The sequence below is a fragment of the Marmota monax genome, unplaced genomic scaffold (assembly GCF_021218885.2).
Source record: "Marmota monax isolate L192 unplaced genomic scaffold, Marmota_monax_Labrador192_F-V1.1 WCK01_AAM20220418_F8-fsc00137, whole genome shotgun sequence".
In the NCBI taxonomy this organism is placed as follows: Eukaryota; Metazoa; Chordata; class Mammalia; order Rodentia; family Sciuridae; genus Marmota; species Marmota monax.
Window position 1 is genome coordinate 4,073,231 of NW_026692854.1, and position 72,089 is coordinate 4,145,319.

The following is a 72,089-nucleotide window of genomic DNA, read 5'->3' on the forward strand; positions in this document are numbered from 1 at the left end:
CGGTGCCAACTCCATATCAAGGCCAGCCTCATATCAGGCACTGACTAAAGATTCGTATACACTGATGCATTATTTCAACTAACTCTCATGGCCCTTCTTGCAATCTCCATAGTGTATGTTGGCCCAATTTTTCCAAAGAGGAAATTGAGGTTCAAAGGCCATCAAATTCCCCTTGTTGTTAGAGTCTGTAAACAAGTCTGGATGGCGCCTGGCAAAATGCCAGAGGGAGTGGTTTGTGAAGTAACACCAGCAAACCATTAAGTGTGGAGATTCCTTATTGGTTGACTGATGTATCTAGTTTATGCTAATTAGATAAGCTGTGTGGAATGTATAAATACCTCTGTTGTCCTACAATAAACGGCTCCCTCTCCTGCTGTATCAACACAAGTTGTTCGTCACCCCCCGGTTATTTTGCTGCAGCCGGACTGTGGCACCTTGTCATCCAGATCTTCCAACTTCAAACCCTTTCCTTCCACATTTGCTTCAGTTCAGAAAGAACAAGTCTCTGCTAATAATCATGATTACCACCAACCCTTTATGAACCAGATAGCTAGAGATAAAGAGAATGGAACCAAGTGTAAAGTTCACAAATGCCAGCACCTCTGCCAGAACCATGTCCATCCTTGATCTCTCTCTCTCTCTCTCTCTCTCTCTCTCTCTCTCTCTCTCTCTCTCTCTGTTCTTTGTTGTTGTTGTTGTTGTTGTTGTTGTTTTCTTTGGGTCTATCATGGATTGAATTCAAGGGCACTTATCCACTGAGTCATATCCCCAACCCTTTTTATTTTTTTATTTTTTTTATTTTGAGACAGGGTCTCACTAGGTTGCTTACAGCCTTGCAAAGTTGCTGAAGCTAGTTTCAAACCCGCAATCCTCCTGCCTCAGCCTCCTGAGCTGCTGGGATTACAGGTGTGCATCACCACACCTGGGCTCTTTTTGTTCTTAATCCTCAATATTCAATCCATCACCAATCCTCAATTCCCAGGTTTGTCTGCTTACCTTCTTTTCTGTTAAATCATCTCAAAATACCAATTAGTCTCCCCATTTCAACTCTTGCCTCCCTTCAGTTCACTCTTCACTTTTCTAAAACACAAATGTACTCATATGACACTTCTGCTTCAATCTTTCAAAGATGTCCTTATGCCCTTGGAGGGAATCTTCACGCCCTTAAAGCAATATACACAGCCCTCTATCATTGGCGCCTTTCCTGGACCAGCCTCACCTTGCACCACGTGTGCCTTCCTACTCTGGGCTCCATTTTTTTTTTTTTCCAATTGCTCCATCAAGTAATATGCCCTGGAATCTTCTAAGGAAATTTTTCTTTTCTCGTTTTTGGTACCAGGGATTGAACCCAGGTGTGCTTAGCCACTAAGGCACAGCCCAGCTCCTTTTATTATTATTATTATTTTCATTTTGAGACAGGGTCTCACTATGTTGCTGAGGCTGGCCTTGAACTTGTGATCCTCCTGCCTCAGCCAAGTTGTTGGAATTACAGGCACGCACCACAGCACCCGGTTTCTAAAGATTTTGCTGCTGTGTTCAGCAACTGTGAAGAAAGACTCAGATGTGAATCCAGGAGGTGCCATGCCACAGAGCCCTCTGCTTAGAATTCTTTTCCCCTTCCTCTTAACCTGAATAGTTCTCATTCTTTGCTCCTGTTTGACTGTGCCTCCCAAAAGTCATGTTTTAGAGACTCAGTCTCCAAATTCATATGTTAATGGTATTTAGTTTAGATATGGAGCCTTTGGGAGGTCATTGGGATTAAAGGAAGTCATAAGGATGGGGTCCCCATGATGGCATTTAGGGGCTTTATACTAAGAGGAAAAAGCTGAGCATAGTGGGAAAGGCCTGTAATCCCAGCAACTTGGGAAGCCGAGGCAGGAGGATCACAAGGTGGTGGCCAGTCCAGGAAACTTAGTGAGACCCTAAGCAACTTAACGAGACCCTGCCTCAAAACAAAAAAAAAGGACTGGGGATGTGGGTTAATGGTAAAGCACCCCTGGGTTTGGTTTCTAGTACCTGGAAGAAGGAAGAAGAAAGGGAGAAGGAGGAGGAAGAGGAGAAGAAGGAGGAGAACAGAGACTTGAGCTATCATGCTTGCTGTGTCTTGTGACCCCCTCGGCCATGCTATTATGCAACAAGAAGGCCCTCCGCAGATGCCCAGCAGAAGCCAGTCCCATGCTTTTGGACTCCCAGCCTCCATAACCATGAGCCAAATAAACTTCTTTATAAATCACCCAGTCCCCAGTGTTTTGTTAGAGTAACAGGAAATGTACTAAGACATTCTTCAAGGCTCATCTTTTGAATAAATGAATGCATGACTACCACTCATAAAGCATCATCCTATAGTGGAAATTTTTTCCTTTATATTCTTTTTTTCCTCTCTACATCTATCTTTGATACATTTTGTATTAGCCAACTTTTTGTCACTGTGACAAAATACTTGAGAATCAACTTATAAGGAGGAAAGATTTCTTGTAGCTTACGGTTTCCAATTTTAGTCCATGGTTGTTTGACCCCCATTGTTTTGGGCCTGTGATGGGGCAGGACCTCATGACAGGCAGCACATGGTAAAGAAAAACTGATCAGCTCATGGCAACCAGAAAGCAAAGGGAAAGAGAGGAAGAGGCCAGGGTCCCAATATCCCCCTCAGGGACATGATCCCAGTGAACCTCCTTCCTTCCACTCGGCCTCCCTTCTTAAGGGTTTTAGCTCCGAGTAGCACCTGGGACTGGCAACCCACCTTTAGCATATGGGTGGGCTTCAGGAGGGCTTTTAAGAGATGGATGCAGGAGGATCCCAAGTTCAAAGCCAGCCTCAGCAACTTAGCAAGACCCTGTCCCAAAGTAAAATAAGTCGGGGGTGTAGCACAGTGGAAGAGGGCTTGCCTCATGTGCATGAAGCCCTGGGTTCAATCCCTAGTACTGAAAAACAAAAACAAAAAAAAAAAATTTTTTTTTAAATCCAAACCATAACACCTATTTTACAAAGAAATCTTCTAACTCTACACATTTATTCACCTAATTGGTAATCAGACCTCCCAAAGTATAGGCTAGCTGCTGAAGGGGCTGCTCAGCGTCCATGTTCCCAAATGACGAGATGGGGCAGATTAAAAAGATCTGGAAAAGAAAATTTCTGTATTTATAGCTCTATGGGCAACATAACCAACTATCTATCTACCAACTGGCCATATTCTTCACCTAGAATACTCCCTCGTGACTTTCTCACAACTCCCAACACCAACAATCCCCCAATTTCCTTCCAGCATATGAGGGGTCCAAGTCACACAGCAGGATTGCCACCTGTACCAGACACAGAGATGTACCGGTCAACCTCCCATCAAGGCAGAACTTCCTGCCCAGACACAGGAATCAGCAGACTGACTGGACCTTCCTTCAGAGATGACCTTGGCCCTTCCCAAGAAAGGCCACATACTGACTCAGAGAGGCAAGGCTGGAGATTCAGTCCTTTCAAGGATGTCCTTATGCCCTTGTCCTTATGTCCTTATGCTCCTGTCTGCATCAGCCTACCACCCATTCAACAGCATCATTGACAAAACAGGTCCACTGGGCTGGAGATGGGGCAAAACAAGGGTCAGGTAACCGACCTCCCCTTTCACGAGGTGTGTAAGAACATGTTAGGCAGATGCCTTACACACACTCAAGGAGAGTCAGAACTATTTCCATGTGAAAGAAGGGCCACAGAAACAGGACTTTTAATAGATCCATGTTCTCCCAGAAAGCGCACAGTGCTTAAAACGTCAATACCAGCTGACAGCTCAGGATTCATCCTGAGAGCTTTCCATATTCCTCTTTTCATTCACAACACCTCACTGGTACATGATGCTTGTATTTGTTCTCCAGGGCTGCCATAACACAGTACCACAAACTGAGTCACTTCATACAGTACCACAAACTGAGTCACTTAACACAGTACCACAAACTGAGTCACTTAACACAGTACCACAAACTGAGTCACTTAACACAGTATCACAATCTGAGTCACTTAACACAGTACCACAATCTGAGTCACTTAACACAGTTCCACAAATTGAGTCACTTAACACAGTACCACAAACTGAGTCACTTAAAACAACAAAAATTAATGATTTCAGTTGTAAAAGCCAGAAATCCATAATCGGGGTGTTCTCTCTCCACAGGCTCTGGGGGAGAAAACTTCCTTAACTCTTTCTAGTTTCTAGTGGTTGCCAGCAATCTCCAGTGTTCCTTGGTTTGCAGCTTGTATCATCCAGTCATCATGTGGTATCTGCTTCCACCTGGTATCTACTGTGTATTTGCTCATCCTCATAATATGGCACCACTCATATTGCATTTATCACCCCACATTCACACTCCAGATATGATCTCATCTTAACTTGATTATATCTACAAGGCCCTATTTTCAAATAAGGTCACACTCACAGGTATCAGAAGTTAGGAATTAAACTTTTTTTTTTTCTTAATGGTACTGCAAATGGAACCCAGGGCTTTGTGCATGCTAGGTAAGAGTGCATGCACTCTTCAACTGAACTACATCCTTAGCCCTTTTTTAATTTTTATATCAAGACAGCATCTCAATATGTTACCTAGACAGTCCTCAAACTTACAATCCCCCTGCCTCAGCCTCCTGAATAGCTGGGATTATAGATGTGTGTTACTGCACCTAGCTAAATATGTCTTTTTTGAGGGACACAATTCAACCCATAACAATACCACACTGAAATTGTTTGATACATTCCCTTATTTTCTATTAACTGACACTGTTGATAAGCAATTCAAGGAACTGCCCATGTATATATTCTCACACACACACACACACACACACACACACACATATTTTGGCACACACCTAAAAGACTAAAAAAGCTATCATGAGAGAGGGGTTAATTTTCCTTTTTTTTTTTTTTTTTTTCTGGTTTTTGGTTTTTGTTGTTGTTGTTGTTGCTGCTACTGCTGCTGGAGATTCAGCCCAGGGATGCTATAGCACTGAGCTACATTTCTAATTCTTTTTATCTTTTACTTGGAGACAAGGTATCACTAAGTTGCTGAGGCTGGCCTCAAACCTGTGCTCCTCCTGCCTCAGCCTCCTGAGTCACTAGAAACAGGCATACACCACTAGGACCAGCTAGGAGAGGCTAATTTTCAAAAAATTCTGATCTAGTGTTTTAGTATTAATAGTCATGTAATCTGAAATGGTATAGTAACTTCAAATTTAAAATCCCATCCATGAGCGTAGCTCAGTGGTAGAGCACATGCTCAGCTTGCAGAAGTCCTGGGTTCAATTCCAGTACCAAAAGGAAGGCAGGCAGGCAGGACGAAAATTGAAAAAGAATCATCCCATGACATTTTCTTGAAGTTCATCATGCCTATAGTTACAACCCATTAAACCTACTCGTCTGACCATGGTATAAATAAGTCAAGGAACTGACTCAAGGACATGTTGAAAAGGCTTTTTTCCTTTTATACACCCCACGACTGTTGATTTCTAAGCTTTCTAGTACAGTATAAAATTTCTTCCACACATAAAGGAACTCAGTTCATCATTAAGGCTGGTATGCAAGCGGCATTTCCAGTCGTGTGGCAGAGTTCCACTGATCATCTCTGTCAGTTTCCTGCTTGGCCGGGTCAGGGGTGTGGTGTCAGGCCACAGAGTAAAGTTGACTGGCCCATGCCTGACCTCATCTGCTCTCAGCTGAGCTGTTTGGTCATGAATTAAGTTTGTTCTCAGGGTTACATGCAAAACTGATTCTCACTTGAAAGCACTCTCAGTGTATAACTCAAGTGACATTTCCTTCAAAGCACATCATTGTGAACACTTTATCGAGAGCTATGTTTTGAAGCATTCCCTGATGGTAAGTCAGGTCGTTGGCTTTCTATGCAGCTCCCATCAAGCCACAGCATGTTTTGCATTTCTTTAAGAGTAGAACCTATTCAGATGTCACGGCATTCGATACGACATGGTGACAGAATACTGTTATAGTCTGAAGGTGAACCTTGTCCTTCCCCTTGGACATGTTTTCCAGAGTCTTTATTATTTCTTCCTAATCGAAAAGAGTGGATGTGATATAAGATGAAGAATATCTAAAAGGAACAACTGATTATTTTGATTATAGCAGAGCTAATCAATAAGTGCCAAAGAGGAATTTGCAATAGTACTTACTGTATCTCCTTGAGTTTTTCTTTCTTTTGGTTTCTTTCTTTCTTTCTTTCTTTCTTTTAATCACGGACAACTCGATATAGTTCACAGCTGGAAACTATGCATGAGCTGATATTATGGGAAAGATATTCATCAGTCATTAATTACTCATTAATTACGCTTCCATTTCCTAGGTTATCATTTCATTATTTTATCTCTGGGCACAATGCTTGGATATAAAACCTAGGTCTAATTCGCACTACCATATGAACCTTGGACAATTTTTTTTTCAGTACCAGGGATTGAACCCAGGTAGGTTTAACCACTGAGTCACATTCCAAGCCCTTATGTTTTTAATTTTTTTAATTTGTTTTAATTAGTTATACATGCCAGTAGAATGCATTTTGACACATTATACATAAATGGAGTATAACTTCTCATTCTTCTGATTGTACATGATATGGAGTTACACAGGTTATGTAATCATATATACATATAGGGTAATAATATCTGATTTATTCTACTATCATTCCTACCCCCAAGCCCCCTCCCTTCCCTTCATTCCGAAATACCACTATTCCCACCCTTATTGTGAATTAGCATTCATATATCAGAGAAAACATTTGGCCTTTGGTTCTTTGGGATTGGCTTATTTCGCTTACCATAGTAGTCTCCAGCTCCATCCATTTACCAGCAAATACCATAATTTCATTCTTCTTTAAGGTTGAGTAATATTTCATTGTTTATATATAAAACATTTTCTTTATCCATTTATCTGTTGAATGGCACCTGCGTTGGTTCCATGGTTTAGCTTCTGTGAATCGAGCTGCTATAAACATTGATGTGGCTACATTATTATAGTGTGCTGATTTTAAGTCCTTTGGGTATAGACCAAGGAGTGATATGACTGGATCAAATGGTGGTTCCTTTCCAAGCTTTCTGAAAAATCTCCACACTTCTTCCCACAGTGGTTGCACCAATTTGCATTCCCACTAGCAGTGTATGAGTGTACACTTTCCCCCACATCCTCACCAACATTTGTTATTTCTTGTATTCTTTATAATTCCCATTCTGACTGGAGTGAGATAGAATCTCAATGTAGTTTTTATTTGCATTTTGCTAATTGCTAGAGATGTTGAACATTTTTTCATATATTTGTTGATTGGTTTTATTTTTTCTTCTGTGAACTGTCTGTTCAGTTTTCCAGCCCTTTTTTCATTTTTTGTTTTGAGACAGGTTCTTGCTAAGTTGCTGAGGTTGGCCTTGAACTAGCAATCTCTTACTTCAGCCTCCCATGTCACTGGGATTGTAGAGTGCACCACTGTGCCTCACTTGAACAATTTTTGTAACATTTATGTGCCTCGGTTTTCTCATCTGCAACATGGAGATAACAGTACATATCTCAGGAACTAAATTTACAAGTTGATAGGACTTAAATCAATGCCTTGCAGAGAGTAAGCCATCCTAGTTATGGCAGAACTTTTTTTTTTTTCATTTTGTTCAAAGCTGTGTAGCCTGCACTTAAAACATTGTCTAATAGGCATTCAATTTGTTCTTTTGAAACTTAATGAATGTTTAGACTATATTAAATTTACTAGTACTTAAAATTGGACAATAATGTCTTAAAATATTCAAACTTCCCCATCACCGAAGAAACCTAATTTTCACTATAAAGGTTTATTTGAATTCTTGGATATAAGTTCATAAACTTAGACATTGTTATCCACTATAGGAGACATATTACCAAGACTTTGTATCCAGGCATGCTGGTGCATGCCTGTAATCCCAGCTACGTGAAAGGCTGAAGCAGGAGGATTGCAAGTCTGAGGCCAGCCTCAGCAATTTAGCAAGACCAGCCTTAGCAACTTAGCAAGACAATGTCTCAAAATAAGAAAAACTAAAAAGGGCTGGGGAAGCAGCTCAGTGGTAGAATTCTTGCTTAGCATATGCTAAGCCCTGAGTGAATTCCCAGTATTTAAAAAACAAAACAAAGCAAAAAAAAAAAAAAAGACTTTATCAGGGATTTTCACAATTCCTTCTTTTATCTCTATTCATATATATGTGTTCCAGAAAAGATTTACGACAACTTCATAAATGCATGCCATCCAGCTTTCCTTGACTTCCAATTTTCTTAGATAACCTTTAAATAATGTGAGGACATTCTCTTACTTTAGAGGAAGATCTAAAGATTGTGTGTTCCATTTGTTTTTCTTTCCAAAAGGTCAAGATTTGCAATGTACAGAAAAGCAGTGATGTTTAATATCTATGATCAGAATGTTTCCTTGTTATCATTCCTTTATTTCAAGATGTGGACACTTATTGGTCTTCTATTGACTATATGTACATTAGTAATTGCCAAATGAAGCTTTTCTGTAGTTTAGGAAATATCTCAATTCTGTTTCAGATCTCAGGAAGGAGGTAAAGAAGAGATGAGTTAGAGAGAGCCAAGATGGACAGGAATCACCCCACTGAGGAAGGAGCTGGGGAAGACCAAGGTGGTCTCAAACTTGAAATTCTCCTGCCTCAAGGTGGAAACATGGGACAAAGGAGCTTCACCCTACTATGTACCACGTGTGGCGACAAACTGAGATATATTCATTCATTCTACATTTTTTCCTTTTGGTGCGGGGCTGCTCTTCCCCTGTCCTTTTTCCCCACATTCTTATCGTTGCATTATAGTTGTACATACTGATGGGCTGAACTGTTACATATTTGTTTTCATTTTGAGACAGGGTCTCACTGAGTTGCTGAGGCTGTTCTCGAACTTGTGATTCTCCTGCCTTAATGTCCCAGTACCTAGAATTAACAGGCATGCTCCATCACGTCTGGCCATTCTTTTCATTTTTTTGTAAGCAATGATGTTTCTTTTGCCTTCTACTTTGCTTCAGACACTGATATAATTACAATGGAAGAAGAAAGGCATGTACAATATAATATAGTGCCAGGCACTTTTCTAAGGTCTATATACGTATTATCTCTTTAATTCTCATACTAATTCTGTGAGCTGGTACAGAGGCAAGCCAGGTTTTGTGGGCTTGAAGGTCACACTTTAAATAAAAGAACAGCAATACTGGACACAGTGGCATAGCCTGTAATCTCAGTGATTGGTCAGGATGAGGCAGGAGAATTTCAAGTTTGAGACCATCTTGATAAACTTATCACTATCCTGCCTCAAAAGAAGAATTTGAGAAGGAATGGGGATGTAGCTCAGTGGCAGAGTGCTTACCTAGCATGCACAAGGCCCCGAGTTCAATCTCAAGTAACACAAAAAAGAAAAATATACAGCATGTAGGAGGTGGGACAGTCAGTGAGTGATACATAGAACAGCAGAAGACAAGGGTTTGGAGATTGTGGTAGAACCCCACTCCTCCCCCCACCCCCCCAAAAAAAAGATTTTTTACTACGCGATAAGGAGCTTTTGGAAGATTCTGAGCAAAGAAATACAAAATCTAACTTAAATTTTTAAAATATCGTGCTAAAAGAAATAAGTCAATCCCAAAAAACCAAAGGCCAAATGTTTCATCCTCCAAAATGAGGATGATAATTCACAATATGGAGGAGTCTAGGAAAAAAAAGAGGTACTTTAGATTAGGCAGAGGGAAGTGAATAGAGAGGAGGGGGGATGGGGATGGGAAGGACAGTAGAATGAATTGGACATTATTACCCTATGTGCATATATGATTATCAACTGGTGTGATTCTAGAATCAGAAGAATGAGAAGCTATATTCCATTCATGTATGATGTGTCAAATGCATTCTACTGTCATGAGAGAAAGATACATGGAGCCTCCACTTAAAGCAAGATGCAAACTTCAAGCTCAAGAGGCAATATGCTAAAGGGGAATGAAGGGAGGGGAGGGGAAATGGGAATAGGAAAGACGGTAGAATGAATCAGACCTTACTTTCCTATTCATATATGAATACATCACCAGTGAAACCCCACATCATGACAACCACAAAAATGGGAAATTAGGTGCCATGTATGTATGATATGTCAAAATACATTCTATTGTCATGAATAACTGAAAAGAACAAATAAAAATATATTTTTTTAAAAAGAGGCAAGGTGCAAAATTCAAGGTCAATGATATTGTTAAACTAATAATTAGGAAAAATGGAGACTACACAACCTACAATATTAGGGAGGCTCTGACCCAACTTCTTCAATACACTCTTCCAAACGCTACCCTCCCTGGCAGTAAACCTGCAAGGCAGGCCTGTGACATTTGCTGCTCTATTCTTTTCCCCATATGTTTGCTGCACGTGACCATCCTGGTATCCTTGGTTACTTTTGCAATATTCAAGAGACTCTCAAATAGAACACAATAAGCCTGTAAGTGGGCCCAGCTACAAGTAAACAGCTGTTGGTCCCTGTGATTTCTTCTCCAAGCGCAAGAGGCCGACTCTGGGTCTCTAAGCACACATCCCATTTATTCAACAAACATGTATCAGCCATTTTTTAGGTTTGAGGAACTGTGCTAGGGAGAGGACTCAAAGAAGAAAAGATATATCCGTGACGCCAAGGTCCCTTTGGGGCAGAGACACAACCCTTTCTCAAGCTGCGCACCTGCTGTGCCTAGTTTTCTCAGGCCATAGATCTTTACTGTGGCTCAGCAAGTTTGCAGGCATAAAGAAACCCTGCTTGTCACTAGGTCATTCCACTTACTACAAAGCCGTGGGTCTCTACTGGAGAAGATTTTGCATTGGCAATGTCTGCAGGCATTTTTTTTCCCAACTGGAGGCAGTGGGGGAGAAGGGGTACTGTTGGCATCTAGTGGGTAGTCAGGGATACTGCTAAACACTCTACTTCGCCTAGAAGAGTCCCTACCCCAGCAACGATCATTCAGGCCAACATGCCAGTCATGTTGAGATTGACAACCCTGCTATTCAGAGTCTTCATTTTAGCCATTCTGTCCTTAGAAGCCACTGAATTCATCCACTTACTCCCTTGGCAACATCAGCACCAAAAAAAGATTCATGTCTGTCATTGATTAAGGTATGGAAAGTAGGAAAACATAAATGAAGAGTGCCTTCCTCTCATACCTTGCTTGTAGCCAGCTAGAGAGCTTTCTAGGATTCATTTCTTGGTCTAACCAAGCTTAGAAAACTCTTGTAGTACCTAGCCTGGTGGCACCTGCCTATAATCCCAATGACTCTGGAGGCTGAGGCAAGAGGATCACAAGTTCAAGGCCAGACTCATCCACTTAGCAAGACTGTGTTTCAAAATTTAAAAAAAAAAAAAAAAGGCTGGGGATGTGACTCAGTAGTTAAGTGTCCTGCGTTCAATTCCCAGTACCAAACAACAAAAACAGCAACTAAAGAAAAAAAAAATCAACAACAACAAACTCCTGCAGAAGAAAAAAGAATCCAGTCCAATAATTGCACAGCAAACATATATCCTTTGTCTTTCCCAGTATTCTTCACCATCTCTTCCATGTGCAAAATTCATTTCTGCCTTTAGATTTTTCCCTCACATTCCACATGCTGCCTGGCAATTCCTTCCTCCCTCTTGATTTCATCTAACCAAATTCAACTGCTTTCTCAATATCTATCTTAAATGTTTGACTCACTGACTCTAACTACTCCAGGCTACAGTGACGAGTCACCCCTCCAGCCTATCCCTCCACATTTGGTAAATAAAGTCATATGGTTTTTGTGCGACTACTAACTAAACTATGAGCCCTTGGGGTCCAATTTCTAATTTGGAAGAATATAAGTATTTATCCACTTTTTGGTTTTTTTTGGTACTGAATATTGAACCCAGAGGTGGTTTACTACTAAGCCACATTCTCAACCCTTTTTATTTTTTTATTTTGAAATAAGGCCTCACTAAATTGCAGAGTCTACCCTCCAACTTTTAATCCTCCTGCCTCAGCCTCCAGAGTTGCTGGGGCTACAGGTGTACACCACTACACCTAGAAAATATGATACTACATTCCAGACAAATTATTGTTATAAAGGTGTTATTTTTGGAGGAAAATAACAAGAGCATTGTGGAGGAATAGCAAAAGTCAGCTAAGTCAAATTTTCTTGTCCAGTTCGGAAAGAATTCTTTTTCCTTAGGTAAGACTAGAGGAGAAAAGAAACATTCCTGCTTCTAGGCTAAGTAAAGGAATTTGAAAAGTTTTATTTAAAATATAGGCAATTTAACTGATTCATTTAAAAGGAGTGGGTTGTGGAAAAAAACAATGGATTTCTCTGCACAGGGGAAAAAAAATCAGCTCTAACTTTAATCAAAGTAATGACTCAACCGTTACTCAGAGTTAGAGAAAAGTAAGATTAGCCTGTATGTCACACATTATTTTCCTTCCATCCTGATGAGAATAGAAGCTCTTTGGTTTGGCTGAACCAACCAGGAATATCTAAATTTTCAGTGTTATTACCAGCCCTTCATTATCTTATCATTGTAAAGTCAAGCCAAATCCAAAAGATGCCTCTAATTCTTCTGCCCTTGCAACATAAAACTCATGGGATCAGGGACATAGAAGGTGGCCTTCCTTGGAATGCAAGCTGTACTGGGAGTCAACCCTCCCGGCGCCAGAATTCCACATAAGCTAATTTCCTACTGTATGGACTTGAGCAAGTCATTCATTTACACCTTTTTCTTGCCTTTCACAGAACCTCACCAAGGATTAAACATACTAAGGCATTAACAAAATACCTGGGAACTAATGTAGAGCCTCCTTATTTAAGTGGACTTGCTTTTTTGCCTTCAATCTGTATACACTTTTTAAAATTTGATACATTTTTTCTCAGGCTTTCCAGAAATCAAGCTCCTTCTGGATTATTAACATCCTCTGTCTATCATACGGAGGATCCATTTGGTTTCACTTCCCTGGCTCATATATTTCTTAAAATGCACCTTGGGAGAGATGACATGCTTAAAATGCAGTGGAGTGACCTACCCATAAACTCCAAGGCTCTGAACAAAGTGAGAACATGACGAATGAACTTGAATTATGTGCTGTATCCCATCAGAGTTCCGAAGCAGGAAAATTGACTCGGCTGGGTGCGGTTCCACAGTCATATAATGTGGTTTACAGTTTAAAATATCGACTATAAAACACCACCATGGAGTAGAGTTTGGGTTTGGCTATAACCACAGCCAAAGGAGAGCCCACTCAAACTAGGAGTGACCTTTACACCTGTTTGGGTTTCTTAGTAACTTATTTTAACAGATTGTCTATACGAGATGGAGTTTTATGACTAGTATCAGTCCAAAGGTGGGGGAAATGTGAACAAAGTGTGTTTAGCCATATTTTCCAGTGCATTTAGTTCTCGTGAAATGTAACAACAGACGGACTCCTGGAGCATGGAATTTTCTTTCTTTCTTTTTTTTTTTTTTTTTTTGAATAAATACCCAACCAGCAGACGCTATAAAATGAAGGTAACTATTCTGCCAATTGTTTCAACAGAGAAAGTAAGAATTTGCTCCAGTTATCAAGGGAAAAAGTAAGAGCTTCCGCGAGACCATTTCATTTCCTCCAAGCCCATTTGCTTTGACTGCTTAGGATACGACCCCATTTACCATTTTGTCCCTGCAGAAGCATAACATGCAAAAACGGAATGTAGGACAGTAGGCTGGCTGCCAGTCAGTACTCGTGAAGCCATAGGAGACATTAGGTTCCATCATAGAAGCAAAAAGTTACCTGGGGAACCTCAAAACAATGCCTATTTCCTTGGTTACCATCCTTCCCTCTTAAAGAAAGATAACATATACACACAGGCTATGTGTTAGATGTGGATTACCTTTGACCATTTCAGGAAATCCAAAATGGATTCAGAAAAGTCCTAAGAGGTGAGGGGAGAGGGCAGCAAATTAGGCTGTTTGTCCTCTGGGTAGAAGCTGCCACAGGCTCTCTGCTACGTGCAGGAAAAGAGCAAACCAAGATCCAGAAATACCTGAACTTCTCAAAGTGCCCTGCTTCCCACTGGGAGGAGGGCGGGAATCGGTCAGCTCTGGCTGGTAGGGGCCTGGGTTGGGTTTTGCATGTGTGTGCATCTGTATCCTCTCTTTTTCCCCTGAAGTGGAAGTTATCAAGGTATCCCAAGAATGCCGGGTCTCCCAAAGTTCTATCTGCCCCCATACAAGGAAGTAGGCCAAAGAGCTCTCCAGTACCTGTTCTTGGAAATTTTGCAGCCCAAAGAAAAGAAAAGGAAAGAGCAGAAAGGATCAGATGAATTCCTCTGATTAAGCAGAGAAGCTGTATAAAGTTTACCCAAATTAAATCTCTGAAGGTGCCTGTTTACCATCATTAATCCTCCCGTAATCACATCAGGGAAAAGCGCCTTCCATTGGATACTGACTGACATGTTCCTCAGGAAAGTGAGTTTAACCTTTTCCTATAGCAGATCTGAAAGTTTGAAAGACTATTAGGGATTGAGCAACTGCAGAGCTAGGGAAGTAGGAAGAACTGGGGAAAGGAGTAATTGTGTTCCCTTTGGGTTTTGTTTGTCTGTTTTCTTTGCTAGGGACATTCCTTTTTCATGCCCTTTGTGAAAATGGTGCTCTTGGTTAAGCTCTCCACAATCACCAGGAGCGCTGATATACGCAAATGGTCCAGCTCTCTCCTCTCCTCCAGCAACCCAAGTACCGGCAGGAAAATAAGACAACCTAGCCTCCCACTTTGCTGTAAGCATTTCCATATCCAGTATGACAAGTTTCCCCAGGACAGGCCTGCACCCACAGGCACAGGTCTCACCCTGTTGAGACTCAACAACAGGTAAGGCAACTGCACTCCCCGTGGAGCTGCCGGCCGCACAGATGCACACCCACGCGAGAAAGTGAGGGAAGCCCAAGTGGACAGAACTTTCCACAGATTTGCTTCCAAAACACATATGACTCCAGGAGACGGGTGGAGAGGGCAGCTCAGTGTTCAAAGGCATGTCCAAACCTTTCCATTTGTTCTTTTGTTCTGTTCTGAGCATTCAAGCAAGATTTCAAACAAGATGAGAAGTTGGGGGGACAGGAGGTCAAGGCATCATTTTGGAAATTTCTAGAAATGAAAAGTGATCTCCTCTCAGAAAAAAAATTTCCCTCCACTTTTCTCTTTACTTAGGTTTCCTTTAGTGACACTTTTGTTTTTCCCACTTGCTTTTAAATCTACCACCCTCTTGGATTTTGGAGCGAAGAATCACATAGGTAATCCCTCCATCTCTTATCTGCACTGAAACTTTCTTGTCTCACTGGTTGGTGAAACTTTGATAGTTCTAGGACATCACCATTGTCCAGATCTATTTGTTATTTTATATATATATATATATATATATATATATATATATTTTTTTTTTTTTTTTTTTCTTTTTTGGTACCGAGGAATGAAACCAGAAGCTCTTTACCAGTAAGCCACATCCCCAGCCCTCTTTTTAATTTTTAATTTTGAGACAGGCCTTGCTAAATTGCTTAAGGTCTGGCTACGTTGCTGAGGCTGGCCTTCAACTTCAATACTCCTGCCTCAGCCTTCCCAGTCACTAGGATATTTTAACTCTTTACTGGGCCCTGGGGACCAGGCTGGGGAGGTGGTCCTGGGTTGGCGACATTCTCATTCATTCAGACAGCGAATTTGTGGAATAATAATTCACACCACAGATTTAGGACAGAGTCGGGCATTGTGTAGCACATGCCAGTAATCCCAGTTACTCAGGAGACTGAAGCAAGAGGGTCACAACTTAGTGAGACCATGTCTCAGAGTAAATAAGGACTGGTGGTGGGGCTCAGTGGTGAAGAGCCCTTGGGTTCAACCCACAGTACCCAAAACAAAAAAGATTGAGGGCAAAGAAGAGAAATGGTTTCAGATTCCAGGTCCAACACTTCCCTAGCTGTGTGGCCATGGTCACATGCATAAATGTCTCTAAGCCTTGGTTTCCTCATAATATATGGGGAGAATATATTGCTACCTCCTATTAAATAAGGTAATATATGCAAACTGGCTAGCCTAGAATCTGGCACAAGGTGAGCTGAGTAATGTCAGCGTTAACCAGCATCCTCACAGTGTCATTCTCTTTAACCTACACAAGGTGCCATGCCAGACATTGGGAACCTGAATGAAGCGCTGCCTCCATGGAGTGAGCGCACAGCACAGCCTGCCCGGGGAGACCTTAAACAATCCCATAATGCCCACTCTCACCATCTGCCACGATTTCTCTAATTCCTTATATTCAGAGAGGCCCAGAACTATGCCTTTGGATCAATGAATTGAAGCTAAACAGTTTTTACTTCATATACTCTTCAAATCTCTATGCACTTGATTGACATGGCTCCCCCACCCCCACCCCCCACCCCACCCCTCAGCAAAGTTGGGGATTGAACCCAGGGCCTCACATTTGTGAGATAAATACTTTACCACTGAGCTACTTACTTCCCAGCCGTCCTCTACTTTTTCTTTTTCTTTTTTGGACTGAGGATTGAACCTGGGGCACTTTACCACTGAGCCACATCGCCAGCCCTTTTTATTTTTCATTTGAGACAGAGTCTCACAAAATTGCTGAGGCTGGCCTCGTATTTGCAATCCTCCTGCCACAGCTTCCTGAGCTGCTGAGATTACAGATGTGCACTACCGTATCTGGCTCTATGTAGCTTCTTAACAAGGGTCATTTTTAATTTTAAATCTCTCATTTTTAATCTTACTTCTCCCAAACTATCTGCTATTGTTTTTTCTCTCCAAGATGAACTACATGCAAGAAAGTGGAACACTACAGAAATCCTAAAAAACTCATTCTCTTGGCTTAAATAAAATTGCTAAAAATAAGAACAGCAGATTTAGGACACCCTTCGCCCCGAGTACAAATGAACATATCCACAATTCCATTAAACCTAGGCAGCTTCGAAAAATCTGATATTAATGGCGCACATTGCTGCCTCTCAGAATTGTTAATCATGTTAGAGAATGAATCATTCACTAAAGAGATCAGGGCTGGTATTCTGACACTAATTCCCTAGATGCAGAACATAAAGCTGAATCATCTCTGCCATTGCTAAGTGACAGGGACAAGTGAGCTCAGGGTATCTAGTTTTGCCAAAACACTAAATTATTCTATTCTTTACCTTAAGCTTTCTATCAAGATAACAATGCTACTCATGTGTTGCAATTTAGCTGGAAACCAAAAAAAGGGGGGGGGAGTATTTGAAAAATTTTTCCACATCTACATGCTCCAAATTTTTGTAGAAGCCTTTATGACTGGTACTTTGATGTATATGCCAAACAGGATAAAGCCATGAAAGGCAGCATCACTAATGAACACAAGGAACTTTATGTAATTGCAATAGCCAGTTTGGCTAGTTTTATGGGTGTGTATACATTTAATTTTGAGTTGAGCAATATCCAATCTGGCAGTGAGATAGAATAATATGAGTCTTTCTGCTTGTTTGTTTTAATTACTAACAACCATAGAAAAACTACTCACGGCAGCCAAAAGAATTGAAATCACAAATGAACTCTCCTACTTGGAGACTATTCTTTCTTCAAGAGTTGCAAATGTCAAGGGGGAGCAGAGATGTGAACAGAGAGATGTGATAAAGGAGAACACATATAAATAGGTGTTTATGTTTTTTGAGAAATGAAGCAATGTTCTTTCTAGGCTAGTTTCAGTAAGGATCCTCACTTGTTCAGTGATATTTATTGTGTGCTGTTGGGCCCAGCCTGTTCTAGATGCTGGAGACTTCACAAGGAACAGGAGGTGAAGGCTTTCCCTCACAGCATACATATGTGTTACTGAGCAATGCACCCGATAGAGAAATGGACAATTAAAATTAGCATAAATTCAGGTAGTTGCTGAGATGGCTAGATAGCCAATAAGAGAATGGATCTCTGAAGAGCTGACATTTGAACACAGATATGAATGGCCTTGGGCGGAGACAGGGTACAGCCATGATGGAATCTGGATGAAGAACATTCTAAGCAGAGTAAACAGCAAGAATAAAGGTCCTGGGGCAGGAATACTCAATGAGTGTTCAAGGAATAGCATAAGGTCAGTAAAGTGGAGCCCACAAAGCAAGAGAGGTGGGAGGTAAGATCAGAGGCCTCGGTAGAGGTGGGATCAGTCAGAGCACTTTGGAGTGTGGAAAGGCAAATTTGGATTTTAATCCAAGTGTCATGAGAGCCATTGAAGTTTTATGGAGGTGAGTGGTAAGATCTAACTTCTGCTCCCCACCCCCAACCCTGGGATGGAGCCCTAGGGCACTTTACGCCTAAGCCACATCCACAGGCCATTTTTTGTTGTTGTTTTGTTTTGTTTTGTTTCATTTTTTGAGATAGATTCTCACTAAGTTGCTTAGGGCCTTGCTAAATTGCTGAAGCTGGACTGAAACTTGTGATCCTCCTGCCTCAACCTCCTAAACTGCTGGGATTTCAGGTATGTGCCATCATGCCTGGCGTGAACTTCCTGTTTTTATGACATTACTCTGGCTGATCTGTGGTATACAAAACATCAAGAAAAAAGAAAAAAGAAAAAAAAAAAGCATGAACCTGGGTAAAAGCTGTGGAAGCAGCCAGAGATAATGGTGTTTGGGACCTGAATGTTTTAGAAGAAACACTATAACATCAGATCCAAGAATTTACATATTGAGCCAATATGATATTCAGTAGAGTGCCCTTCGATAGATGAATGGATAAAGAAAAGATGGTATATATACACAATGGAAGAATATTACTCAGCTATAAAGAAGAATGAAATTATGGCATTTTCCAGTAAATGGATGGAACTGGAGACTATCATGCTAAGTGAAATAACCCAATCCAAAACACCAAAGACCAAATGTTCTCTCTGATATGTGGACGCTGAATCACAACAGATGGGGTGTTGGGGTGGGGTAGAGGTTCACTGGATTGGACAGGGGAGGATAGGGGAAGGGAGAGGAGATGGGAAAGACAGTAGAATGAATAAGATAGAACTTTCCTATGTTCATATATGAACGTACAACTAGTATGTAACTCCGTATCACGTACAACCACAAGAATGGGAATTTAGACTCCATATAATAATCATTTTCTCTAAAACTGTGTTCATTAAAGGCTAAATCTACCATACCAAAAAAAAAATGCTCAAAAAATGTTTGTCAGAGAGCATAAATCCTCCTTCCACTCACTCATCATCTCTCTAACAGCCCTTTGCTGTGGTCTTTGAAAAACATGGCGGTGTGCAGGAAGGTAATAATGAGGATTGGAATACCGCGCGACCACCTTCAATCTGGAGTCACAGTCAAGCATGAACACCCCAGTGGAGAATCTGTGGAGGAAGGGATGCCAAAGTGAAAGGTTCTCCTTGCAGAGGCCCAATTTTTACTTAAAAATTGCATAGAACTCACTCTCCTTGGTCTGGCTTTTATAGTCTTCCATAATCTATATCCCCTGTAGTCCAACCAAACGGACTTGCTCCTTGTTGAAGTCCTATAATTCTTTTTCTGCTTCCATATTTTTGCACATCCTGGGAATTTCCAGTCCCACCACCTTCACTTAGCCTTCACAAGAGCCAAGTCAATCTTTATAACCTTGTCCTCAACAATCTACCCTCATTTCATACCTCTCCATCAAGACTGAACTCTCAAGATCTGACATCCTACAGAGGACAGGACAAATCTATCCATCTGCCAGTTGTCTTGCTATATTGTGCTCTCAGGGCAAAGAGGAGCCAAGTATAAGCCATTGGCTAATGTATGTCCTTCTTTTTTTGGGTCTTCATCATTGGGCAAAGCATTTGGTTCAATGCTTCACTGAAGTACACATCTTCATTCAGCAGTTAGAATGAGACAATCTATAAAAACAACCACAGATTGATGTTCTGAGCCTTTCGGAAATCCCAGATCTGAAGATAAGTGCAGATATACAAATTTAGGCCAAGCCACTTCTTCCAACACAGGAGACACTTTTATGAATATGTAAGATATTTTACCTCAGTTTCCTTATCTGTAAAAATAGGGATGATTGTAACGTATCCACAGGGTTGTTTTGTGGATTTAGTGAGCTAACATAAGTAACAGTTTCTGGCCTATGTGTTTGATGTTATCATTCAGAGACCTGGGATGTGTGGCTCAGTGGTGGAGCGCTTGCTTGGCATGCATGAGGCCTTGAGTTCAATCCCCAATACTAAGGGAAAAAAATGAAAAAGAAATGATATCATCTATATCAGGTCTTCTCTGGGAGAAGAGGAAGCTACCTGACTGACCACTCACAATGGTTGATAGAGATGAACAGGCATCCATCTGATAGTCAGATGTTGTCCAACCCCAGAGAAAAGTGGAAACCACCTAAATTTTGTCTTGCATCTCTACCCCATCTTAAACCCCAGATTCTGCTGGACAAAGACTTATACAAGCTGATGAATTAAACTACCTTCCAGGGAGCCCAAATGCCCACCTACCTAGAGCTACTGATGTATAAATAGGCACTGCTAATGGGCATCCCCAGTGACTCACAGGACACACACACACAAACACACACACACTCAATCAAAGCAGGTCAGGGAAGATCAAAGGGAGCAGCTAATGCTCTATGGCTTTTATAGTGAATGGTTCTCATAGGCCTGTAGGACTCTCAGCAGGAGATCCATGACCAGAAGGACCCATCGGCTCTCCCTCTTTGACATCCTATTGCTGGCACTCTCCATCCTCCACCATCCCACTTCCATACCTGGAATCCCTCACAGGAGATACATTTAAGAATAAGAGAGATATCCTCACAAATGAATCATTCATTCTATCTGGTAACAGGAAGTGCCTGTATGGAGGTACATCACCCTCCCTGGAGGGAAGTCTGTATTGCCTGATACATTCTCTTGCTTTTCCACTTCATCTCCTCTATCACCTCAGGCTCTCATATTTCTTTATGCTACACCCCAATTCCTAAAGTCTATACTCCAAAGACCTCCTATTTTGATGGTGATAATGATGATACGGAATGCTACTATGAGTGAACTTGGAACTATAACTCTTCACAACAACCCAGTGAATAAGGTATTATTATCATCCTCTTCAAACTCATGAGGAAACAGAGGCTTAACGAGCTTATGTAACTTGATGAAGTCACAGAGTTAGGAAGTGACACAACCAGAACTTAAATCAAATTTAATCTGGCTGCAGAGCCTGTAACCTCAACCACTTTGATCTACTTTCTCCCCGGTAGATGACCCATTTTTACTCTTTTCTTGATCCCAGGCGACATTCGACCCTTCCATTTTGCACGTCCCTCAATTTGGGCGAGTTTGCCACAACCAGTACATTTTCATGAACCTAATCAGAAAGAGAAATGGACCTTCTGACTTTTCCACTGGGTTAGATGGACCAGACCATGAAGCACAAATTAGAAGTTGATACAGAGTAGGTGATGCCAGCCATGAAGAAGGCTGAGGCGGGAGGACCACACGTGCAAGACCACCCCCAGCAACTCAGTTGGGCTCTGAGCCACTTAGTGAGATCCTGTCTCAGACTATTCAAATGGTGGGTGGGGTGGGGCTGGAGCTGTAACTCAGTGATAGAGCACCTCTGGGCTCAACCCCCAAGAAAGAAGAAAAAGAAGGGGAGGAGGGGGAGGAAGGAGAATAAGAAGGAAAAAAAGAAGAGGAAGAGGAGGAAGAAGAAAAAGAAAAACAAAACTCATAGTTGTATATATTTATTCCTAGGAAACCTGATATTGAACCTTGGCTAACTCAATATTTATGTCTGGTATATTTCTCTCATTACATCTAATATAGAGACCAAAAAAGCTGTATAACACTTTCTCAGTCTCCTTTCAGGCCAGAGTAGCCATATGACCCAGTTATGACCAATGAGAAATACGTTGAAGTCTACAGGTGGAAGCATTTCTTTAAAAATGCATTTATTTTCTTTTTAAAATTTTTTTATATCTTTATTTTATTTATTTATTTACTTTTATGTGGTGCTGAGGCTTGAACCCAGTGCCTCACTCATGCTAGGCAAGCACTCTACCACTGAGCTACAACCCCAGCCCAAAATACATTTATTTTCTTCCAAAAGATGGGATAAGGTCACCACTTGTTACCTGTTCTGCTTATTGTTGCCTTGAATACAAATGTGTGCTAGAAACAAAGCAACCATCTTGATACAGTGAGTCCGTGTCCCAATACACTGCAATGATTCCTTCTCTTGCTTTTCCACTTGATCCACTCTCTCACCTGAGGCGCTGATACTCTTTTATGCTGCACCCCAATTCCTAAAGCCCATACTTCAAATACTTCCTATTTTGATGATGACCATGATGGTAATGATGGTGAGAATGATAATGATGATGAAACTGAACACCTACTATGAGCAGAAAGTTAGAAAGAGTCTTGGACTTTGAGGACATTGTTGAAGCTCTGCTCACCCACTTGTATGTGAGATAATTAAAGTCTTTATTGCTTAAGCCAGCTAATCAGCATACTTGCAGCATTAAGCATTCTGAGATAATAGTAACAATAAATGGTTTGCATTACATATTTTGGATTCAATCATTCTAAGAAATCCTTTGCTAGCTTCTAAATATACCAAGATAACCCCTCCAGGAGTGGTCATGTGGGTTCTAGCTAGGAGGAGCCTAACATCTTTAGTGTAATTACTCCAGGGCCAAGGGAGGACTAGTCCTGGTTATCAGCCCACACTGAAAGTAATCTTACCAAAGTTCAGTTTTATCAAATTGTTTATGATACACTGAATGAAACAAAATATATGTTCAAACAAAAATGATCACTTCTATAAATTTAAACCAGACAATATAACAAGGGGAGGTGGGCTGGGGAGAGAGAACATAATACCCCATAATATAATATCTGGGCTCTCAACTCCATCTTGTTGCTTCACATATTATTCAAGCTCTTGAGCCATGATATCCACATGTGTAAAATCAGAGACAGAACCAGACAATTTCTTTAGGCAAAGGCAGATCTAGAACACTTTAGTTCTTTGCTTCTATTTTCCCTCTTTAAGATGAAATCATATGACTCAGGGATCAGTAAACTCTTCTTTTTCCTGTAAAGAACAAGAAAATACAATCATATACCTCTGCTGTCTGGATAAACTGAGTGCAAAGGTAAATATTTCTTAGCAAATTTTATGGTAAGAATCACAGCAAAAGGATCTGCTGACAACAGACATCATTATCCAAAGTTCAGCCAAATCATAAGACAGAGTCACTGTTTATTTAATGTTCTTGGTGATATAAGATTGGCAAGGACTTCAGCTGCTCCGTAAAAAGGGACTCACAGAGAGGACCCATTGGATGGAGAGGGGACATAACTGAAATCAAACTGCCCAAGGATCAACTTGTAGAGCTAATTTTTCTGCTACCTCTGCCACATTACCCATCATCTTCCATTCTAAATATACCTAGTCATTCCCCTGTGCCAAACAAAAATTAATTTCATTCATTTTTCCTCTTTGGTCATTGCCTTCTGCTTTCTAAGGGGATGTAACTCAATTATCAACATACTAACCCCATGTCATTATGTCAAAAGGAGAATTATGACCTCACAGAAACTATTAAACCAAGAAAATTAAGACAAACCAACCAAAAATAAAAATTAAAAAATGTGAGATTTACCTGAATGGTAAACACAGGAGAATAAAAAATCTTGAAATTCTGTTATTCAATTATTCCTTCAGATAAGGTAACACAATTCCACACTGCCCCACCACCACCAAATTGGGGACTGAACCCAGGGGCACTTTACCACTAAGCTACACCCCAGTGGCCCTTTTTATTTTTTGTTTTGAGACGAAGTCTCACTAAATTGCTGAGAGACTAGCCTTGAACTTGAGATCTTCCTGCCACGGCCTCCCAGATCGCTGGGATTGCAAGCCTGTGCCATCACACCTGGCCACAACTCAGTTTGTAAGTAGCTATTTAAAAATCATCTGTTGGGGCTGGGGATGTGGCTCAAGCGGTAGCGCGCTCGCCTGGCATTCGTGCGGCCCAGGTTCGATCCTCAGCACCACATACAAACAAAGATGTTGTGTCCACCAAAAACTAAAAAATAAATAATAATAAAAAAACCTCTCTCTCTCTCTCTCTTTAAAAAAATTTTAAAAATAAATAAAAATCATCTATTTCCAAAGTGGTGCCTAGACCTTGTAAGGATGAAGCTGCAGATGATAATGTATGTTCTCTACCCTCAAGAAACTTACCACTTTATTAGGGTGGTTATGTAAATACCTATTACGTAAATACCTATATTAGAAGTAAATACTTCTAATATAGGACAGACCAAAAAACAATGTAGAAATGTTAGGAAGAAGGAATTAATTTCTATTTAAAGGCTTCAAAGAAGAATCAAAAGCTAAAAATAGGCAACGGGTTCTATTTATATTCTATTCTAAAATGCCTTCTCTGGTTTCTTACATGTTGAACTACCCAGAACATAATTTAGATCTACAAGCAAACTATTAAACTGATATATGGAGTGAGTTGGAGAGGATGTTTATTGCCATGTGAGACGAACTCCTCAGGAAGGGGATTCTGCCTTCCTTATCGCGGCTTTCTTGCCTTCCCATCCTACCTGGCAAAGGTAAGGAAGGAGAGTGAACCTGGAACTTCAAGCCAACCACACCTACAAGAACAAAGCCAGAAAAAAGGCTTCTGCCCATCCCAGAGCCACACCTCTTCTGCTGCCACCCAATCTCCCCAGCCAGAGAAACCTCCAGAGAACTCTCCAGGAACTCGCGCCCAGAGATCTCAACACAACAGCAACACCTTGCGCCCCCTCAACTCACACCTTCTACCCTTCCCCATCCACTTCCCAGGCAATATTTTGGTCTTTGCTTCTTCTGATGTTTCCTCCCAATGCCTCTGAGAGTCTTTTTTGATATATTAAAAAAAAAGAAAAAGAAAAAGAAAGAACATCAGGTTATAAATGATGCTGTCTGACTCTCCTGTGAGCAGCTGAGGAGCTCTAAAGATCTGTTTAAAATCATGACCACTTAGCAGGCGCGTGGCCACTGGGACTTTATGATCATTAATTAGTTTATCCTCCCTGAATCCCTCTAAGGCATCTCTTATTATCTCCATTTGACAAATAGAGCAAAACTAAAATGCAGAGAAATTGACTAATTGACTGGGTTGCAATAAGGGGAGGAAGATGGAGGCAGAGTATTAAAAGCAAGTCCATCGTGAAAGCTAAAGATTCTCAATCCATTCCTGGATTTCTGCAACATGTTAGTATTCGAGATTTTTTTTAATCTGGAAGGAGATTGTCTTATTTACCCACCCCCATTTTCCAAACCAGAAAATTAGCATCTACAAAGATTAAGGACTTGGTCACATTCATGTTGTGATGAAGAAAAGGAGGTAAGACTCCAACTCAGGTATCCTGGCCCTAGATGCAGGATTCTTTCCTTCATGATGAAGGAAACTGGAACCAGAGCCAGAGACATGAACTCACAGAACTTGCTGGTGGCAGAGTCATACTAGAAACCAGGGAGAGAGAATAGGAGCAGTTCTACATCTTTTGCACTGTACAAAGGCAGTTGGCCAAAGAGACAAGTGATGACTAAATCCATCCTGCACCCTCTCAGCCAAGCAATCTGCTCAGGTGGGAGTCCACCCACCTGGCGTCCACCTGCCTACCGCCACCAAGACTTCCAACAGGCACTAAGATGCTGCAAAGACCAACAGCTCTGAGCACACGTCTCTTAATTCCTTTTCTAGGACCAAAGAAGAAAAGATCGGTTGTCTTTGGAATGTGGAAAAAAGGAAAACTAAGAATGTTCCAACTTCTGTGCTGTTACTGTATACCAAGTAGGTGGCAATGCAACCCTATTACCTGGCTTAAAAAGTTGCAGCATACTTCTCTCTGGCTATAACATACATAAAATATAGTATAGTTGATTCAAATTCTTTTGAGGTTTTAAACACCTTCTGGGGAAAACATTTTTTATTTTTCAGTGCTGGGGATGAAACCTAGGGCTTTGCACATGCTAGACTCTACCCCTGAGCCATGTCCCCAACTCTTTTTAAATATTTTTTGGGGATATGAAGACTGGAATTGAGATGAAGAAACTGAAAACTATAACCCATTTGCTCTGCAGGGAAAACTGCCTACAGAGAGGTCTTTCCACCTGAGAGGCCTAGCTACGCCCTCTTTTTAAGAGCTCAGCATGGCAACTGCAGTGATCTCAGGACTACGGCCTCCATATCCCAGATCTCCTGGCCTCCAGGCCCTCAGCTCTCCACAGCAGCCAGCTCCAGGTCGGTAGCAATGCCGTGGTAAGTGGACAGTATGGAGAGTGAGGAGACAGAATGGAAATGAACCTGACATTTCTAACTTAGGCAACTGAGCATGTGGCTATACTAGCTACCAAAACAGAGAAAGAAGGGTGAGCAGCATTCTAAAGTGCAAGAAAGTGAATTCTGTTTGGGGACTGTGGATAGCCAGCTGGAAATGAAAATCTAAAGGCGAGAACAATGGAATGCGGAGCCAAAGGGGCAGGAAGTATCACTGTCCCTTAGGACAAAGACCTGGAAGATTTCTTTATCTTTGCACCATCCACAGACCTCATCATAGTTTCTTATAATACTTGCTGTAAGGAAGCAGGGGTGCAGGGAAGAGGGAGTGAAAAAGATCACCTTGGACTGTTGAAATGATCTGTTACTACATCACAAACTGCCCTAAAATGTAGTGGATTAAAACAACAACAATTTATTTGTTCTTACAATTCTGAGGTTGGCTGGTGGGAGGGGGGTCTGCTTCCTGCTGTGATGACCACAGTCCTGGGATGGCTGGAGTCCAAAATGGCCCCATTCACATGGAGTGTGACGAGTGCCAGCTGGAATCAGCTGGGGTGTCAGCTGGACCTCAGTGCTCCTCCATAGGCCTTTCCATGTGACTACTTGACCTCTTCAGAGTTGACAGCTGGATTCTAGAAAAGAACCTATGGACAGAATGGATGCAATCACACTTATCACACTTTCGCTTGCATTATGCCTGCTAATGCCACATTGGCTAAAGCTAGTTGAATTACTAGGCTTCAATCAATGTGGGAGGGAAGTACTCAAGGGCAGGAAGAGCAGGAGGCACGCTTCACAAGGAGTGGGGGCACCAAATCAACAGTCTACCACACCTTCTGAAGGTGTTAAGGGCCCTCCATCGCCCATTAATATCACATCTAGATTCTTTAAAGTGAGACTCAAATCTGATGCAATCTTACCACTTACTTTTCCACCTGAGCTCTCTGCTCTGATCTCCTGAACTTCTTAGAATCCCAGACTCAGACTGGAAGGATCCTCCGGTTCACCCAGTGTTTTCACCCACTGCCATGTGTGTGCGTGCACACACCCCAGCATCAGTCCAGTTTCTCAGGCCCTTCTGCTTCCTTCAAGACACAGCCTTACAGATAGCACACACCTATAATTCTAGCAGCTTGGGAGGCTGAGGCAGGAGTATCATGAGATCAAAGCCAGCCTCAGCAACTTAACGAGGCCCTAAGCAACTTGACAAGACCCTGTCTCTAAATAAAACATAAAAAAGGCTGGAGATGTGGCTCAGTGGTTGAGTGCCCCTGGGTTCAGTCCTCCCTTCACCAAAAAAAAAGAAAAGACTCAGCCTTCTGCTTCCTTGACCTTCTGAATCCCAGACCTTTAACTACCCTCTTTAAAGAGGTTTTGCTCTTCAGGCCTGTCTAACTTCATGCAAAATACATTTTACACTCAGGAAATAAATTGGAGGAAATGAAGAAAGGCAGATTGTGACATAGCTTGGGCTCTGGAAACACAGGACTCTACAATTGAATCCTGGCTCTTTCACTTACCAGTTGCCTAACTGTACCAACACTTTGTTCTTATTCTTCTGAGCCTCAGTTTCCTGATGTGTAAAACTGAAGACTACATTAGTCGCTACCTCAAATGATGCTGTAATGAACATCAAGTCTTTGACAATGTTTGACTTCACACAAGGTGAGTGTCCAACAAATGTGAACTCTTAGCCTAAGACTCCATGGTGAAGGCCAGGATATGTGAAGAATCTACAGAAGGCTCTCTAATTGAGACGACAACTTCTTGTTTTCTGGCACCAGGGATTGAACATAGCATGCTTAACCACTGAGCCACATCGCCAGCCCTCTTATTTATTTATTAATTTTGAGACACTCTCTCCTTAAGTTGGGGCTGGGGATGTGGCTCAAGCGGTAGCGCGCTCGCCTGGCATGCGTGCGGCCCGGGTTTGATCCTCAGCACCACATACAAACAAAGAGGTTGTGTCTGCGGAAAACTAAAAAATGAATATTAAAAAATGAATATTAAAATTCTCCTTAAGTTGTTTAGGGCCTCTTTAAGTTGCTGAGGCTGGCTTTGAACTCATGATCCTCCTGCCTCAGCCTAACAAGCTGCTGGGATTGCAGGTGTGCGCCACAGCACCCAGATTCAAACCAGTATTTCTTTTCTTTTCTTTTTTTTTTTTTTACTTTTTTTCTTTTTTTCTTACATACATGACAATAGTGGAGTGAATTATATTCATAACTATCCATTCACAGCACAGTTTTTTGTAACTCTGTATATAAAGTATGTTCACACCAAATTATGCCATTATACATGAGCTCTCTTTTTTCTTGCATACAATTCTTAATACACCTTTATATCACTATTTATCGTATCTCTGTTTGTATATAAGGTATGTTGACACCAAATTCACATCTTCATACATGTATTTTGTATAATGATGACCCTCTCCTTCCACCATCCTAGCTATATATTTCTAATGGTGAAAACTTAGAAATTGCCCACAAAACAACAAAATGAACCATAGAATATCAATTTACATCATTGTATATACTCACATCTATAGGCATGCAGAAGAAATATGGAGAAAGAGTGATTTTAAATGAAATTTAAAAGACATGGAGAAATAAATAATATATTAAACAGAAGAAGCCAAAATACACACACATACACACTACAACCCTTAAATATTAACCATGAACAAAAAGTATTAAAAGAGTAACTGGTAACTGAGCTTAGCTGAACTAGAGAGGCCAGGAAAGAAGATGGCTCTGAGAGATCACAGCCATTATCCATTAATCCCCACAGAAATGAACAGGATTCCTTTAGCGGTAAGTCAGTTTTCTTTTGCCCATCTATATTTTTAATGTTGTCACCTCAAAGAAAACATCCAAAACATGCCCAAAGCATGTGTCTGCTGTTTTTTCCTTATAGTGTCACAGAAAAACCATATGTGAAAATTCCCATCTCAGCAATAGCCTTCAGGTTTATTTGTATGTTGTTGTTTGTTTGTTTGCTTGTTTGTTTGTTTTTGACACAGGGGACTCAGCCCAGGGGCATTTAACCACTGTGCTACCACCTCAGGCCTTTTAATTGTTTTTATTTTGAGACAAGGTCTCACTAAGCTGATGAGGGCTTTGCTGAATGGCTGAGGCTGGCCTCAATCTTGCCCTTGTCCTACTTTGGCCTACCAAGTAGCTGGGATTACAGGCGTGCACCACCATGCCCAGCTTCTTTAGTTGTGTTTTTAATTTTAAATATGTGTGTGTGCGTACAGCTGTGAGAACACCTAAAGTCCATTCTCTTAGCAAATCCCAAGTATACAATAGAGTATTATTAGCCATAGTCATCATACTATACATTAGGTCTCCAGAATTCAGAGGCTTTATAAAATGGGAAAATTATTATATCAAAACATCAAATTGCATACTGTAAATACATACAATTTTTATCTGTCAATTACACCTCAATAAATATGCATAAAGTGAAAATTTTATGACATTAAACAAGTTTAATACTATATGTTAATATATGAGACAGTAAAAACATGGAAAAAAATTAAAAGAATTAACTCAAGATGGATTCTTATAATTCCAGCAACTCAACAGGCTGAAGCAGGAGGATCTCAAGTCCAAAGCCAGCCTCAGCAACCTTAGCAACACCTATTCTCAAATTTAAAATTACAATGCCTGGGAATGTGATTCGTGGGTTAAGGGCCCCTGGGCTCAATCTCTGGTAAAGCAGCTAAAGGAAAGAAGGAAGGTGTTATGGTTTAGATGAGGTGTTCCCTAAAATCTCATGTGTGAGACAATGCAAGAAGCTTTGGAGAAGAAACCATTGAGTTATAATCTTCACTTAATCAGTGAATTAATCCCTGATGGGATTAACTGGGTGGTAACTAGAGGCAAGTAGGTTGTGGCTGAGGAGATGGGCATTGGGGTCATGGCTATGGGGTATATATTTTGTATCTGGAGAGTGGAGTCTCTCTCTCTCCGCTTTGTGATCATCATATGAGCTGCTTCCCTCCACCACACTCTTCTGTTACAATGTCCTGCCTCACCTGGAGCCCTGAGGAATGAATGGAGCAGACTGCCTATGGACTGAGATCTTTGAAACTGTGAGTCCTTAAATAAACTTTTCTTCCCCTGAAACTGTTCTGGTCAGATCTTTTAGTCACAGCAGCAATGGAAGTTGGCTAAAACAGAAATAAAGAAGGAAAACACAGAATTGAGGCTGCTCCTAGACCCATATTCCCCTCCCTCTGTTTCTATCTCATACTCACACATAAAAGTAGCCCTTCTCTTATTATTTCTCTACTGATAGATAAATTGTATATGTGTATATATACACCATGTTATTATGACTTGAGTAACGCTTTGATGACCTTCATTTTATTAATCACATCCATAATTTTGATTCTGTTGAATAAGAACCATACACCCTTGCCAGAGGGCTCACTCTTGGGAGAAGCTGGTAAAGCCTAAGCAACTCCCGCAATCAGGAAAGGTATTTTTACAGATCACACACAGCAGAGATCCTTATTTGACCTCTATCTCCCTCTCCCCTGATTTCACACTCAAACCCCTGGTATAGCTCCCTCCTGGTCTCCACACTGTTCTGACACTCCTCTGGACCACCTGCCCCTGGGAGATGCTGCCTCCTGTACATCACAAACAGTTTCTCTCTATATTTCCATCATGAATGGCAGCTCCTTTGGAATCATGGAAGAAGAATCCTATACATATCTCTAGATTTTTTGTTTTGGTCATGCTCTCTGGGCCACCTCTCTTGTTACAATTTCTCAGCCCTTCCAGGGATACTGGGCTAACCTGACTCATACTGGAGGTGGGATCAAATCTCCCAGGATCTATGGCATCCTATCTTTTCTATCCCCCACCAAAGTGAAAAGCAAGAGCTTCCAAACTTGGCAGGTATTGGTGCTCAAGAGCCAAAGAGAAAAGGGCTTTCCAAGAGAGAGGAGGTGGGCAGCCATTCCTTTTCTGGCCACAGTGCTGTTTAACAGTGGCCTTTCTATGGCAGCCTTGGCCCCTCTCCTCCTCTCTTCTATGGAAACCCCAGGGATAATTCTCCTAGTAGGTATTTCAAACCCAGTAAAGAAGAGACATCCACATCTTAAAGATTATATCATCTTAGATTTCTTTCAGCCATCAGGTCTCCCATTTAGAGATTTCTTCAGTCTACTTAGGGTTTTAGTTTTTTCTTTTCCCCAGAAATTTCCTTGGGTAAATTTTCTCATGAAAACCCTAAATGTATCCATGCATGACAGCTGTCTGTCAATCTCATCTAACCCAATGTCAAGAACAACCTTCTTTCTTAGATTGAATTGGAATGTTTTGCATCCTCCTGTGGTGATAACTCAATAGATTGTCCCAGACCAGAAAATGCTGGGACAATACACATAAACCAGGAGTAAATCGAGATATAGGATCACTAAGGCTCCAACACAGAGCCATGCCCATACTAGATGCTCAGTAAACATAACTTCACTGATTGGTTCTGTCTATGTATGTCATTTTTCTGGTGTTTAGTTAATGTGATAATGAATGAACTTTTCCTTAGTAGTAGTAGTGGATATTGGACCTGGGGCCTCACACAAGCCAGGCAATTGCTCTACTACTAAACTTCATACCCAACTGTTTTTATTTTACTTTGAGACAAGGTCTCACTAAGTTATCCAGGCTGGCTCAAATTTGCAATCCTCCTGCCTCATCCTCCAAAGTGATTAGGATTCCAAGCATGTACTACGAGGCCCACAGTGGTTTACGGGCTCACAGTGAACTTAAAAGTACCAAAGTACCATTTTTTGTTTGTTTGTTTTGCTTGTGGTTGTTTCTTCTATTTTATGACTCCAGTTATATGCACCAAGATATGATGACAGATTTTTTTCCTGATCAATCTTAAACTTCCCCCATTAAACCTTTTTCTCAAAAAGTATCTTTAGACATATCACAATCTGTGACATGAAACTGTGGAGAGAGGTAATTTGAATCATGGTCTTCTGACTGCTCATGGCTTCTTTGCGCTGGAAACTTCCTGTGCAGAGTGCAGGTGGAGACACCCAGCTGAGGGTGAATGAATCGGACATTATTACCCTATGTGCATATATGATCATATAACCTGTGTAATTCTTCATCATGTAAAATCAGAAGAATGAGAAGTTATACTCTGTTTATGTATGATAATTCAAAATGCACTCTACTGTCATGTATAACTAATTAGAATAAATTTTAATTTTTTTTTAAAGAGAAAAGGAGACTAAGAAGTACAGAGAGTTGGTCAAATTGACTTCCATGGGAGCCAAAGGAAGAATTTTCAGGAGAAAACAGTCAGCAGTGTTAAAGTTGCCAAGAGGTCAAATACTGTAGGAGTTACGTAGCAAATGTTAGACTCAGCACTTTCCTTCATCTGAGATTAACTTTTCAGATCAAATTATGGATTGCTTACTAGGTGCAGCACTTTCTTTGAAGGACATTTTGCAGGTCAGAGTCTCTGCTTACCAGGTGTTGATCATTTGTCTCATAAGTGGAAACACAGAGGCCCAGGGAATTGTCCCTCCTTCCTCTCTGACCAAAAAAAACATTATAAATATATATGTCAGTGCATAATGAGCCAAATAAGTGGTACAAACATCCCAAGTTTTTTTGGAATGAATACTATGGATCAGGAAAGTTGTGTTTTTCCTGGACAAGTTTTCAACATTATTATTAACCTTCTATAGCACTTCCAGATAAATTAGCCAAGATAGAGAATGATTTAGAAACCATTTCAGTATAAGAAATAATTCAATAGTCTGTGTTATATTTGGATCAGTCAAAACAGAAATGGTAAAATTTATCAAATTTTTTTTTCCCAAAGTGGTTTAAAAAAAAAAAAGTATTTATGGAAGAAGAGGGGTGTCCAATTTAACCTTGGAATATGGTAGGGATTTTAATATAAAAGAAAAAAAATTTGTGTTGTTCTTGAAGATAGACCAAAGACAAATGAGCTAAAAGAGACAGGAATTGGAGGGGGTGGGGATTCTTATGGATAATAACTATCTGAACATGTAATGAGCTTCCAAGTTGCTCCCCTTTGGACAGGTTCAAAGGTTAAAGGGTATGTTACAGGTGAAAGTTGAGCTTGATATCCTCCAAGATGCATTTTAATTCTTACATTCTGTGAATCCAATTCAAAGGTGGTCATTATTTTCCCAAAGTGATTTGGAATACAGTAGGGATTTTGATGGTGATCCAGAGGAAAAAGGGCACGTTGTGACAAGGATAATGGGCCCATCTTCCTGAAGACAAGGTTCAAGTGAGGCTGCGAAGTCACCAGGACCAAACTGAGGAAAACTTTCAATGCCAGAATGTGAAATTTGAGCAAAATCTGTTAGGTCACAGGAGTCACTGAAGATATTTGTGCAAGGAAGCACAATTCAGGCTTTTTTTTCTTTTTAATTTTTGTTTGTTTTTAAGACAGGCTTTCGCTGTGTTGCCTGCATCACCCAGGCTGGTCTGGAGTTTGCGGTTCCCCAGCCTCAGACTCCCAAGTTGCTGGGATCACCACGTGCTCCACCTCTTCCTGCTTAAGGACATACAATTCAATTAAGCAAAACTTCAAGGAAGATTATTTTAGCATTTACTTATGATGGATCAGAAATGTGTGAGACTGAAAAAAAAGCAGGAAGTTATTAGGAAGAGTAAGAAAAGAAGAACTCGCTGGGTGCAGTGGCATACACCTGTAATCCCAGCAGCTCAACAGACTGAGGTGGAAGGATCGCGAGTTCACAGCCAGCCTCAGCAAAAAACGAGGTGCTAAGCAACTCAGTGAGACGCTGTCTCTAAATAAAATAAAAAATAGGGCTGGGGATGTGGCTCAGTGGCTGAGTGCCCCTGAGTTCAATTCCTAGTACCCCAAAAATGAAAAAAAAAAAAAAAAGAACTCAACTGGGCACAGTGATGTATGCCTATAATGCCAGCAAGTCAGGAGGCTGAGTCAGGAGAATTACAAGTTCGAAACCAGCCTGGGCAATTTAACAAGGGCCTGTCTCAAAATATAAAATAATAATAATAATAATAATAATAATAATAATAATAATAAGGGCCAGGTGAAGCTCAGTGGTAAAGCACCCCTGGGTTCAACTCCCAGTAACAAAAACAAAAAGATGAACTCAAACTCAGAGAATGGGGGAAAGAAACAGGGTAGAATAAAGAAATTTGGGGGAAGGAAAGATTCATTAGACTTGGTAACTAGTTATTCTGGGAAGAAAACAGAATGAAAAACCAGATGAAGAAATGAAGAGAAGAAGTGCATCAGAACAGCAGGGCCAAGGAGTCTCATGTGAGAAGCAAGCCACTCTCCCACTTTGGGGAGCCAGTGAAGGAGAACGCACCCAGGCAGCATCCCCCAGCCATGTGGCCTCTCACTAGCATCCAGTGGAATATTACCAGCTGCTATCTCAAAGGAAATTGGGTCCCCTGCTTTTCTAAATGAGCAAGCTCTTGTACTGGCAACCAACACACATGACAGGCACTTAGCCGAGCGTAAAGCAACAGGTTTAAAACATGTGAGTGTAGCTAAACCATCGCCAGCCCTTAGCACTCTGCTAAAGGGAACAAACTCACCAGCCCAAATGAGAAAGCCATCCTCCAAAACTCCAGAGCCACCCATTGTTCACACTCCCACCTCATATAAAAACAGGCATAAATCTGTGGTGACTTTGCTATCGTACTGGGAAGTGGAACAGAGGGACACTTAAAGCAAAGGTATTTTTCGAGGTAGCACTTGAGATAATATTGGGAAAACAAACCCTTTAACAACTTAAGCTCAGTCTATGTAGAAAAAGTAAATACAGATGCAGAGCTGGTGAATCTGAACAATGTAGAAAATCAGACTGGATCGTTCAGGCTCTGAATGCTGTTTTGTTTTGTTTTGTATTCCTCAGTGGTGGGTAGTTCTATTTTATTTGGTTTTGTTTTTGCTTGGATTATCTGGACAATTGCCTCAACTCTCCATTTCACTCTGGTTCTATAGACATAGTCTTCTAAGTGTTCTATTTTTATAATGCTCCAGTAGGGACTGAAGACAATGGAGCTCATTGAAGTGAGCTTCGCTGAAGGGATTAAGCCAGTTGAAAGGCTATATTTCCTGCACATCCTATATTTTTCCATGATGTAGAAAAATGAGCAATTCTCTGCTCTTAGTCTGCCCTCCCCATTCACAATACTTTCTCCCTCGCACGCAGCCCAGGGTAAAGCAGAACGTAGCATTTGGGCAAATATTCATGTCATAAAGGGCAAAATGAAGCACAGCAGCCTGGAAAGCACACCTTGTCAACCATGTCATGCCGTCTGGAGTCCATGGCTCTGGAAGTCCCCTGCACAGCTGAACAGGGTTCCCTCTGCAGCATGGCTTTTCCTAAGCAAATCTGTGATTCCCTTTTCTTCTCAGGTTCAACTCAAAAGACTAAGCCAGGGACTCTAGACACAATTGCAGTTGCCTGCACAGGGAGTTCTAGACACAAGTGGAATCCAGAGGCAGAGAAGAGCTGGAAGCTTTGGAAGGCAGCTTTCTTCCTCAGCTCTCTTTTGGTCTGGTGAACTTGAGCTTGGGTTTTCCTCTCAGTGTAAAAGTAGTCTAAAGGAGCTTGAGATAAATAGCATAAGTGCTTCTTGAAGCCCTGCTTCCCAGAAGGGTACATTTTTCTATTTGCAAGAAGGGAAAAGGCGTCATAAAGAGACTGAACAGCTTCCAGCTGCTGTTGAGGACGGGAATAAGGTGCACCATGGGGCTTCTTCTTACCAGGCTCCAGTGCCTAGGCCTAGTGTTCTCCAGGAAGCTGGGAATTCAGTTTAGAAAAGTGTGCTTTGTCCCTGCCTTGCCACCCCAGTACAAACTGAGACTAAACACATGCATGTCACTTTAGATCTTAGAATCCCGGTGACCTGGAGTGGGGAGAGACTGAGCTCTGGGCTTATGGATCTCTTCTGCCACAGACTTTTTTCCCTTCAGTACGGGTGGGGGCTGGGGAGGGTGGGAGGTGTTGAACTCAGGGCCTCAAGCACAGTACGAAGCTTTCTACAATTGAGTTCTATCCCAAGTCCTTTTTAAGTTTTATTTTGAAACAGTGTCTCTCTTAACTGCTCAAACTGAGCAGTTTAAACTGGAAATCCTCCTCCCTCAGCCTCCCCAGTAGCTAGGGTTATAGGCATGTGCCACTACACCCTGCCCCTGCCACATATTTTCTAAACAATGTCCGTCCACTTCAGAATGGTTTAAAGCTGACAATATGGTTGGGAAGTCAGGCACGGAAAAGCTGAGGATTTTTTGTGTGTGTGTTGTTTTTGTTTTTCGGAGGGAGTGTGTGTAGGTACTAACGATTGAACCCAGGAGTGCTCTACCCCTGAGCTACATCCCTATCCATTTTTATCTTTTATTTTGAGACAGAATCTTGTTAAAATGCTGAGGCTGACCTTGAACTTGAAGGGATTACAGGTGTGCACCACCCTACCCAGCCCTAAAGCTGCTTTTTCATAGCAATCAGGCTGTTTTTATTTAGTTGGAATTCAAAATCAATAAAACTAGTAAAGCTTTCTAAAGATGCTTTTCCTTAAAACTTAGATAAGACCCCAAATATATAAATAGTTCATAATAGTGAGTATTCTGACTGTTTTTGTTATGATTGCTGTGGGGGTTTGCGCAGCTGACTGGGTACACATCAAAGCTTTCCCAAGTCATTGGCTATGTCCAGCAACATAGAAGACAAAAGAAAATTCTTGGGCTGGGAGTGTAGCTCAGTGGTAGAGAACTCACCTATCATGCACAAGGCCCTGGACTTCATCCCCAGTATCAAAAAGAGAAAGAGAGAGCAAACAAAGGGGTAGAGAGAGCAAGGGAAAGAGAGAAGGAGGGAGGAAAGAGAAAGAAAGAGAAAAGATGGAGCCTCATGGTATGGTGACCAGATTCCTGTGAAGACATGTAAACCTCAGAGAAATGACTGGTCGGGGAAGGAATCAGCCGGTTTATGACAGCGACACACCATATAAAAGCTCTCAGAGGGGGATGACCGGGCAAGCAAAGAACGAACTTTCTTAAGTCAATATCAAATCAATTAAAGGAACAGATCCATGGAAATAAATCATTTACAGAAACAGGTCATACCTGTGGTTTCTAACACAAAATCCACTGAATGCTAGGCCTCAAGTAACTCTATGAAAATGGACTCCAAAGCGATTCAGAGTTAAGAGGCAACTTGCTAAAGCAAACCCGGTGAAACAAAGGTTTTCAAGATATAAAAATTCATAAGCCTTTCTTATCAGAAAGGAGGTGAATGAATATTACGGTGTTCTTAGACCATGTTTGCTTTAGCATTTGTCATGGAGTTATCCTGAGCAAAGGTAAGGCTTGGTATGCAGTGTAATTACTTTCCCACCTACTTCTGTCACAAGGTCTACTTAAAGGGCAATTTCTTTCTTTAGTTCTTTAAATGCTTCCAAAAAGATATCTTAAGGTCAAGAAACTCCAACAATGTGCAAATATCTTTCAGGAGTAGTCGATTTCCCCCTGGTACCATTAGGGGAGATTTTATTGTAGTCCGTCTGAAGCAAGTTAATGGAGGGTCATGTTTCTGTTTACTCTGGGACAGTATTAGTAATCGGAACCAGGAGGAAGCAGGCCTGGCTGCAGCACCGCACAGATTTTCTCCATTAGACTGCCTTCCGTGGCTAGTGTGGATTCCAGGGGATGTTAAAATGCCATTTCACAGAAAACATCTGAAACGTACATAAGTATATATGTGGTGTCTATATGTGTACTTGGGCCTCCTTTCCAGATACCTGGCGGGAGAGGAATACTGGAGATTGCACTTAGGGTGCTTTACCAGTGAGCTACATTCTCAGTCCTTTTGATTTTTTTCTTTTTTTTTTCATTTTGAGACAGTGGTCTTTCTAAATTCCCCAGGCTATCCTTGAACTTCGGATCCTCCTGCCTCAGCCTCCCAAGTCTCTGGGATTATAGGTGGATACCACCATGCCCAGTTTCCTCTCAAAATGTTCCAGTATTTCACATTGGCAACATCTTGATTATAAGATTTAAGTTAATTAGTGATGCACCACCTCTGAGATTTGGTAGCTGAGAATTTTTGTGTTCTTTGCAATTTGGTCATTAGAAGATAGAGTTTGAAGACACTTTTTTCTTCAGATATCCTTGTAGTAACTGAAGAGCAATAAAGAAATTAATACTTCTTTATCTAAACAAATTAAGCAATGTTCCCAGTAATATTTGACCACATACTGGTACATTCAACAAATATTTAACTGGTGCCTCTTACCAGCACACACTGAGCAGGGAACTGGGGGAATGAACATGAATAAAACAGACCAGTTCTTAAAAAGGGATAGCATTTGTTGTAATGAAACATTTCTGTATCCTGGTTGTGGTGGTGGAAAGGAAGGAAGGAAGGAAGGAAGGAAGGAAGGAAGGAAGGAAGGAAGGAAGGAAGGAAGACCTAGTTTTGCAGATCTTAGTTGACTTTATTTGCCATTCTAGAATCTGGCTGCAGTCCGGACTAAAAATGGTTCAGAATGCTCCACGCCCCCCCCCCCACCCCAGATGTACAGGTTTATAGTGATAGCCAGAGAAAAAGAAGTGACATACAGAAAACAGAAGTGAGGTACAGACATAGCTGGGTTGGTTAAAGTGTGGCATTAACCTTATCTGAACCTGGTTTGGACAGCCTGGCTGCCTCTGGTTGATTGGAACTCACTCAGTGATTGGCTGAGACTTGCCTACCTGATACAAGAGTAGGTTACAGTGTTCTCACCCATCAAGTTAGGTTACAATTCACTGTGTACAGAGAACCCTGTAGGTCAAACTTAAGTGTGCACAGAAACAGCTCTAGAATAAATTTAATAGCAGCTATGTGCATCCGTACATGGGATAAATGTTCATAGAACACACATGTACAGTTACACACATACACACACACACATCAAATGTATGTAAATCAGTGAAACAAAAAAAAAATTCTTTAATTCTGGGCAATTGTATTGTATTAATCAGTTTCTTGGTTTTGATAATGTCTTATAGTTATGTAACAGTGTTATTCTTTGGAGAAACTGAATGTTTATACTACTTTTTGACTTGTGACCCTAAAAATTCTTTCTTCTTTCTTTTCTCTCTCTCTCTCTTTTTTTTTTTTAAAGAGTGTCACTAATGTTACCCAGATTAGTTTTAAACTCAAAATCCTCCAGTTTCAGATTCCTGAGTAGCTGAGATTATAGGGTTGCACCACCTTGGTTGGCCTTAAAATCATTGCAAAATAAAATGTTTCATTAATAAAATACTAGACTTCATTCTCATGGAGCTTTCGCTCTGGTGGGAAAGACAGAAAACTGACAGGTGGATGAATAAATAAAATAATCAAATTATTTTATGTGGTATAAAATTTTTTTAAAAAGTATAGTGGGCTGGGGATGTGGCTCAAGCAGTAGCGCGCTCGCCTGGCATGCGTGCGGCCCGGGTTCGATCCTCAGCACCACATACAAACAAAGATGTTGTGTCCGCCGAAAACTAAAAAATAAATATTAAAAAAAAAATTCTCTCTCTCTCTCCCTCTCTCTTAAAAAAAAAAAGTATAGTGATGTCTATTCTATAATAGAATAGACATTATGAATGATGTATGTACATTCCATGTATGCATTATATGTCAAAATACATTCTGCTGTCATGTATGACTAAAAAAATAAAAATAAATCGTATGGTTAAAAATAAATAAATAAATAAAAAGTATAGTGATGTGAAATATTAAAAGAACCCTCCCTTTAAAAGAGCAGAGAGAAACACTGAGGATAGGACATTCAAGATGAGACTTAAAAAATAAGAAAGTGCACAGAGGCGCAGTGGTGCACTCCTGTAATCCCAGCAGCTCGGGAGGTTGAGGAAGGAAGATTGCAAGTTCAAAGCCAGCCTCAGCAACTTAGTGATGCCCTGAGTAATTTATCAAGACCCTATCTTAAAATAAATTATAAAGAGAGCTGGGGGTGTGGCTCTGAGGTTAAGCGCCCTGGGTTCAATCTCTGATACCAAAAAAAAAAAAAAAAAAAGTGCTGTGGGTAGCTCATTGATAGAGTGTGTGTTTAGCATGTTCGGGGCCCTGGGTTTGTCCCCAACACCAAAAACAAAAAAAAAAGAAATGAGCAAGAGTCAGATGGGTTTAGAAAGATGACCAGCCAACACAGTGAAAGAACCTGGCTGGTTTGCAATACCAGAATGACCTTCAAAATTGTGACTTTATTAAGACAAACCCTATAAAAATGGGAGTTCATAACCCACTTGAATCGAATGTATGAAATATGATATGTCAAGAGTTTTGTAATGTTTTGAATAACCAATAAAAAAATAAAAAAAGACAAACCCTAAAGTGTAGCAAAATTTTAATAGAATGAATTTAGGTTGTTGGGAGTATTGTAATCCTAACAGAAAGCAATCAATCAATCAATCATTTTTTTTAAAAAGAATTGTGATGCAGGCAGTGTGGTGGTACACACTTGGAATCCCAGTGACTCAAGAGATTGAGGCAGGAAGCTAACAAATTTGAGGGCAGTCTGAGCAATTTAGCAAGACCCTATCTGAAAATAAAATTTTAAAGGGCTAGGGTTGCAGTTCAGTGGTAAAGAGCTTATCTGACATGAGTCCTGGGTTCAATCCAAATAATGAAAAAAAATTTTTTTTAATGATGCAAAGAACTCTGAAATACAACAATCTTTGGATCCAGTGGAGGGCAAGACATTTAAAAATCTTAGGAGTCAGAGAAATGCAAAATTCAATCAAGTGATAAAAACAGGTAGGTTGGGGATTGCAGACACATGAGTAGATGGAAGAATTAGGAAACAAATCTCTTGAATCTAGAGTTTAGGAATCTGAAACCATTCCAACGATAAATAAGCTTATGTCCCAGTCTCCAAGAATGCATTCAGCCATAAGCAGCAGTGAGTGTTGAAAAAAATATTTTTGAGATATAATCAGGGAAGGTTAGCATCTCCCAGTCATGGAAAAATTTCTACCTAAACAAGAAAGTGTTAAGACAACCAAATCCTTATAGTTTCTATGTTTAAAAATCCAAGTATAATCAGATATTTTGTGTTGTGAAAGAAAATTTGACCTATTGAAATAAAATACCAACCTTGTAAATTTAAAGTATATAGTTGTCTAAGATATTATACCAGTTGAGATCTAATTTTATACATACTATTAAAATACTTAAGGTTATCTACATTAATCTTCTATTATTTAGAAGATTCAGAAGAGTAAACCAGGTACGGTGGCACATGCCTCTAATCCCAGCAGCTTGGAAGGCTGAGGCAGGAGGATTGTGAGTTCAAAGCCAATCTCAGCAAAAGTGAAGCCCTATTCAACTAACTGAAGCCCTGTCTCTAAATAAAAAATTAAAAAGGGCTGGGAATGTGGCTTAGTGGTAAAGTGCCCCTGGGTTCAATCCCCAATACCAAAAAAAAAAAAAAAAAGATTCAGAAGAGTTACTTAAAATTTAGGAAGAATTTTCTTTTTTTTTAAGTCATGAAATTATAGCACTTAATAGGAAAATTACATATACTAAATATATAAATAAATATATAAATACTTGAGGATCTTAACTAGCATTTTAAAATTCTCATGGTATGGTGGCACACACCTGTAATCTAAGGTACTAGAGAGGCTGAGGCAGGAAGATTGCAAATTCAAAGCCAGCCTGGGCAATTTAGTCACAAAATAAAATAAAAAGGTTGGAGATGAAGTGGCAGAGCACTTACCAAGCCTGCTCAAGGCTATGAAGTCCCCAGCAAAAAAAAAAAAAAAAAGATATTAAAATCTGTTGGACTTTATAGTAGAATAATAAGATTTAGAAACTAAATTTAAAAACTTAGGGCTGGGGATGTGGCTCAAGCAGTAGCGTGCTTGCCTGGCATGCATGCAGCCTGGGTTCGATCCTCAGCACTACATACAAACAAAGATGTTGTGTCCACCGAAAACTAAAAAAATAAATATTAAAATTCTCTCTCTCTCTCTCTCTCTCTCTCTCTCTCTCTCTCTTTCTCTTAAAAAAAATAAATAAAAGCTTAAAGAAAAACCAGATGTTGATAATTTACAACTTTAGTATATAGATTATAAAAGTAATGTTAATATGTTCAATATTAATTTTCATTTGACTGACATAAACTCTGAATAATATTTTCTGTGCATAAAAACCACCCTTAAAAAAAAAAACTCTCATATTTTTAGTTTTACCACCAAGCTACTGAAAAGATTTCCACAAAGTAGCAGTCCCTAGGATCCCTGGGGAAAAAATGATGTGGATACTTTAGGAACAATAGAACAAACCTACTTTTGTCTCTGTATCAAAGGAATTGGTTTGGATTTTGTTTGTTTTTGGTCCCAGAGATTGAACCCAGGGGCACTTAACCACTGAGCCATACCGCCAGTCCTTTTTTATTTTTTATTTAGAGACAGGTCTTGCTGAGTTACTTTGGGCCTCACTAAATTGCTGAGGCTGGCTTTGAACTTGCAATCTTCCTGCCTCAACCTCCTGAGCTGCTGAAATTACAGGCATGCACCACCATGCTTCACAGGAATTGGTTTGTTCTGAAGACATCTGTAGAGCTAAACTGCCAAATTTAAAGTTTTGTCTCTAAATCAGTAAGCTGGGAAAAAAAATTAAAAAAGAAAAAGAAATTTTAAAATAAATAAATAAATAAAAATTCCCATTACTAGAGTCCCCTCAAGATCATGAGAAGCAGATCCTGTATACATTGGTTTTACTGTATCATTTTTGACATAGAAGTGTAAGTTTCTATTGCGTATTTATTTTCCCACTAACCATGAGCTAGGAGATGTAGATAACCTTTACCAGGTAAAGGACAATTTCCTAATCATTTTTGTATCCAATGGCTGCTATACCACTGTTTTTTGTCGGTTGGTTGGTTGGTTGTGCTGTTTTGTTGCCAAGGTGGGAGTTGAGCCCAAGGACTCGCTCATGCTAGGCAAGTGCTCTACCACTGAGCTCCAACCCCAATGTATCTTAAACTGAAAAAAAAAAAAAAAACCTGCTACAGGTATCTCTCATAGACCTGAAATTAACTCTAAGATTTTCTTCCCACCAGTCTCTTCGAAAACATAGTCACCAACCCATCTGGCTTCATGCCTTAGCTTCTTACATTCATCCAGTCCTATTTGGATCTCTGACCTGGTTTCAAATTGTTTACACTGGCCCTGACCTGGCACTCACTGCCTTAGGGCAGAGTTTCTGGCATTTTCCCACTACTCCACCCACCCCAACTGCAAGACCCAGTCTGTCAAGGAAGAGCATCAGACATTAGAGTTTGGAAGAGCATCTGGAAATAATGCTGGCTTACTAGGTATTTAAAGAATAAAGTCACTCAATACTCATTTAACATTTCCTGAACATCTACCTTGCTCAAGTTACTCTGCTGAGAAAGAGAATTTACAAATCTAGTAAGAAAAGACCCCTACAGTCAAGAAAACATGGAATGGCAGAAGTATTCTTGAGCTAGGTGTGGTGGCACATACCTGTAATCTCAGCAACTGAGATTGAGGAGGCTGAGGCAGGAGGATCACAAGTTCCAAGCCAGCCTCAGCAACTTGTGAGATCCTGTCTCAAAATTAAAAAAAAAAAAAAAAAAGAAAGAAAGAAAAGAAGAAAAACTTAAGGATTCAGGATGTGACTCAGTGGTTAAACCCCTCTGAGTTCAATCCCTGGTACAAAAAAAAAAAAAAAAGAAACAGAAAAAGTATTCTTGAGCAGTATCTACAAAGTGCCACAGAAACACAAAAACATATCCCAGATTGGAGGAGGGTGTAACACAGGAAAGAATGCTCATGTGCTACATCAACTTTTAGTGGCTGTATCAACATGGCTTTGTGACTGCTTCACTATGAAAAAGGAAAAGTGGTCTAGGATGTTTTAGGAAGTGGTCTTCAACGGTGCTATTTGCTGAGACTGGCAATACAATAACATGTGCCGTGGAATTCAGTCTGGGACGTGATGATTAAGATTCACATGGGACTGTCAGGTAGAGAGGTTCAATTTGTGACTGGATACGAGTACAGTTTAAAAGAACTCCATCGATGGGTGCTGTGGCACACACCTGCACTTCCAGCAACTTGGGAGGTTGAGGCAGGAGGATCACAAGGTCAAGGTCAACCTGGGCAAATTAGTCTAGTCTCAAAATAAGAGATGAAACAGTTGGAGATGTAGCTTAGGGGTAAAGAGATAAAGTGACACTAGGTTTAATCTCCAGTACTGCTGCGCTCACTCAAACACATACACACACACACACACACACACATACACACACCCTTCTATAGACTAGAGCTGTATATTGGGGAGTCATCAGCATATATAGCCTTAAAAGGGAAAGAATTGACCCAGGGCAACATGAACAGTGAAAAGAAAAGAAAATTAATGTGGTATTCTGAGGTCATCCACATCGAAGGGCTAAGCAGAAAAAAAGAATTCCAATAGGGACCAAGAAGAACACCCAGAAATGGTGGGGACGGGTGGGACAGTTAAGAAGAATGTGGTAGTGGACCTTGTTGGTTTCCTAACAAACATCAATTTCCTGCTCTCCTTCACAGAATCTCCACACCCACAGAGTCCATGGGCTTCCAGAGAACCGGAGTGTCTCTAGTTCCAAGAGTTGATTTGAGTCATCTAAAATAATCCTATCTCTTTTGCTAGTGACTATAAGTAGCAAATGACCCAGTAAGACCAGGCGTGGTGGTGCACTCCTGTAATCTCAGCAGCTCAGGAGGCAGAGACGAGAATCCCAAGTTCAAAGCCAACCTCAGTAAAAACAAGGTGCTAAGCAACTGAGTGAGACCCTGTCTCTAAATAAAATACAAAATAGGGCTGAGGATGTGGCTCAGTGGTCGAGTGCCCCTGAATTCAATCCCTGGTACCAAAAAAGAAAAGAAAGAAGTAAGTTTGATGGGGAGCCAGACAAAGTCTTCATTATTTCTTGAAGGACTCCTAGAAATGATACTTTGCCTTCCTTCAGACAGCATCCTAGATAAAGATTAAGGCCAGGCTTGCTGCAGCCTTCTTCCTGTCAATCTGACAAGGAAGCCAATAAAAGAAAGCAAGCCTAGAGCATCACAACGATGCAGCTGGAGCCACCCTGAGACTTGCTGTATCTCCAGATTTCCATTTATGTGGACCTGTGAAGTTCTTTATTGCTTAAACCAGCTTGGGTTGCGTTTTCTGTTAACTTCTTCCCAAGCAGAGCTAACATATATAGTAGTTCACTAAAATCAAAGGAGATGTGAGCCTCAGCAGGCAGTAATGGAGAGGGTTGAGTGGCACCCTGAAGCCTGAAACGCATCCAAGGAATGTGGTGACCAGAGGCCTTGAAGGAGCAATTTCACAGTGATAGGTTTTGGTGGGCACAGGCAGTGGTGGAGAACTGAATGAGAAGCAAGCGCTTAGAGTGAGTAGAGATCCCTCCTCAACCAAGTTTGACTGCAATGTGAAGAGAAAACAGAGGCCATCACTGTAAAAGAATAGAGTATTGAAGAAGGTTTTGGTCATTTTGAAGATAAAGATTACTCAATAGGTGGCTCTCCAACTTTCTTGCCATTATCATTTGTTACTGCTCCCTAACGTTCAGAGGGAAATCTCAGGGGAGAGGAGTGCTCCTCATCCTGGGTTCAGCTGTAAATCTTTAGGAAAGTCAAAAGTCACCTCAATTTGCCACATCCTGACCTCTGCAGTGAATGCACAAGGCCTGAACAATGCAGATTTTGTGAGTCTAAAGCAATTCCTCAGAAGAAATGGGAGCACTTGGAGAAACTCGTAGAAAGAGTTAGAGGTGTAGCTCAGTGGTACAACGCTTGCCTGACATGCACAAGGCTGGGGTTGGATCCCCAGCACTGTATGTACACACACACACACACACACACACACACACGTATATATGTACAAGGAAGTTCATTGTAACTGAAATATTGGGGGGAGGTGTGAGACATTCTAAGTGACATTAATAAGGAAATGGTAAAACCACAGAAGGGTGCCTTGAGTGGTACACTATTGACTGCTTACTCTGCAGCATTTGAAATGAGTAAACTGGATTTCTGTGAACAACACTGAAAAATTCAAGTGAGAACATGTTGCCGAAAAATATTGTGATGTGATTATGCATGTGAAATTCAAAACACATAAAAATATTTATATTTAAAAGGAGCGGAGTACACGCCTGTAATCCCAGTGGCTCAGGAGGCTGAGATGGAGAACTGCAAGTTCAAAGCCAGCTTCAGCAATTTAGGGAGGCCTTAAACAATTTAGCAACACCCTGTTTCAAAATGAAAAATAAAAAGGGCTGGGGATGTGGCTCAGTGGTTAAGTGCCCCTGGGTTCAACCCCTGGTACCAAAATAGAGAGAGAAAGAACATAAGGGTCAAGAAAACTATATAAGAAAGTTTCGTTTGTGGTTATTTCTGGAGAAGGAGGAATTTGGAGTTCAGGGCAGAGGGCATTTTAGGAAAAGGCAATTTCATACATACCATATACTTTTTTTTTTTTTGTACTGGGGATTTAAACTAGGGGCTCTTAACCACTGAGCCATAACCCCAGCCCTTTTTATTTTAAGACAGAGTCTCACTAAGTTGCTCAGAACCTCACTAAATTGCTGAGCCTGGCCTCGAATTCTTGATCCTTCTGCCTCAGCCTCCCGAGTTGCTGGGATTCCAGGCATGTGCCTCTGCAACTGACCTCATATACTTTTTTGCAAGATGAATTTTTGCAAGAATTGTTTTATTCATTTTCTGCATAAAAAATGAAAGATAAAGTTCATGAAGAATTTAATTTTCTGCAGTTAAAAAGCAGGAACTAGTCTTGTACCAACCAGCATATCACATTCTTCCTAAACAAGTAAAAGGAAAAAATCACAACATTGGTTATTCTTAATGTCTTTACCTCATTTGTGTGTGTGTTGGGGGAGGGTAACCAGGGATTGAACTCAGGTGCACTCAACCACTGAGCCACGTCCCCAGCCCTATTGTGCAATTTTTTTAGAGACAGGGTCTCACTGAGTTGCTTAGCACCTCACTTTTGCTGAGGATGGCTTTGAACTCGTGATCCTCCTGCCTCAACCTCCTGAGCCACTGGGATTACAGGCGTGCTTTACCATGCCTGGCTTTACCTCATATTATTAATGCCAAAACGTACAGTTGTGTTGTGTTGTTTTGTACTGGGGGATTGACCTCAGGGGCTCTTAATGACTGAGCCACATCCCTATCCTTTTTTTATATTTTATTTAGAGGCAGGGTCTCACTAGGTTACTAAAGGGCCTCACTAAATTGCTAAGGTTGGCTTTGAACTATTGATCTTCCTGCCTCAGCCTCCAAAGCCACTGGGATTATAGGCATGCCACCATGCCAGGCAGATATAGATTTGTATCTTATTTCTTGAAGCATCTTAAAATTAATTTGTTGTTGGACGGATGTAAAGCTATTGGCATTATGCTGAGCTTATCTGAAGTGGCTCTGTACTTCCCATCTGGTTAAACTTGGCATTACGTATTCTCAAATGGTAAGGCTGCTCAAATGAAAGGAGCTGCTGTCTCCTGATGAGTTCCATCTGAGCACATTTGCATGTGTGAAATACACACTGTGAGGCTCATGGGAGGGAAAGGATGGCTAACAAGCTCAATATGATCCTGAAAGAAATCAATCAAGGGTTGACCACCCAATTCAGCCTAATTCTCTGATAACCTGTTCATTCACCAAAGAAGCATGAAAAGAGTAAGCTACAGAAGAGGGAGTACGATTCCCTGAGATTGCTTAGACAAAAAAATATACAAATAACGTTGGGGATATGGCTCATTTGCAGAGTGCTTGCCTGGCATGCATGAGGCCCTGGGTTTGATCCCCAGCACCACCACCAAAAAAAAAAAAAAAAAATCAATATATCCAAATGAATGGATTCAATAAGCAGAAAAACATCTAACACTTCGAAAAGTGAGATACTGAGAATCCAACGCTCAATAAAAAATTTACAGAGCTTCTGTATGTGTATAAACACAACCATTTTATAAATACATTGTCAAGAATTTTGTGTGTGTGTGTGTGTATGTGTGTGTGTGTGTGTGTGTGTGGTATTGGGCACCTAGCCCTGTGCCTCATGCATGTTAGGTAAGTGCTCTACCACTGAACTAAATCCTCAGCCCCAAAACTTTCTATGTAACTAAACCATAATTGCTTCAAATCTAACATATCTTTTAAAAGCATATAATTAGATTAGCCCAGCAGTGCCCTTTAGCCAGGCTACCAGTGGTTTACCAAATGATCAACCCTTGCACACTGGTTTGTTATCAGTTCTTAATAACAAAGGCCAACTTTTATATTCTTCCCAGGCAGTTAATTTAACAAGATGTCAGATGTCACCTTCTCAGTTACACAAAGAAAAAACTACCCTAGTGCCTGAGGCAAACAATTCAAGGGCCAAATGGAAACATGTGTCTATATCATTTTGAGTCTGGAACAGAGTAACAGGTACATTAAATTTGGCCTTAAATTTGGAAATACAAAGGGTTTCCAACCTAAAATGATTCAGCTTATAATTTATTTAATTCTATTAAAAAAAAAAAGTGATCTGCATTCAGTGGAAGCCATACTTTCAATTTTGATTTTTTCCTGGGCTAGTGAGATGGGCTACAATAGATACCCTCACTATGCCCAACTCTGGGCTAGTGTAAGCCTTCTGAATATGTTTAAGATAGGCCAGGCTAAGCTCTGATCTTCAGTAGTCTAGGTGGGGTTTTTTTGTGGTTGTTTTGGTTTGGTTTGGTTTTTGGTGTTGCTGGGGATCAAACCTAGGGCTCTGTACATGCTAGGTGAGCGCCAACCACTGCACTACACCCCCAGCCTCAGGTTAGGTGCATTAAAGGCATTTGTTTTAGCTGCCATTTCTTTTTTAACAGTATAAAAAGTTTATTGAGTGTGCTGGATATGGTAGGGGACAGTTAAAAACGGTTTATTGTTTTCTTTTCTAAGTTTCGGTGGTCTCATTCTTTTTTATGTATAATTTTATTTTTATTTGTTCTTTTTAGAGATACATGACAGTGGAGTATATTTTGACATATTATACATACACGGAGTGTAACTTATTCTAATTAGGATCCCATTCTTGTAGTTGTACTTGATGTTGAGTTACCCTGGTCCTGTATTTATATGAACATAGGAAAGTTCTGTCTGATTCATTCTACTAGCTTTCCTATTCCCATCTCCCCTCCCTTCTCTTCATTCCCCTTTGTCTAATCCACTGAACTTCTATTCTTCCTGTCCTGCCTTATGGTGTGTTAGCATCCACATTATCAGAGAACATTCAGCCTTTGCTTTTATGGGGATTGGCTGATTTCACTTAGCATGATAGCTTCCAGTCCCATCCATTTACCAGCAAATGCCGTAATTTCATTCTTCTTTATGGCTGATTAATATTCCATTGTGTGTATATATATCCATTCATCTGTTGAAGGGAACCTAGGTTGGTTCCGTGGCTTAGCTATTGTGAATTGTGCTGCTATAAACATTGATATGGCTATGTCACTATAGTATGCTGATTTTAACTTCTTTGGTTATATACTGAGGCATGGGATAACTAGGTCAAATGGTGGCTCTATTCCGAGTTTTTGAAGAATCTCCATACTACTTTTCAGAATGGTTGCACCAATTTGCAGTCCCACCAGCAATGTATACATAACCTTTTCCCCTAAATCCTCATCAACATTTATCATTATTTGTATTCTTTATAATTGCCATTCTGTGTGGAGTCAGATGGAATCTCAGTGTAGTTTTGGTTTGTTTGTTTGTTTGTTTGTTTGTTGTTTGTTTTGTTTTTTTAGTCACTGATGGACTTTTGTTTTATTTATTTTTATATGATGCTGAGACTCAAACCCAGTGCCTCACACATGCTAGGCAAGCGCTCTACCACTGAGCTACAATCCCAACCCCGTCAGTGTAGTTTTGATTTGCATTTCTCTAATGGCTAGAGAAGTTGAACATTTTTCATACATCTGTTGACCATTCTTATTTCTTAATCTGTGAAGTGTCTCTTCAGTTCCTTTGTCCATTTATTTACTGGGTTATTTGGGCGGGGGGGGGGGGTTGGTGTTAAGTTTTAGTTACCATTTTCTTTTACTTAATGACAAGGTTACCAGGACAAAACTCCATTGTAATTCAAGGAACAGCTACATTTTTAAACACTAAAAAAAATGGCTAAGAGAGTGAGAGACTAGGTAAGATTAGTTCACAGTATAAATAGTCAAAGGAAAACAGAACATACTTTTTCCATGTGATTGAATGGAACAAACTCAATTTTTTAAAATAAATAATGTTTTATTTTTTTAAGTATTTTATTAGTTATTAATGGACTTTTATTTATTTATTTGTTTATATTCGGAGCTGAGAATCGAACCCAGTGCCTCATGCATGAGAGGCAAGCACTCTATCACTGAGCTACAACCCTAGCCCCTCAATTTTTTAAAAATATTAATTTTTTAGTTTTAAGTGGATACAATATCTTCATTGTACATTTATGTAGTGCTGAGGATCAAACTCAGTGCCTCAAGCATGCTAAGTGAACACTCTACTACTGAGCCACATCCCCAGCCCCCAAACTCAAATTTTTAAATATACAAAATTCCCACAATTCCATTCAAGGTTATTTATCAAGTGGCTCTGATTTTTGCCTTGTTGCTCTTATAAACTGGATGGCATTCCTGTAAGTTTCTTCATTACTTTAGAAGTATATTTCTTAAAATATTCACTTATCATCATTTAAATTCTTCTCAATCTTTCATACAGGAGAATTCTCCTCCTCCCAGCAGTGGCTATAATATGCCACACCATCCCTGATCAGAAACACTTTTAACTTTTGACTTCATAAAGCCATATTTTGTTGAAGGACTCTGGGAAAAGAGGCAATGACACATATTCTCTCCACAAGCTCTGTATTTGGTGACTTCTGCTTTAAAATATTCTTATAATGCTGAATATTAACTATAGGTTGTAATTTGATATCTGCAACGTTGTAACAATTGGCATTCCAGTCGGAAACTGTCTCCAAAGAAACCAACCCATGGTCCAAGAACAAGAACATGAAAACATGGACCGAAATTAATGCTTAAGATACTTTCTTTGTAATACTTCCAAGGATGATCTTGAAGAGGAGACCCAAGAAGAGACAGATGGACAGGAAATTCACCTCTTGGTTAAGGGATGAAAAATATGAGGGCTGTAAGGGCAAAGCAGCATCCTGAGCAGAGAGACAGTACTTGCTGGATGAGTGGCTAGGACAACGCCATTGGCCAATGTTCCCAGCACCTGCACACACACTGCCACGTAGTTCCCTACGCGTAGGTCAGAACTAGGAAAGGGCTCAGCACACCCTCCTCTTTACCAAACTCTTCTCCTTCATTGTCCCAAATGTGCCCCTTTCCTACTCCCTACATCTGAAGTGAGTATTTTTAATTTATCCTCTAAGATCTTCCTATGGCTTCAGTCAGAATATATGTATCTAAACTTTTGTTTAAAATATGAACCTAATACTTTCCAACATACACATAAAAGTAACAGTTTCAACAATCTCTCTCTCTCTCTATCTCTCTATCTCTCTATCTCTCTCTCTTTTTAGTACCAGGGATTGAATTCATGCCTGCTTAACCACTGAGTCACATCCCCAGCCCTTCTTTATATTTTATTTAGAGATAGGGTCTAAGTTGCCTAAGTCCTTGCTAAATTGCTGAGGATGGCTTTGAACTTGTGATCCTCCTGCCTCAGCCTGCCTAGTCACTAAGATTACAGGTGTGCCACACCACACCCAGCTCAAAAAGAACAATTTCCGAAAGTATTCTTGTCCTATTTGATTTCTTGAATAAAACTTGTTTCATATAATACAAATTCTGGGGTTTTATTTTTAAATAAATAACTAAAACTGCTGGATGTGGTGTGACATACCTGTAATCGCAATGACTAGGGAGGCTGAGGCAGGAGGATCTCAAGTTCATAGCCAGCCTCAGCAACTTTGCAAGACCCTAAGCAACTTAGCAAGACCCTGTTTCGAAATAAAAAAATAAAATGGGCTTGATATGTGGTTCAGTGGTTAGCACCCCTGGGTTCAATCCCCAGTACTGAATTTAAAAGTAAATAAATGAAACTAAGCATTTATCAAAACAATAAAATGACTTTAAATGAATCAGAGACCATAATTATAATAATTATTTGACCTTTTCTGATGCAACACTTAATTAATTTCTTCCTAGGCTTTCTTTTCCATTTGTTACAATTCTGTAACGGGCTGGGTTCTAGGAAAAACAGAAAATAAGACCCGGTCTTATAAAATAGAATCACAATTTAAATTTGAAATGCTGAAACAGAATGTCCTGGCAGTGAGATTCTTGCCCCCTCAAAGCAGGGCTCCTTTTGATGTCATGAGAGAGTTCAAAGAGCAAGGCTTCAGGGGCAAAGAAGAACCGAGCAAGGATGGACAGTGACTAGCAGTTGGCATCAAATTTCAAAACTGGGGTGCTGAATTGTTCTTAAAGCCCCAAATTAAATTCTGAAATACAAGAACCTGCTGATTCTGAGTACACTTGAAAGGAAAAAGGCGAGGTCCCCAGACCCCTGAGGATTCCATTGACAATCAGCACAAACAGTTTAAGGGCTCAAACCAAGAGATCTTGAAAGAGGTGGAATGGGATGAAATCTTATGAATTGTGATTTTTTTTTTTTAATGGAAGAAACTACTTGCTTCATAACCAGCACTCCAGGGAAACCAAAAAAAAAGTGAGGCAAATAGAACACGGTGACGATCTAATTTTAGAAAAAAAGTGGAAAATAACTTTTTCAAAATAAAATTTTTGTTGCTGCAGAAGCAGTTTTATTTTTAGCTGTAAACATACATAATACAAAGTACTCGTGTTTTCTTGTCTGTCAATCAAAGAGAATTTATACTCTTGGCCTTTTGCTTTTAATTCAAGCATTTAGGAAATGGTACAATTTGGAGTAAACCTGACAGTGCAGGCTTAAAACCAAAGACCGAATCTCAAGCCCACTAGTTTTTCCATTCTGTGGTTCTTCATGGGGCCAGAAGGGAGACTGGAAAGGAAAAGGAGGTTTTTTTTCTCTTGAATTATGCCTTTGGGACAAAGATGGGAGCCACCATTAAGGATTGCATCATCTCCACTGCATCTCTCTCTCTCTCTCCCTGCCCTGTCTGACTGGATTCTGCTGTAGCTTAAGATCCACAGAACCATCGACTTAACGACTTAAGGCAGAAACCATCACTTGTGAGTTTGAGTCAGGCTAGACCTACTGAGCGAGGTTGTCCCTAGGAAGTGGGTGAAGAGAATGCAGATGGAGGATTCAGTCTCTGGCAGCTGCACACAAGGCCAAGAGTTCCCAAAAGCTTTCATGTGGATAAGAAGCCACAATAGTGACTGCATATTTAAGTCACCAAGAGAGACCAAAGGACTGATTGAATCACACCAAACCATCGGAGGCTATTTTAAATGACAGGTTAGCAACAGGACAGGTATTTCTAGGTCCTGGGTGCACATGGTAGTCACATAGGGAAGTTGCAGCAAACTAGGCCAGCCCAGCTTTTCCGCCTTATCTAATTTAGCCTGTTAAGATCTTTCACCATGTCCCCATATCAGGAAAAGAGAAAGAGAGAAGGAAAAAAAAAAAAAAAAAGGAGAAACAAAGTAATGGAATTATACAAATCACCACTCTATCTTGAAGAAGGGGGAAAAAAACAGCTTGTATATTTATATCCATTCCAGCACCTGTTCAGTGTTTTATCATGTGATATTTCACAAAAATAAATACATCACACAACCATTTGAAAAACAAAGTTGATCTGAAGAGCTATAGCATAACCAACATCCTTCAGAATTGGTCTGGCACACTGTGCTAAGATTTGTTTTGTTTTTAATTAATTCTATGTCCTTTTGGAGAGCACTGAGTATTAAACCCTGGAGTACTCTACCATTGAACTATATCCCCAGCCCCTTTTATTCTTTTTTTTTTTTTTTTCCGGACAGAATCTCACTGAGTTGCTCTGGCTGGCCTCTAACCTGAGATCCTCCTGTCTCAGCCTTCTGAGACACTGGAATTACAGGTGTGTACCACCATGTTCGTTATCTTAATGGGCTTCATGGAGAAGAATTGCTAGGCATCTTTTAACTACTTTGTTTTAAGGATCCGAGGATTCTGGGGCAGGGAGGGTTGTATCTTTTGCAAGATTTTTAAATGCCTATATCATAAACTTACATTTAAAGGCTGGCAAATATATCACCACAGATGTGACTCAATGGTTTTCTCAAATATCTAGAAAATATTTGAACTTTTGGAACTGATGATGCAGATTCTTTATGTTGAAAGGGGGATAGAGAGGCACGGTAAATCCCAACCTCCCACAGTAAGGGCATCCCAAGGGGCAGTCACTACTGTCCCAAGTACTTTACATACATTATCACATTCAATCTCTACAAGAACCTGCAGGGCAGGTATTAAGTTTTCTACTGTACAGGTGAGGAAACAGGAGCTTATAAAGGTTAAGTACCTTGTGCAAGTCAGTCTCATTAGCAAGTGGACAGAACTCAAGTCTACGTGGCTACCTATGTGTTCTGAGCCATATTCTTCACTTCCTCATAACTCAGGTGCAGCCAAATCAAAACACACTCAGAGACACACTTGCAGATATTCAGGCTCTTCACGGAATCATGGAATCTCCTAGTGGTCACCCCAATGCTGTAGTATAATTCCTCAAATATCCCAGATATTATTTATCTAGGCTCAGCTTCCTGTCAGGGAGCTTAGTAGGTAAGAAAGAGAGAGTGAAAAAAGGTCTGATTATCGTAGAACACTTATGTGATATTCCTTTTATCTATATAATTCCCTGGTAAAGAGAGGGGGAAATGTAACTGTCAGAATCTCATAATAATATAAGTTTTGCTCTCTTTTTCAGCTATGAAAGTAACTCATGTTAATGAAGTTCTACTTTTACACATGCTCCGCAGACATAGAGAAAGAATAATAATGCTTATGAGTCCCAGATTAAAATAAAAAATATATTGGAAATTGGTCAATAAAGTAGTGCTGTTTTTCTCATTTGAAGATTTTAAGTCTATTCATCAAAATTTATGAGTCCAGATTACTCCATCTTGGAAAGACATACAAGTCAACCTCAATTGAGTCCCATATTGTCTACTGTGGATTAGATTTTCAAAGACACCAGGGACAATAGCGAGAAGCAGAAACTAGAGAATGAATTAAGGAGGCTTTGTAGTTAAAGACTGTGGACTAAACAGATGCTTACTCCCCTCTTCTGAAACTCACTAAAATACAGTAAAAAAGACTTTCATTCAGAGTATCACTCCAAAAAGCAAAAAGAATAGGAAAGGAGACAATAGCAATAATAATAATAATAATAAATTCTAAAATAGATGTTGGAAGCCAGGTGAAATGGCATACATGTATAATCCCAGCAATTTGAAAGGCTGAGGCAGGATAATCACAAGTTTGAGCCAGGCTCAGCAACTTATTGAGACCCTGTGTCAAAATCTAAAACTAAAAAGGACTGGGAACATAGCTCAGTGGGAAAGCACCCCTGGGTTCAATCTCTAGTACCAAAAAAATAAAATAAATGTTGGAAAGTAAAAAGGACATATGCTAATAAAGAAAGTAGTCCAAAAAAGCCAAATCCTAAAATCAGGAGTTGAGGGAAACTAGCAACAACCCAGTTTGTTTTACTCTATGTAAAGGAAAAATAATAATAATAATAAATGTATATATATATACACACATATATGTGTATATATAAATAGTTATTTAGTGATATGAATATATATGTCCGTGTGTGTGTTTGTGTGTATGTGTGTGTGTGTGTGTGTGTATAAAATAGTGGGTGCAGGGGTACTAGGATCAAACCCAGGACTTGTACACACTAGGCAAGTGCCAGACTATTTCTTTTTATCTTCAGAAGTTGGCTGAGATCCAGGGTGTAGCTCAGAGGCAAAACTCATACCTTGCATGTGCACATGAAACCTGGGGTTTCATCTCAGCTCTGCAAAAATAAAGGGAAGAAAAAAAGGTGGCAGCTGAAAGCCATTGTAAAGATAATGGCAAAAACAGAATTGGTAGAAAGTCTGTTTAAAAGAATCCAAACCCCTTCACACTCTCCCCCACCCCACTTAACCAAGCAACCACTTCCCTCTATCTCAGTAATCCCTGGCAGAGGAATGACAGTTTTGCCTCTTGATGGGAAAAGTACAGGTTCTGTGGATTGGGGGCACCAGGCACAGTGGGGAGCAGAGGGCTTATACTAAAAGCCCGGAGAAATGTGAATGAAATATGAGAGCACTTAAAGTCTTGCAGACTTGCTTAGCAGTTTATCTCCTCTGAAGCTCTATGCAGGTAGCTTCTGGAAGAGGTATTACACAGTAACACTGGGTAAACCAAGAGAGAGGAAGACACAACCTCCAAACCCTAGTGCATCACACTAGGAGGGACCAAGGGAATTCCAGAAAGAAATGTGCAGAGCACCTCGGGTTGGGAGTTATGCACCACGGACAGAAGATGGTTCAGACTGGAGTCCAAAGGGTTCAAGAGAGGCATGTCCAAGAAGAGGAAGCTGATAGAACACTGGATGGATTCGGATGGTTCAGCAGAAGAGAAAAGCAAACTAAAGAATAAAGAACAAGACAATTATGTACTTCACTAAATTTTTCAAAATGGTTCAAGACAGGGAAAACGATTGTAGTATACCACATAGTGCAGATGAAAATAATATTCACATAGCCTTAAATCATAATCTGATAAATGCTGAAGATTAAATCAAATTATCATAAATCTATATGGCACAGAGGAGGGGACAGTGTGTGTGAGTGCATGTACACATGTTTTTGAAAATGGTTGGCAAAAGAGATTTAAATTCTTATCATCCATAGCAAGAAGTGAGTAGATAATACCTTACCTGGAAAATCCAGATAAAGTACACTAAGTAATAGTTATTTAGTGATATGATTATAATTACCAAAAATAGCGACTAAAAGTTTGATAGGCTTGGCGATATAGCTCCGTTGGTAGAGTGCTTGCCTCACATGCACAATCCCTGGGTTCAATCCCCAGCACCACCAAAAAAAAAAAAAAAAAGATGTTTGATAAAAAGTCAGGCACAGTGGCACATACCTGTAATCCTAGGGGCTTGGAAGGCTGAGGCAGGAGGATCATGAGTTCAAAGCCAACCTCAGCAACTTAGCAGGATCCTAAGCACTTAGCAAGACCTCAAAATAAAAAATTTAAAAAGGGTTAGAGATGTGCCTCAGTGGTTAAGTGCACCTGGGTTCAATCCCTGGTACCAAAAGAAAAAAGTTGATAAAGGATGTTTCTAGAGAACTGGGAAATGCAGAGGAAAGAGAAATGGCAGGCTAGTGACAACCAGTTTTCCTAATAAGCCACACAGGACTATTTAATTTTTTAAACCATGAGGATCAACAGCTCTGATAATCAAAATTAGAGAACATGAAGGTGAATCCTCATCTTTAATGCAAAGAAAAGGAAAGTCTAATGGCCTAAGAGAGAGAAGATTATCACAAACTGGGAAATGTCAGAAACTAGCAAATAATGAAAAAAAAAAGCTCTTTTTTTTTGGGGGGGGGGGGCAGTTACCAGGGATTAACTCAGAGCACTCAACCACTAAGCCACATCCCCAGCCCTATTTTGTATTTTATTTAGAGACAGGATCTCACTGAGTTGCTTAGTGCCTCGCTTTTGCTGAGACAGCTTTGAACTTGCGATCCTCCTGCCTCAGCCTCCCAAGCCACTGGGAGTATATGTGTGTGTCACCGCAACTGGCTCAAATAAAAAAAAAAAAAAAAAAAATTTAACTTGAACACTTCATATGTGAAATATGGTAGAGTAATCCTTTCTTTGGATATCATCCAAAAATCAACAAGAAGAACAAAAGCAATAAAAACATACCCACCAGTGGAAATGGATATATATTTGTAGCCCAAAACAGTAGAACTTGAAAATAGAAAACTTATGGGAAGTAGTGACTAGCTTGGTCTGGGATCAGTGAGAGGGTAAGACCTCAGAGTCAGGGGGTAGGATGGGAGTAGGGAAGGGTACATTGACCAGAAGCCAATACCCTGGTTTTTATGTTTCAGTGTTGGAAGACGGACATTCAAGGCGGTGAAGGGTGGGGTCATTGCTGAAAAGAAAAGACCTTGGCTGTGTCTGCATAAAGAAAATTGATCCCAAACCTTGTCCAAACCCTCTGCAATCAGGAAGCTATATATGCCCCCTACTTGTGTCCCTTCCCAAGAGAAATGACACATTGGTTGTCAACTGGTTTTCCATTTTGTTTTTGTTTTTTGGTGGTTCTGAGGATTGAGCCCAGGACCTTGTGCATGCTAGGCAAGCACTCCACCACTGAGATACATCTTCACCAGGTCACCATCTCCTTTCTAGTTTTTCTTATTTTCTTCCATGTTGCAGAATTAATTCCTGTTGTATATTTATGCCCATAGTTTCTCTCTCTCTCTCTCTCTCTCTCTCTCTCTCTCTCTCTCTCTCTCGGATGGCGGGGGAGGTGAGTTACTGGGGATTAAACCCAGGAATGCTTTACCACTGAGCTACAGCCTCGGTTATTTATTTTTCAAAAATGTTTTTTGTACATGCATAAGGCCTTGGGTTCAATCCCCAGCACTGCAAAAAAAAAAAAAAAAAAGTGTTTTTTGGAACTGAGGATTGAACCCACAGATGCTTAATCATTGAACCACATTACCAGCCTCCTGAGTCATTGGGATTACAGGCATGCACCACACCAGGGCTCCCCAGAGCTCTTATACTTACTCCTAGGACAGTACTTTGTTGACTTGTATTCTTATCATTGCCTTGGGTGTCTCTCCTAGATTATAAATTCCTTGATGTCCTGAAACACCAGTATCTCCCATCTCTTGGATCCAAGTCTACTATAGAATCAGCCAGCACATCAAAGGACTTGTCACCACCTTCCAGGAATTCCACAAAATCTGAGGAGGTGCCTAAGTGCTGGAAAACAGCACAGTGTGTTCTGTGTCTGAATAGAACACTGAATATATTTATCTCCTCTGTATAACAAATACTGTTAAAGCTTCTTCAAATTATAAATGAGTCCCACCAAACATATCTACCCATGAACTTCACTGCTATACTCGAGGGGGAGAACATATCATCACCCATTCCATTTAGTGTACTCTCTTAAGAAAACTCAGTCCTCAAAGGGCACGGTGGTGCATGCCTGTAATCCCAGCAACTCAGGAGGCTGAGGCAGGAGGATTGCAAATTTGAGGCCAGTCTCAGCAATTTAGTGAGGCTCTGAACAACTTAGTGAGACCTTGTCTTAAAATAAAAAATAAAAGTGCTGGGGAGATGGCTCAGTGGTTAAGCATGCCTGGTTTCAATTGCTGGTACCAAAAAATATATATAATATATAAAACACAAGAGAAAATCAACATTTTTTCATAAAAGGAAAGCACCAAATCCAAATAAAGGAAGGATTTGTAGTACAAGAACTAGGGACAATCAAACAATCTGAAAGGAGCTCTAAAATAAGTTTGTTTTAGCTGGGTGCAGTGGGGCATGCCTAGAATTCCAGCAGCTCCAGAGGCTGAAGCAGGAGGATTGAAAGTTCAAAGCCAGCTTCAGCAACTAAATGAGGCCCTAAGCAACTCAACAAGATCCTGTCTCTATATAAAATACAAAAAGGGCTGGGGATGTGGCTCAGTGGAGTGCCCCTGGGTTCAATCCCCAGTACAAATAATAACAATAATGTTTGTTTTAAATGTGTAAAGATCTAAAGAAAAAAGAGAATCCATAAGCAAGAACAAGACATTATAGAAATTGAAATCTACACCTTTGAAAATGAGCTGAGCAAAACACTAGAAATGAAAGTACCATCACTGTGATTTTCAGGTAACTTATGGAATACTTGAGCACATTTTTTAATAAGTAGAGCCCCATGTTAGGGCCTGGTACAATGTACAATATATAAAACCCTGCTGTCTTTGGTTTGATTTTCTGTTTGTTTTGTGATACTGGAGATTGAACTCAAGGCCTCATGCCTGCCACACAAGCACTCTACAGAGCTAGCCACCGCCCCCCCCCCCACCTCATTTCAATTTTAAAGAGTCTTTAACAGAGTCTTCCAAACTGGATTCCTCACTAGAGTTCTTTCTTATGTAGTTATTAAAACAGTTTTAAATCATTAGCTGGGCACAGTGGCTTATGCCTGTAATCCCAGCTCTTTGGGAGACTGAGGCAGGAAGATCACTTGATCTCAGGAGTTCCAGGCCAATCTGGGCAACATAGCAAGATCCTCTCTCAAAAAAACAAAAACAAAAACAAAAAAAAACTTACTAGAAGCTACTCTGTGGCCAGCACTTGGTTTGGAATGGAGGAAAGTGAAAATATAAATGAAGGCTAATCACTGCTCCTAAAGAATTTACTGTATGGTAAGAGAGTGATTTCAGAGGGCTGAGGATGTGGCTCAGTGGTAGAGTGCTTGCCTAGCATGGGCGAGGCACTGGGTTTGATCCTCAGCACCACATAAAAATAAAGATATTGTGTCCATCTAAAACTAAAAAAAAAAAAAAAAAAAAAAAAAAAAAGACAGTGATTTCATGAGGAACACACAAGAATAGAATAGTATAATTATAAACACTGTAATCATAACAACTACCATGTGCCCAGCTCAGGGCAAAGTACCCACCTAATTGCATTTCCTAGTAATATCATTCCCATTTTACAAAGGAGAGAGAAGTACTTAGAAAGTTACAGTAACTTCCCCAGGTTAAACAAGTAATAAATTTTAGAGTCAGGAATTCAACCCAAGTCTTCTGAACCCAACACCCCCCCACCTTCTTCTGTGTAATGCTTGACTGTGTTTGTACACAAGGCTTCCAGGGCAGAGGAAAGAGAGATGGTCTGACCTCGGAAGTCTCCATCTTCCTCTTAATGGAAGTTTTTTTGCTCAGAACATAATAAAACAATCACTGCTCAGAGCATAGTGTTTTAGCTAAATAGTTATGGTTTCAACTTGCAAAGAACTTCTCGTTTACATATATATATAAAACAAGCATATATATATATATATATATGCATATATACTATATAATATATATATGCATATATACCATATAATATATATATATGGTTTGTTTTAGTTGTCAATGGACATTTATTTTATTTATTTATATGTGTGCTGAGAATCGAACCCAATGCTTCCCACATGCTAGGCAAGCACTCTACCACTGAGCCACTACCCCAGCCCTGAGCTTCTATTTTAGATAGAAAGTGAGGAAACTGTCTCATATATCTGGGTGTGGTATGCGCTCCTATAATCCCAGCTACTCACAGGCTGAGGCAGGAATATCAAAAGTTCAAGGACAGCCTGAACAATTTAGGAAGACCTTGTTTCAAACTAAAATGAAAGGGCTGGCAATGTAGCTCAGTAGTAAGATACTTGCTTAGCATACATTAGGCCCTGGATTCAATCCCCAGTACCACAAGCAAACTGTATCATGCAGATATTACAGAATATGTAACCAACATATGTATATTTTAAAATGAGTGCTAAAAAGAACAAGACCTCAAATAGCCACAGAAAGTATGGTCTCTTCCTTCTTTTCTAATCAGAACTATTCTCAAATTTACCTTGAGTCAAAATTAAATTTTACAAGGGATGCCTGGAGACATTTAGGCCTAGAAAAACAAAAGGAGTAGAGAAGAAAAGGAAAGTTGAAAGAGTTGACTCAAAGGGTTGAAAAATCCAATGCATACATTCTCATTAAGAATGGCAGTTTTTCAATCCTAATTATTCAGGAGGCTGAGGCAGGAGGATCACATATTCAAGGCCAGCCTCAGTAACTAATGAGGCTCTGTCTCAAAATAAAAACCAAAAAGGGCTAGAGATGGAGCTCAGTGGAAGAGTATTCCTGAGTTCAAGTCCCCAGTACTGGGGGGAGGTGGGGACACTTTTTCAATTCTGGCTCATCTATTTACCAAGTATTCAAGAGATATTATCAACTTCGAACCTCAAGTGTCAATTCCCTTACCTTTCTAACAGGGCTAAAAATGCTTGGTTCACAGGCCTTTGTAGGAACTAAAAAGGATAATTTATGTGACAGTCTCAATGCCTGGCACATCCCAAGGTGTCAACAAATGTCAGATACACACATGTATATTATTCCATCTAAAGCTGAGAAAATTGAGGGAAATGTAATTACAGCCTTCCAGAATAAGAAGGGCTTTAGTAGAAAAGATGATAACTGTTTTCCATGTTCACAGAGGAGATAACCCCAAAATGGATTTAAACTAATAAGATAGCAGTGCTGGGGGGTGGAATACATTTGAAAGAGCTGGAAGGGGGGTGGGTTTTGAAAAGAAAAGAGATAGTTATCTCATTGGACACCTTTTAGACAAGGCCTTCATGAGGCAGGGGTAAGTCCTTCCAGTACTATGATGATAGGATTCTGTGAATACGTAAGTTGATATTTGCCAATAAAAACTTCCTCCTGTGTGGCCCTTTTTATCCAATAATGATTTCCTGCTCTACTTTGGCTGCCAAATGTATCCAAAATGCAATCAGTGTGTAGATTCGTAAGTCAAATTGCAAGCTTTAGAAATGATGGCGAACACCGGATCACGTGGAGTAGTTTTCGAGTCAGCCAGTGTTTAAGGCATCCTAGGTTTTACACTCAGCTCCAGTTTATTTTCCCCTTTCAAAACCTCAAATATGGGCAACAAAAATTCCTCTTCCTTTTTTTCGAATTAGAACTATTCCCAATTTCATCTCGAGTCAAAATTAAATTTTACAATCCTGGGCTTCTGGGATCTCAACCAAATTTAATCTAACCTATAGCCTAACTTTAACTACTTTTGTTTTTGTTCCTCTGGGGATTGAACCCAGGACTTTGTGCACCTTAGGTAAGTATTCTACCATAAAGCTACATCCCCATCCAGCCCCAACTATTTTGTGGGTTTTCTTTTCTTTTCTATTCTGTTCTTTAGAGGGCTGGCTAAGTTGCCCAGGTTAGCCTTGAACTTAGGATCCTCCTACCTCAATGCCCTCCCCCAACAACCTCTACTCCAGTAGCTGGGATTATAGGCATGCGCATTGGGCCGTTAACACTTTTTCAACCTGGAAAAACTACTTACCTCCTTAAACCCCACATCCAAACCATCAGCTGCCCAGTCTTAGAGCTTTGAGAAACTGAAGTAGAGATCAGCTGAACTGGCAAGAGTCCAACCAGATGTCAGGGGGAGTCTCCAGCATCAGGTCCAGTAGATACGGGATGTCCTAGTGCTAGATTCTCTTCGTAACCAATTTGCCAGCCACCTAAACCTTCTCGTTTTAAACTCCCAAGTTCCTAAATCTAATTCAGCTTTGCCATCTGCCTTTCTCATGGCCTGCTTTTGCTTTAACCCTAATCCTAACTTCCAGGTCTCTAGTGGCAAATGGAACACCCCCACTCCCAGTCTGGATGGCTCCCTAACATTCCTCATCCTGGAGCTCACCGTGGCCATGAGGAAGATGCCACGCCAGCATTTTCCATAGGTTTTCTGTATCGCGCCAATGTGGGGACATGCTCCTCAGACCAAATTCTCCAGCACATTCCTAGCTTGAATAGTCACAGGACAAGGACACTGGGACATCCCGCAGGAATAAAAGGGGGAAATGACATGTTTTAACTTTGGGGAACCCAGCATTTCCCTAAGTAGATGGGAGGACTATTCTTTGATCAAAATGTCCACGTCTCTCATATTACTCTCAAATCTAAATAGTGGTTCAGGATTCATACCAGGCCTGAACCTTGGTTCTAACGCGCACCATCTCTGTGACTTTGGCTCCATTACTCAGCCACTTTGGCCACAGATTCCACAGCAGGCAATCAGTGCTCACAGGAGTTAATATTAATATCACCCTGAGTTGCTGTGAGAATAAGATGCATTGCCACTGCGTGGCAAACGCTCAGTAAAAAGCTCGATTTTAACTCATTTGTCTCCATTTCCATTACAACTGTTCTGCAGAGAGTTCCACCCCCCTCTGGCTGACTGTACCCAATTCCAGCCATCCTCCTGGCTTAGGTCTCTTTCCCACTCCAATGATTCTTGAATATGAATTGCCAAGAAATGATTCAAAAATGCTACTTTCATCAGGTCCCTGGTTTCTTAAGTCTTTAAAAAAAAAAAGTGAATTAAATTAAATCCAAACTCCCTGGCCACTTTATAAAGTTCTCCATATCATGGCAGTTTCCTCCTATCTGTATGACCACCAAACCCCCAGGTACCTGGGAAGAGCCTCCCTCTCTGCCCGTCTCCCAACACAAGCACATTGCCTCTTGCACTCCTTAGCCCTGCAGAAAGCACACTCCTGTAAATTCACCCTATTGGTGCTTTCCTGAACTATGCTGCTCCATAGTGACCACTCCCCTATTTCAATGTTCTGTGGTCTGTTCCACACAGTTTAGCCTTTAATGATACGCTGTCTTCCTTACTTCACTAATTATTTCCTGTATCCAAGTTTCATCTTCTCAAACAAGTAGTAAACAACTTGAGGGTAGGGACCACATGGTACACTCTTCTTCCTAACCACCATAGATGTACACATGAGGGAGGCACTTAACTGAAAGTTAGTCTAACCAGACTGCCAAGGAGAGCTCACAGGACCTGTACATCATCAGTACCTACACAACCTGAAAGATCTGCAGGTAATCTGCCTTTGTTACTTGTGTATTTTAGTTGAACCTATTTTACCTGTTGTCTAATTCTTTCCAAGTCTTCTTTTTTTTTTTTTTTTGGTTCCAGGGATGGAATGCAGGGGCACTTACCCACTGAGTCACATCCCCAGTCCTATTTATTTTTATTTTGAGACAGGATCTCATTAAGTTGCTTAGTGTCTCACTAAATAGCAGAGACTAGCTTTGAATTGCAATCCTGCTCCCTTGGCCTCTGGAACCGCTGAGATTATAGGTGTATACCGCTGTGCCCAGCTTACTCCCAAACTTCAACCAATTCTCAAGAAATAGATTTGGGAGTCGAAATACTGATATTCCAAAATCCATAATAGTGAGGGTTAAAGAAGAAGCCCAATTCAGCTCCTCCCAGTTCTCTTTGGGAACTGTTCATCTGTCTTGGGAAACTTATGCAAATGAGGCAAAAAGTTGGTAGGAGACTTAATTACTCTCTAGTGAAAACCCAGACTGCTTGTTACCATCTGTTTCTTCAAGGGGAACCAACCACTACACAATAATCCTCTATAAAGTTACAATCCCAGTGGTAAAGTACTTTAGGATCTTTGGATGAAAGGAAACCTACAGGTTCAAAACAGTATTATTATTGTCATAAATAATGGTTCTTTGTATTTTATCAAAGGAGCTCAGAGTGGTTTGCAAACATTAACTAATTAATCCTTTAAGAAAAACACCCTGTGAAGTAGGTATTAGAGAGATATTATTACCCCCATTACGCAGTTAGTTAGACTGAGACCCACATGAGTTCATTGACTTACCCAAAGTCACATGTCAGGGTCAGAAATAGAACTCAGGTCTCCTGACACTCACTTTGAACAGACCACACTCTTTGTGATGTGTTGTTTTTTTTTTTAAGTTCATTTATGATAATATAAAAATATACCTTCGGAAAGTCAGTGACATCTAACCTTTCAATAACCATCATATGAGGGGGGAGGGTGGAGGATGGGAAAGGCATCGGAGCACAACAGACACTAGTATGGCAATATGTAAATCAATGGATGTGTAACTGATGTGATTCTGCAATCTGTGTATGGGGTGAAGGTGGGAGTTCATAACCCACTTGAATCAAAGTGTGGAATATGATATGTCAAGAAATTTGTAATGTTTTGAACAACCCACAATAAAAAATTAAAAAAAAAAAAATAACCATCATATAATAAAACAGCAGACATGGGAAAATCAACATCTTAAGAAAAGATGTGTGGGTAGAACAGTTCAATAAATACAAAGCTTTCATCAAAACTTTCCAGCAGGAACTAGGGACTCTTTAAGGAATTTGATATTGAATCATTGCTGTTCTAATGGTTTAAAACAAAGAAGTGTAATCCACCAAGTTTTAAACAGAAACTAGTCTAACAAGTTCTATACTTTATTTTTGAACTCTGTTTCCTTATTTTTCCGTGATCTCAAGAACATTTTAAACGTTTATCCATGTGATGCAAATGTCACCTGGAAGATATAAATATTACTCTTCAGATACTTTGCGTTCTTCCTGATTCAAAGTCGCAGTTTAATATTAATGTAATTCAAAAAATTGACAAGGAACTGTGTCTCCAAGGAAACAGGTGGAGGAGGGGGGGGAGAGATATGGGCCTGTGACTTGATTAATAATTAGACATTCTGCCATTTTGTCACCGTCCACATCATCTGTGAATATGCCAACAGATTAAGGTCCCATTAGGGTCCACAGCAGGGCCCAGGTGACTTTAGGCAGATTTCAATTTCAGAAACTTGATCTCATCCATTCCCATACTCCTTTGGTAATTTTTTTTTTTCAAAACTGTCCTACATTTAATTGTATTTCTTGGTATTTGCCTTCAGAAAATTTGTATAAATTGGTTAAAATTCTAAATAAAAAGTTACCATCAGAAATTGAGGTCCCCAGAAATGCTCTGATACACCATTAGACACCTTTTGAAGTTGAGACATCATGCAAGAGAATTTTCTCGCAACATTATTCAGCTTCAAGAAGAAATTTTCAGTCATTTGGTCTCTGACTTACTCATTGTCCATATTTAGACCTTTCTCTGTGCCTGTCACAATGCCTGTGTACTCAGGAAGAAATGTTCTAATGAAACACAACGATGGTCTATCTGATTGAGAAACTCTGCTAAGCCTCTATCTGGAAAACTAGATTAAAGACGTGTTTAACCCTTTCACTCACCCATCAGAGAACCTGGGCAATTTACTTTACTCTATTGTGCTCATGTTTCCATTTTTTAAAAAAGAATCAAACCAATATTTATACGATCGGAAAAAAATATGAGACATTTGTGGGCCTCACTTATGTTAAGTGCCTGAGAGTCTTTACAAAATGGAGGCCCTGTACAGCAACAAAACAGAACAGAAATAAGGGCAGAAAGTCCCTGTGATTAGTACCAAAGGACTTCTCTTTCAGATGCCTGACAATAGTCCTGATAGCCTACCTTCTCCAGTCCACACTGAGAAAGCCAATTATTTCAGGAAACTCTTCAGTGTACTAAAATACATTTATAAAGGAATAGTGATAGAATCGACTGCTTTAAGCAGAATCAGATTTAAAGAAATGACATCATAGGCAGGTATGATGGAACACACCTATTATCCCAGCAACTCAGAAGGTTGAGGCAGGTGGATCTTAAATTCAAGGCCAGCCTCCATCATTTAGGGAGCCCCCTCAGCAACTTAGCAATAAATACTCTGTCTCAAAATAAAACTAAAACAGACTGGTAAAGTGACCCTCCTTCCAATTTCCAGTGCAAAAAAACAAAAATACATTCTACTTTGAAAATTAAATTTTTGTTACTCTGGGCTTATCTGGGCTAATTGCTACTCTTAGCTGACTAAAAAAGAAAAAGGAAAAAAAATAAAAGTAACATCAGAATTTAAGCATTTCTTCAAACCAAGCAACCAGTTCAACAACTTGTTAATGTGCCTATCAATCATCTGCCGATAAGAAGAGTTTGCATTCATAATAGCTAGTTGCTAAAATAAATACAAGTTACTATAACTAATTCAATCAACAATGGGACCTCGGAGGTCAGCAAAGAAATAATCAAACAATAAGTATGAATAGGTTGTAATTTTTCTGATTAGCAAATGTTCTCCTTGTCATATGATGTTAAGAGCTGCTTAAAGCGCTCAGGTAAATTTAGAATGCATGTATTTACATAGGAAGGGTCTGTGTGTACACTCCCAATCAGAAACCCATGAGCCCATAAGTTTGGCAAACATCAAATTTTGCTTTCAGAAAAGCTTTCTCTACATACCATTTATTTTTAACAGGCTTAGGTAATACATTCCTAGAAGCCAATAGAGACCAAACACAATCCCTACTCTACTTTTTAAATGTATTCATACTAGACCACTCCAAAATTATTTGATAAATTGGCTGGTATGTTAAAACTTGACAATTTCATGTTTTCCCAATTAGGATTACATTATATACCATGAAGGGAAAGAAAGATACTAGATCCTGAGCCAGCATTCATTTAGGTTCCCGAATAACCAGTCAACTGGAGAGCTGACAGGTAACAGCAGAAACCTAATCATACATCCCTCTTAACACAAAACATTTACAATCTGACAAAATCGTGAGATGTAGGTTTCTACTGTTCCTAATACCTCATCTCCACTCCTGCCTTATCTTGCTTATCCCAGAGGATAGCAGCAATCGTAAATGCAGCCCAGGACAAAATTGAGAAGTTAAGATAAAAATTGAGAGGGGGGCAGCAGGTAATAACTACTTTTTTACTTAACAAAAGCAAAAAAAAAAAAAAAAAAAAAAATAGGCTAATGGCCACGTGAACTAAAAGTATCCATGAGAAAGCAAATGAGAATTATTTCTTTCTTTAGATTCAACTCCATTGTTGTTCCAAATCCTAAGGTTTTTAAATAGGTGGTTGATTTGGCCTTTTCTTAGCCACCATTTTGAGGACTTAATAAAAGAATGAATGGCATAAAGAGACGGGCACAGTGGCACACAACTGTAATCCCAGAACCTCAGGAGGCTGAGACAGGAGGATCACGAGTTCAAAGCCAGCCTCAGCAATTTAGGAAGGCCCTAAGAAACTTATTGATACCCTGTGTCAAAATAAAAAGGTGGGGTTGTAGCTCAGCAGTAGAGTACACTCCAGTACAAAAACAAAAAGGAAAAGTCATGAATAAATCAGATGAATGACACTGATGGACTTCATGTATTGGTGCTTAAGGCCTTGGTGCATTTCTCTTACAGAGAAATTCAGAGGGACAGAGAATACTGACTTTTTCTTTTTTCCTACATCACAGCTTATTTCAAGCATTTAAGAGTGTTCAGGATTAAGGTCTCAAAAATACAAGGAACTGAACAATTTGCCACGTGGCATTTATAAAGGAAGCAACTGACACAAAATGACTGTTAAATGCCTGGCTATGAAAGCATAAATGTCATTAGACAGTCAGGATCTTCTCTGGAAACTAGATTTTAATAGGTTTTTGATTGTCACCTTTCTTCTTGTTTCTTTATTACTCACTCCTTGGAGGGATTCACTTTCAAAAGGATTTGCTTAAACTTCCCCCTCAAAATCCAATTTGCAAATACACCTGCAATTGAATTTTCAGTATGTACAGTCACGGGTACTATCTTTTGCATGCAAAAGAGTCCAAGCTCACAAGTTTGCCCATGGCAACCCAGCCACACTGTGGAGTCCAGGTGACTCATCCTGGCATCAGGGAAAGGAGTGGAAGAATCGAGGCCATTATTCGACTTCCAGGGCTGAAAGTCCACTTGGAGAGAATTCTGAATTACAAACATAGCTCCTATAATTTAAGTGTTGGGCCTGTACTCTCAATAAGTAGAGTGAATTTAGATCTTGATTTTATTGGAGAAAAATTTGTCCAGAAAATATTTTCCTGATCCTTAGGGAAAAAAAAAAATTATAGTTAGTAATGACTATGGATTTTTTTTATTTTTTTGAGTTCTTTTCTGTAACACATCAAAATTATAAACTCTGATTATACCTATCCAGACACAGTGTTTCTTCAGCCAACATTCTTTTTGAATGCCTAGTATGTGTCTTGCTTGCATCAGGAGCAGAAAGCAATTAAAAGGAAGCACTGATTTCAGTAAGAAAGTTGAATTATAAAATATCTATTAATAACTAAATCTGTGTAGCACAGATTCAACCTAGTTGCTAGAGATGAAAAGCTATGTAAAACCACTTAGGATCCCATTGCAATAAGAACCTTATATAATCTAAGAGGAGGAAAAAAAGGACCGTTTTAGTTGGTATTTCATTTAACTGAAATATAATAATGTTAAGGAGTAGATATCATCATGATAAAATTTGTCATTAGGTATGCAAAATTGACTTATTCTCAATCTAATGATCATTACAAGATAATCTATGAGTGGATTATAAAAGTATAATCTCTGTATCCTTGAAATTTCCTACATCATTCTTGATTCAGGGGTTCTTTATTAAAAGGTAAAAATATGTTTTGTCCCCTTGCTAATTGGTAAAATAACACCCTGCTTATTTTCTTCTGTGTAGGTCCAAACCATACTGCCTGGTACATTTTAATTGCACTATTTCTGTGTTTAGAATAATTTTTTTCTTTCCTCATACACTAATTAATTCCTTCTTCCTTTCTCCACACGTTTCCTATCCTGATGCCAAACTGGGGCACCTTCAATCTGTTTGTTAAGTTTTTACTTCTCCCCAGTCCATCCATGAGATATCTTAAAATTTACAACCACATAGTTGCAATTTTATACCATAGCAATAAGACATCTTTGATCCCCAGTACCCAACAACAGCTTTGAGATTATAGGTGAAACTAGGGGAGGAAGATGAAGGCAGTGTCAAATTTGTCACATCATCCCAAAGAGAAATACTTCAATCTTTAAAGAAACACAAAAGACAGTTTATGTCAGGCATGGTAGTGAACCCTTGTAATCCCAGCAATTTGGCTGAGGCAGGAGGAAAGTTCAAGGCCAGTCTCAGCAACTTAGTGAGATCCTAAACAATGTAGTGAGACCCTATCTCAAAATAAATTTTAAAAAAATTTTTAAAACTGGGGTTATTGCTCAGTAATAAAGCACCCCTGAGTTAAATCTGCAGTACCCCCCTCAAAAAAAAAATTTTAAAGACAGTGATCAGTGATTAAAAAAAGGAGAATAACAAATAGAAATCTGATTTTTCATTTTAGCTCTGGGTGATTTTTTTTTTTTAACAAGGAGACACTTATCCCTCTTCTGTGTCTCATGTAACCAATTCTATTTTAACTTATTTTTTATTTTAGTGGTACGAATTTGGGGGGCACAGCTCCATAACTCGATGCATGTATGCACTACATAATTATCAAATCAAGGTGAATAATATTTTTCTCTCTCCTAATTTAAAATCTTTATTAACATGTAGTAATTGAACAAAATGTATTCAAGGCAATGTGACATTTCACTGCCTGTATACAATAGGTACTGATCAAATCAGCTTACATGAGATTTCTTTGCCTGAAACATTATAAAATGTCTCTTTCTTTCTTTTTTTCTCTTTTCTTTTTCGGTATTGGGGATTGAATCCAGAGCCTCATGCATGCTAGGCAAGCACTCTGTGCTGAGCTACATCCACATCCCCAGCTTTTTTTTTTTTTTTTTTTTTTTGAGACAGATTCTCACTGAGTTACCCAGATTGGCCTCAAACTTTCCATCCTCTTCTCTCAGACTCCTAACTAGCTGGGATTACAGGTATGTGCTGCCACCGTGCCCAGCTCTTTTTCTTTATTATATTCTTGACAGCCACTTCTTGGTAACATCTGGTTCTGATCCAAATATCAATTTCCAGAAATTGATAACTGTTTGTTTTACTAGCAGTGTTCTAATTAACACTCAAGCTTAAAACTTCTAAATATAACTGGATAGGAATGTTTTGATTAG

At 40.0% G+C, this 72,089-nt stretch overlaps 1 long non-coding RNA gene across 1 annotated transcript; it reads left to right on the forward strand.

Annotated features, from left to right (window-relative positions):
* The first annotated feature begins 29,056 nt into the window (after positions 1–29,056).
* LOC124095979 (uncharacterized) lies at positions 29,057–55,481 on the forward strand. The gene is made up of 3 exons (XR_006852745.2): positions 29,057–29,158; positions 54,437–54,513; positions 55,363–55,481. It is a non-coding gene; the product is annotated as an uncharacterized LOC124095979 (long non-coding RNA).
* Positions 55,482–72,089: the final 16,608 nt, after the last annotated feature.